Here is a 72089-nt window from a genome sequence, read left to right as displayed (position 1 = left end):
AAATACAGAAATCATAACAATTTTAATGCAAAGGAAGTTACCTCATTCCTTCTCCATTGCTGCTCAGTCAAATAAAGTGGCAAAGGAAATTACTGCAATTCCCTGAACTTGTTTGGTTATGCACAGAAACTTCTGAATACATATTGTGCAAGGCAGTAATTACTTTCCTAACTTACTTACTTCTTCCACTGGGGCTGTAGCTTTTGAGCCACCCTAATTTGGCAGGAATCCTGTATATTAATCTATTATGAGATGCATAATGTCCTGAGCTATTCCACCTGTTCATAGTTCAATTTGAAGATTAACCATGGACACATCTGGGGTTAAACCATGGCCTTACTAGTGTAGAAATAAAGATGCTATATAAACCACTGTGAAAAATCTCTCAACAAAACATAAGAAACTTAAAACAGAGATTTCTTCCAGAGGTATTTGAAGTGAAAAACAGGAAAACTGCCTGTATATAATATAGATCTCAAATAGGGATTGTAGTCAGTGAATGGACTTTGGATATCCACACTCTCAGTCTCTTAAACCTGAAAGACTTTAAGGTGGATATTTCCAAGGCAGAAAATAAGATGTCTGTTGTGACCAGCCATGCAATCGGGGCAGGAAGGGCAGCAGAGGATAAGAAGTGAAAGTTGCTGGGCCACTGCCACCCACCAGTGTACTGAGAACAGATTCTCCCAAGACCATATAATGCTGAAAGAATTGTACAACAGTCAGGCCAGAAATGTAATGTAACCAAGTTTCACTGCATTAGTGATACTTTAATAATAAGGACTGATAATTTTTCTCAGTTCTGTTCTGTCAGACTTTTTTGCATACATGGGCTCGTATTAAACAGAAATTATGCTTTCAAAACAAACATATAAAATAAATACCTCCAGGCAGTAAAAAAAAAAATGTTAATAGTGATTCCAAATTTGGAAACGTTTACTCGTGTTCTCCACAAACACCTACATTTACTTTCTACTGCAAATGTCAAATTTGTTGTTGATTCAAAATTTGGACTTGGGAAGAAAGAAGCATTTATCTTTAAATAAAGGCAGCTATAATTACACCATCAAGATTTCATAGACTAGTCCAGCAATGTCTCTCTCCTTTATTCATTATAATTCAAAAAGTTGTAGGTGAATTTTAGTACATTAGTGTCACAGAATCACAGAATCACCAAGGTTGGAAGAGACCTCCAAGATCACTTAGTCCAACCTCTGAGTTAACACTAACAAGTCCTCCACTAAACCATATCACTAAGCTCTACATCTAAATGTCTTTTAAAGACCTCCAGGGATGGTGACTCAACCACTTCCCTGGGCAGCCCATTCCAATGCCTAACAACCCTTTCAGTAAAGTTTTTCCTAATATCCAATCTAAACCTCCCCTGTCGCAACTTTAGCGCATTCCCCCCCAAAAAAAGAGAAGCACTCACGCAACCCCTGAGAATTGGCAACAGAGTTGTTTATTGCCTGGACATCTTGCAGGTAAGCCTGCAGGATGTCCATGGTGTTCGGTGGCTCCAAGATAACGCTTGCGATGGACCCTGAGCAGCAAGCAGGGGGCTCATCGGGTACTCCTGCAATGCTGTTGGTGCTCTTGGATGGCAGAGCAAAAAGACATGCCACAGTAGTCCCACATCTGTTCTGGTGGAGGTGGATCCACTTCCATCGGTTCCTCCACATCTGGTGGATCCAGCTCCATGTGTTCCACAGTGTTTGGCAGAAAGATAAGCCAGTCCTTGCACAGGACTGCCCAAACGGGATGCCTTCCATCCGGAATGTTTTCAGTCCAGGGTGCCAAACCAGGGGGTCATCCAGTTCCACGTCTAGGTCCCATGCCACTGTCGGCTTGATTTTCATGCATGGGTCTGACGCTGCCGTCTGGTTTACGGCCATTACTGGGTCCTGAACTGTGCTGTGAACTATAGGCATGCCTCTGCTCCACGCTTGGAGCCTGACGTTTCTGCCTTTGCCCCACGTCACCATTGCACCTACAGGAAGGCCCAGGCCCCCTGTCGCTGTGTGTTTGAGGGGACGGCCTCTTCCTCGCATCGTTGCGGTACCAATGGTACCGCTAAAAAGTGTCTGTGGGCTGGGCGCCAGAGGTCCCTTGGGCACTGGTGTCTAGTGCCACCAGCGCTATCCCTCCGCCCATGACATGTCTCCTTCTGTTCAGGTGTCTTCCTTCTTGGTGCTTCACTGGACTGCATCGCTGTCCTCTCACACCAAGAAAGCCTGCAGCTCGCCCTGCTGCTTCTAGTCTTCTTCCTGCCGCACAAGCTGGCTGTCAGAGGACATAGTAGCTGAGCGAGTGGTGGGCCAGCTGCAGGGGGTCCTGTTTTTTAGGGCCCGGAGCAAAGGTGGGACAGTGGTGGCCACTGTGACCTCGGCAAGCCTCTCTGATGGAGTGGTCCATGCGTGGCCAAAGGTGGCTATGTTGGCAGCAGCCTGGAAGATGCTCTCATGTGGACAAGGAGGAGGATTGTTGGGGGCTGAGGGCCCCTTTTCTGGGGCTGGCTCCCCCGGGCCATTTGGCTTGCCAGAGAGAAAGGCTGATCCTTGGCCACAGAGATTGCCCTACACCTCTCATCCTGTGCCCTGGGTTTATTTTTAACACTGTTTTTTAGGTAATTCCATTCTATTCTTTACGGAAAAGAATAGAAGCAAGGTGCATCTTCAGCCCTTATTCCCATCTGTGCTTTGTGCTCTGAGTGAAGAATTTCTTCCTCACATCACATCTAATCTAAATCTCCCCTCCATTTGTTTAAAGCCATTATTCCTTGCTCCATGGCTATACTCCCTGATAGAATCCCTCTCCAGCTTTCTTCTAGGCCACTTTTATGGGTAAGGTTAGGTGGCAAAAATACAGGACCTAGAAAACTGCGGCCTTATCTACCTTGTTCCACATGACTTTTTCCAGCTCAGGCTCTAGATCAGTGTAACACAGAATCAGTAAGGTTGGAAAAGACCTTCAAGACCATCTGGTCCAACCACCCCCCTACCACCAATGTCACCCACTAAACCATATCCCTAAGCACCAGGTCCAACCTTTCCTTGAATACCCCCAGGGACGGTGACACCACCACTTCCCTGGGCAACCCGTTCCAATGCCTGACTGCTTTTTCTGAGAAGAAATGTCTCCTACTTGTTTTAATTGTTGAAGAGCAGTGCTTACACTGAGTCAAGGACTTTTCATCTTCTCACACACTGCCCTGCCAGTGGGCAGGCTGGGGGTGCAGCAGGAGCTGGGAGGGGACAGAAAGAGGACAGCTGAACTCAACTGGCCAAAGAGGTATTCCATACCATATGGCGTCATGCTGGACAATTAATGTGGGGTGGCTGGCTGGGGGATGGGAGGGGTACTGGCTGCTCGGGGATAAGCTGGGCATCTGCCTCTTTCTTCATTTTTTACAGGACAACCACAGGCTCATTGTTTTCTTTTGTGCTTAAACTATTGGGTTTATTGAACTATCTAGAAAAGGGAGGCAAAGAAAATCAGACTTAAAGGCTCACTGATATATAAAAGGTTACAACCCAAAAACTATGAAGTGATGAAATGCTATATGATCGTATGAATATTTTAAACATAACTTATTACTCAGCAATTTACTTAGTTACTTTGCTCCCATTACAAATGGCCTAGATAATTTTATTATGAAACTGTCCTGTTCTTTTATAGTTTAGTTCTAATTGCCAGACATATATTAGCTGCTAAACTGATATGAATGAAAATGTCATGATAGAGCATTTGGGCACTAAGCTGAAGTCCAGTGATACCAGTGAAAATACCACTTGGGAATAGAAGTGAAGAATCAGAAACAGGAGATAGAGCCATGCCCTTGAGATTTATAGAACTCAGTCAAAAAAGGAGTTATGATCTTTGGTTCATCACAGCTGATAACTTCTTAGATGAATATTTTCAAAAAAAAAAAAAAAGAAAAAAAAAAGAACATGCTGGATCTTATTGTTTGCTTGTTTGTTTGTTTTGTGTGTGTGCATGTTTTGGTTTGTTTTGTTATTGTTGTTGTTCAGGCGAATTTAAGAGATCCTGAAGAAATGGAAGTGGGTTTTCCAGAGTGACACTTCCTGTGTTTTGAAAATCATTTCCACTTAGCACATTGAAAGTTTTGTATCATTGATTTCTGAAAACCTTTTTCCAGACAGGATAATTTCTACCAAGTACAAAAACAGATGATCTGAATAAACTAGCCTCAGGAAAACAAGTAGAAGTATCAGAAGATGGGCTTTAGGATTTCACAGTCTGGATGAATACAAGTCTACAACGACGAAACACTGGTTGGATAGTTTCTCAGAGGGTAGCAGTTAATGGGATGTACAGTGCTTGAAGGTCGATAACCTGCAGAGTACCACAGGGATCTATCCTGGGACCTATCCTGTTTAACTTCTTTAGCAGTGATGTGGAGGAGGTGCTGCAGTACAGTCTTGTCAAACTTGTGGTTGACACCAAACTGGGGAAACAGTCAATAATTTCAAGGGCAGTGCCATCATCGAGAGGGTCCTAGATCAGCTGGAGAAATGCAGCTACAGGAACATTCTGAAATTCAATGGAGAGAGATGTAAACTACTGTCCCTGGGAAGGAGAAGTCGCCTGTGGCGATACAGGTTGGGCACAGTAGGGCTGTCCGGAAGCAGCCCTGTTTGAAGAGGCCTGGATGAGCAGCAAGCAGAGCATGAGCCTGCAGCGTGCCCCAGCAGTAAAGGTACCAACAGCACCTGGGTTGTGTGAACAGGAGCAGAACTGGTGGATGGTGCGAAGTGATCACAAAGTGGAGCAGTGGAGCAAAAGTAGATGGAGCCAGAGGATGTTCAGCCTAGAGAAGGGGCTCTGGGGGGACCTCATTGTGGCCTTTCAGTACTTAAAGGGGTCTTACAAAAAGGATGGAGAAGGACTCTTTACTTGGATAGATAATGAAAAGACAAGAGGGAATGGTCTTAAATGTAAAGAGGATAGATTTGGACTAGACATTGGGAGGAAATTCTTCACTGTAAGGGTAGTAAGGCACAGGAATAGGTTGCCCAGAGAGGCTGTGGATGCCCCATCCTCGGAGGTGTTCAAGGCCAGGCTGGGTGGCGCCTCAGCCAACCTGCTCTAGAGGGGGGCATCCCTGCCTATGGCAGGGGAATTGGTGTTAGATGATCTTTAAGGTCCCTTCCAATCCAAGCCATTATGTGATTCTATGATTTATTTGTTTTGCCTTGTGTACATGATATAAAGTGCTTTTATCTCTTGTCTTCCTGTTTCGAATGGATTTATCCTGTTGCACCTAACCATCTTTTTATGCCTTTTGTACCTTCCAAAGAATGCTGTTGTTCCTTTAACAGTTTATTACACTCTGAGATGTTTCAAAATAGCATGTATTTCCCCACCAGGTCTGTGATTTTTCACTTGGTGAGACAAATCTCCATGTTACAATGGCTATTTAATTATAATGGATGGCAACTGATCAATGTCTATACCGGTAGTGAATGAAAATGTTTCTATTAATTTGCTACTGTGTGCTTTGCCATTGCCACTGATGCATACAAATAGCTCTGATAAAAATACAGAGAAACCATCTCAGTGTATGGAGGGGATTTCACCAGGACAGGAGAAATGTGCCATGTGACCATGATTTTTGTTTTAAGAAAAAGCAAAGCAGATGAGTATGTGGTACTCACCTAGCAATATTTTACTCTTACTGTTGCTGTTTAATTTCAGATGTGTTCACATGGATCAGAACACTGCGGACTATTCCTACCACCATGCCCACTCCAATTAAATAGGCTGCCTGCAGCTTAGAATGGCAGCTTTTTCCACCCTCCCTGTGGGAGTGCAGATAATTTCACAAGAAGCACCACGGCAGTGAATTGGGTCTTCACTGAAGGGCTTGTAGATCACCATTGGCCCTAATGGTAGTTAGGAAAACGTCAACTGCACAGCCGGCAAATACTATGTTTGCCCCTACATCTAAAGCAAGAAATTTCTATTACTTGTATCTCAGACACAGGAATCTCAAACACTAGACAAATAATATCTGTTCTAATAGAGTCACAAAGAGGGTTTTTTTCTTGTATTTATACACTTGAGATGCAGACATTCTTTTCTATACAAGTTCGCCCTACCTAGAACTACATTTATCCAAAAGGATTCTTGCAATACCTTCCAACAGACCAAAATGAACTACTTTAAATGTTTTGACAACAGCTAGTGAGAAAATGTATATAATTTAAGCCTTTTTCTAGTCAGTCACTATTCTTTTCTAGGTAACAATGTTGGGCTTTTGTGTATGCAATGATAAAATTGTATTATACATCCGCAAAGTTCTCCTATCCTCTTTCTGACTCATCTTCATCCCTTAACATCAGTTTACCTAGTATCAGTTTACTAATTTTTTCAAGGCATGTCCAGCACACTGCTAGAACTTAAGGGACATAATGTGAACTTATTAGTATGGCAGGTGAAAGAGGATTCCTACCTATATTTTCTGGTAATATATACAACCGATACAGTCCAACCAATAATTCCAGTGCAGACTGCAAACACAATAAGGAAGCAATCTAGATTCATTATCCAGGTTACCAGTCACTAGATCCAGATCCATCTCTAATTGTTCATGTAGGGAAAAAAAAAAAAAAAAAAAAAAAAGCTATTTTGAAGCTATTTTGTTAAAAAGTTGTATTGTTAAGCACTGAATATATGCTTCTATCTCTAATAAGGTAGGCATCTGAAATCTGAATGACACGGAGCTGTAACAAGTTTATCTGTATGTGTTGTTTTTGTTGTTTTTTTTTCCTTAATATTGTTCTCTAAAATTACATCTTATTTCTTAATGCATTAAGGAAAGAATATTCTAAACATGTGCTTAGCATGGAAGATTCAAAACAGAGCCTCAGCTTCTCCTCCTCTAGTGACTTGCCTTGTTCTTGGTTTCATATACAGGAGAGAGAGGCTCTCAGAGAGGGAGAGCAACTTCAAACTGCCACTTTCAATGACATTCTACTTATACATTAGTGGATTTTCACTCTATCACTTCTCAGCCTTCCTGAAGGTAAGCAAATCCTATTTGTTTCCAGTTTTCTTCAGAGACCATGTTTTCTAGCTTCACAACCTTTGTCACTGCTCTTAATCATATTCTTCCCAAGCCATGCTGCTTCAAACTAAATACAGCACTCTCAATAGGGCTCAATAAAGCACAAGCATTTCTTTATTTGTACCACATGATACTTTATCAAGTAACATGTTTCCTTAGTTCCCAACAAGCTGGCTTTATTGATTCATGCCTGCTGTGTGTGGGTCATTCTCTATGATGGATCCTTTTCCTGAGGACAATTTTGCTAGCTATTCTAGCTCTGTAAGGGACTATTCCTGAACAAGTGCAGGGCTTCATCTTCATCAGATTACATCCTGCTCTTCAGTGTGCCAAGATCAGCCTAAATTCTAGCCAAGCCCTCCAGAGAATCCTGCAAAATGAGTAAGCATAACCTCCATACCATCACTCAGTCCATAGTAAACATACCCAACAGCATCACAGCCAGGACAGGTCTCTGAAGGTCCCCCAAAACACAGCCATGCACTGTCCAGTGCATAGTTCCTATCTACTTCTTTGACATCCTCAGCCACTTTTTGTAACTCTTAAAGGTCTTTTCATTACATTTTTTTTTATCTTAGAAATGCACAATTTGGGTGCTTGTTTTTGTTTTCCCCAGTTTCCATAGAGGAAACAGTAGGACAGCAATCAGTTTGGTGCTTGTGGCATACAGATGAAAAAATAGTGTATGTTTTAAATAGAAGAAATTGAATAGGAATTCTTGTTATTGTTTCTTGCAAATAACTCTACAGAAATTCATTTTAAATTTTCAAGTTTCAATAATATCTATTCCTGAAAGAAAGAAAAAAAGAAAAAGAAAAAAAAAGTGTGTTTTACAAAACTTGGGGTGGAGAAAGAATCTTGAATAAAATCTGAAGATTAGAAAAATGAAAGACATAAAATTACTTACTAGTCATTTACACAGTATGATCATAGGTATACCATTAATAATAGGTATAGGTTGCAAAGCCCTAAGCCCTTCATTAAGTAAATAACAGCTGTTTTTCTCAATCTCAGAGATGACACATTTGTTTCTTTTTGAAACAGCTGGCTTATTAAACATTAATTCAGGTGCACTCATGAAAAAGAAAACACCTCCTTTGTGATTCCATTTACAATAAGCACAACTGTTATACTCCCTCATTAAGCTATCATGAGATATGGAAATAAAATCTGCTTAATGGAAAATGAGGCTTTCTTTTGAAAAAAAGCTTATTTAATGTTGATTATAGCCATACAAGGATATTTAAAATTTACGGGTTCAAACACTGAAATGAGGAGGGTCATCTTCAGAGGAAGTTCTGTTGCTAGGAAACTCAAGCCACAAAGCATCACAATCGCTTTTAATTTACTCTTTTTTTTCAAGAGATGTCAAAGACAAATGTACTCACCAGAATGTGTGACATTTTTTACCAGGTGTGCATAATTTCACACCTGGTAAGAAAGGAAGAAGGGAAACACTAGCTCTCCCCACTGGCAGGTATCCCTCCTCAAGTCCCTATACTCACATTATAAGGACAGTTGCACATTTCCCTTTTCTTGGAGTAAAGGGAATGTTTTGCAGTATCACTTTTCCAGGACATCCCAGTATATTAAGGACTCCCATAACCAACTGGCTTCTGTGGGCAAGATAAATAAATGCAGGCAATGGTCAGCTGTTGCAGAGGCTGGGATTTAAAAGGTTTCCCAGAGCTGGAGGAACAGAAGGGAAAAGCTTGTAAGGTAAAACTTAAATACTGCCCAGCTTGAAAACAACCTAAACTAGAGGAGAGGACACTGTCTTTCACAGCTGGTGAAAACTATGTTTGGGGATTTTCACCTGGACAGATGGTGGATCAGCCTCCAGAAGCACACAAGCACCAACTTAATGCAATAGACTATTTGCATTTGTTGACCTCAGGAATCTGATATATGGAAAAAAAAAAAAAAAAAAAACACTTTTTTTTGAACAGTGTCACCAGTGCAATACTTGCATTGATTCTAAGGGACAGTCCTACAGCACTGTCAGCCTGTCATCCTCATAATGCAGTTGACAAATACCTTCAGAAACAAAACCAAATACCTTCAGAAATTATTTTTAAGAAGTGAAGTTAAAATGCTGAAGCAGTCTGTCCTTAACATTAAAATGGCAGAGATTTGTGGAAACCTTGAAGACGTTTCTGAGATGGTTCCAGTAGAAATGAATTAAAAAGAATTAGGAACTAATGGAATGAGGACATTCTCATAAGGACAGGTTGTTCAAGAGTCTCTGTACCTCTAGATGGACCAATTCCAGTAAAAGTCTAACTGAAGAAAAAACAAAGGAGGGGGGGTGAAGAGACTCTTTGTGGAAAAGGAAAGGAAAAGAAAAGAAAAAGGAAAAGGAAAAGGGAAAGGGAAAGGGAAAGGGAAAGGGAAAGGAAAAGGAAAAGGAAAAGGAAAAGGAAAAGGGAAAGGAAAAGGAAAAGGAAAAGGAAAAGGAAAAGGGAAAGGAAAAGGGAAAGGAAAAGGGAAAGGAAAAGGGAAAGGAAAAGGGAAAGGAAAAGGGAAAGGAAAAGGGAAAGGAAAAAAGGGAAAGGGAAAGGGAAAGAAAAAAGGAAAAGGAAAAGGAAAAGGAAAAGGAAAAGGAAAAGGAAAAGGAAAAGGAAAAGGAAAAGGAAAAGGAAAAGGAAAAGGAAAAGGAAAAGGAAAAGGAAAAGGAAAAGGAAAAGGAAAAGGAAAAGGAAAAGGAAAAGGAAAGGAAGAGGAAGAGGAAGAGGAAAGGAAGAGGAAAGGAGGGAAAAGGAAAAGGAAAAGGGAAAAGGAAGAGGAAAAGGAAAAGGAAAAGGAAGAGGAAAAGGAAGAGGAAAAGGAAAAGAAAAAGGAAAAAGGAAAAAAAAGGAAAAGGAAAAAGGAAAAGGAAAAAGGAAAAGAAAAAGAAAAGGAAAAGGAAAAGGAAAAGAAAAAGGAAAAGGAAAAGGAAAAGAAAAGGAAAAGGAAAAGAAAAAGAAAAAGAAAAAGAAAAAGAAAAAGAAAAAGAAAAAGAAAAAGAAAAAGAAAAAGAAAAAGAAAAAGAAAAAGAAAAAGAAAAAGAAAAAGAAAAAGAAAAAGAAAAGGAAAAAGAAAAAGAAAAAAAGGAAAAAGAAAAGGAAAAAAAGTTGTAATTGCAACACAGTGCTAACTGAGATGCTTCCATGCCAAGATACCAATGACACAACACTGGACTACACTGTCCCCAGGAAGGTCTTCAGTGTCCAAAATATATCACTTCACAAGATGTGCTCAGAGGGTGAAATGCACAGTTGCTTGCACAGCTGACTCCCATTTTGAACCAATCTACCTGGATTATTTTAAAGGAGCTGACATTTTTATTATTTGGAAAGCCTAGCTAAAATGTTCTATCAAAATTACCAGAAGAAATTACTTTGCTACATTTAATTTTATTTTTATTTTTTATTAGCAACAGAACTGAGTATGTATTTCCTTCACATCAAGTCACATATTTTGATTATTCCAGCTGACTCTCAGGGAATATCATCAAATAAGAGTCTATAAATGGTTTAAACACATGATGGGGAAAGTGTGTTTCTTACACATCTCCCTGGATATGTATTCTGGATTACTCACCTAAAAGGAGAGAAAAGCTAAGACTGGAAAACTCATGACACTGCAACATTTATCAGGCAATTGTTTTCAGAAGTTAACCAAGAGTGCCATACGCATGGCAAAGTCTATATCAGTAAATAGTGCACAAACAATGATGTCCATGCAAACAGCAAAAAGGAAGCTATTGGAAATATTGCATTGTATACAAGTTTAAAAAATCATTGGCTAGCAAAAAAAAAAACCACTTCGCTACACTAATAACCTTACCATAAACAAGTATTAGAGTCCAAATCACCAGTGACTACAGCCAGCATTTAACATAGTATGAAATATGAGAAAGAAGTGCTCACTGATAGACCACGGAAGGCAGTTCATTCAATTTTGAAACAGAAAGAAGGCATCTGATTCTGATTCCCGCTCTACTCTGCGCTGGTGCGGCCTCACCTCGAGTACTGTGCGCAGTTCTGGGCACCACCGTACAAAAAGGACATTAAACTGTTGGAGAGTGTCCAGAGGAGGGCGACGAAGATGGTGAAGGGCCTGGAGGGGAAGACATATGAGGAGCGGCTGAGGTCACTGGGCCTGTTCAGCCTGGAAGAGGAGGCTGAGGGGGGACCTCATCGCAGTCTACAACTTCCTCACGAGGGGGAGTGGAGAGGCAGGTGACCTATTCTCCGTAATCACCAGTGATAGGACCCGTGGGAACAGCGTTAAGCTGAGGCAGGGGAAGTTTAGGCTGGACATCAGGAAGAGGTTCTTCACCGAGAGGGTGGTCGCACACTGGACCAGGCTCCCCAGTGAAGTAGTCACTGCACCAAGCCTGGCTGAATTTAAGAAGTGATTGGACTGTGCACTTAGTCACATGGTCTAAAATTTTGGGTAGACCTGTGCGGTGCCTGGAGTTGGACTTGATGATCCTTATGGGTCCCTTCCAACTCGGGATATTCTATGATTCTATGATACTATGACTCTGCATGAGGGGTGAAGGTACAATGAGGTTAGAGGGATGTGTGTGAGAAGGAGAAGAATCTGGGCTGAGGAGTCTGGGCTTTGTAATGATATTAATTGAATATAAGAACTTAAATTAAGTAGAGTTGAAGTTTTATTCATTTGTAAAAGCTTCTGTCTCTGTAGTTAGTTTGCATGAACTGTCAGACTCTTCACTAGCATAAAAAACTGCAGTAGGCTGATAATGAGGTTTTATTACAGATCTTTATTTGGTTAAAAAAAAAAAAAAAAAGTTCTCTAGAACTGCCTAGAATTGTGCCTAGTATCAGCCAGAGAACTTTTTTCAATGGTTTTCACATTTCACTGAAAGTTTAGGATCACATTTCTTCCTATCACCACTAATAGCAAGAAATACGAACACATACTAGCATATGAAAAATATGACAGCATTTTCTTAACATTGGCTATTTAGAGCTCTTCAGAAGACAAAATCCTCAATAAAAGCTGTGAAATGAAAATTGGTAGAATGAATATTCATTCGTGCTTGCTCTTCTTTTGTCCTTCCTTTTATACTGTCTTTCCTGTTCATTTTTTTTTCCAGCTTCTTTAAGAAAAGCTTTCAGGTTAATTACTTTGTATTTCTTGCCTCTTTTCCTCATTATGGGAAGCCATATACCAAATTTTGTTTTTGCCCAAATGGCTACCCAAATGCACAGAACACAAGAGGCTGGGGAAAAAGAAAAACAAAACCAACCAGACAAGCAAACAACAAAAGAAAAACTATCAGAAGCGCTGCATAATACTGAGAGGAACAATCTGCACACCGGACACCTACATGTTCTGTAGTCTAAGCAGGCAGGAAACATAAATAATCAAGGTGCTCACTGGGTTAATAAATACGTGTTTGTTGAGTATGTGATGAGTATCATTCCTTATAAAAGGGTCATTATTCAAGTATAATAGTTTATACAGGCTAAAGTGCTCAAAATTAATGAGACATTTGTTATCAGGGAAGTACCTTGCTAAGAAAAGGCTTTTTTTATTATTATTATTCACTTTTTCTTAAAAAAAAAAAATAAATCACAAGGACTAATTAATACCAAATGACCTCATTTTTGCAAGAATGTGTTTTGCTTTTCTTCTGAAATCTGCCCCTGTAGTCTATACAGAGTCTTTATAACTAAGGAATTGTTTAATAACTATGGTACATCAAACAACTGATCTGCGTTGACAGCTACAGAGACCCATTTACTTCTGTGAAGCTGTACAGTTTGTAGCTAGAGTGAAAGAGCTTTAAAGTGCTAAAAGTTTAAAGTCACTTCTCTGACTCGGAAAGTACAAGACAGACAAAGAGTCATAAAATGTTTGGACTGGAAGCAGGGCTTGGCTTAGCTTTGAAAATTAAGTTGCCTGAAATGTTATGTCCTTTAGAGGTATAGGAGCCAGAAGCTTCAAGTAGAGAATGAGACATTTGCTGTTAGCAGCTCATCTCTGTAAGAACCCCCCCGCTCAGCACCAGAGACATAAGTAGGGTGCACTCCTGAAGTGTGGGACAAAGATTAACAAACATGGAGAGAAGGATGGAGAAGGTACCCTGGGAAAGAAAATCTGCAGACACCTGTTCACGATTTGATTTCCACTCTACATGCCTCTCTCTAGAAGCCAGTAAATGAAAATATGAACACCATACAACTACCAAATGGATAATTTACTTGCTACACTTAAACATAGTATTAGTTATGTTCAATTCCTAGAAGAAAGCAGCAAAACAGTTCCTGATTCATTGTTCAATCTAATGGATTCGGCCCCTAATAGTTAACATTGAGTAAGTCCCTTCTGAAAATGTAGAAAGAAAGCCTATGAGGAAGAATTTTCCCAGAACAAGGTTGGTGAACTCTCTCATGTACTTTCCATCTTACAAAACAAAGCAAAATATATATACTCAGAGCTGGAATACAACAGTCTTCAGCCCTGACTCAATCAAAATAAATAGGATTATCTCATGTTCCTTGCTTCAAAACTATTCCTAGAATAGTTTCTATAATACTGTCATTCTTTGCTCTTTCAGAATAATAACTCCCAAGTCTCTGGTGAGTGCACAGCCCAGTACTCTCATTTCATGCAATAACCATCAGACTTTGCAAGATAAAATTCTTGAACCATTATCTGTGTGGACATTTTCTGGATCTCTCCCTGTGTTATGCAGCCAGGAATATCCTCCTCAGGGCAGGTAACAGGTCATTGCTTATTCCTCAGGAATGACAAATTCAGGGTTTTGACTTCCATCCCAATGTAAACTTGGCCCTGGCCCACCAGCTCCAGACAGAGGTCTGATGTTCTGCTTTGTCCCAGTAGCTGCCCACCCATCACTGTGGTCTGAGAGCACAGCTTATCAGCTGCAGGAAGATAACCACCTCTTGTGTCCAGCGGGTGGTGTCTGTACCTCAGATTTGAAATCAGTCTCAAAAGCTTAGCCATTCAAGCATATGCCAAATTACATTTGACAATGTGGGAGTGAGGAAGGCACTCATACTAATTCCAATCAGATATTCTGCCAAAGTGAAAAAAAAATAAAAAAATTGAGAGAGCTGATGAAGCTTGGTTCCTCATGCATATCCCAATCCCTCAGTCTCTCACTGTCATTCATGTCTTGGTTCATTTGCATCTTGGATATAATTATATTCAGAGCAAGATCACAGTGCATGAATTCATTCCATATTTACCTTTCGGTCCCAGAAGGGTCACCAGTTCACATACTGGGGGCAGCTTTAAAAGTGCTGGTGCTTCATCACCTCTGTGTCAGGTTTCTTTTCACCCTGTAGTAATTCTGCAGGGACTTGGGGTTTTGTCAGTATGAGATTGTCAAACATCTCTGTATAGCTGCAATTATGAAGCTATTTACTTAGAACAGTTTTTGACATGCATTTTCTAATTTATAGATGTCTTGAAGATAATTGCTTAATTTTCTTAATACTAAATCTGAAATGGGAATACACTGGACTGCTACAGTGGTCATATTTCACTTCAATGAAAAGAGATATGGACATGTTTTAGAAGTAAACAAACTATGGAGATTTAATGAGTATGGCCACTTAGGCTGATTGAAAAATGAATGAAAATTGGTCTCACTAATGTGGGCAAAAGTATCTTCCTTCTTGAAAAATAATTATGTTTTTCTGTTCAACTGCATCAAAGTAGGTGGGAAGCTTCGATTGTTTTGTTTTGTCCAAAGATAACAAGGATATGGCGGTAGATCTGTACATTTAATTTGGGTTATTTTTTTAAATTATAAAATGCCATCTTGAAAAAAAGCCAAAGTTGAATTCAAATTCACTGAGATGTCATGTTCAGATATTTTAATATTTTCCTTCACTTTTTGTGGCCAAAAATATTTACCAGATAGAATCTGAACTGGAAAAGCAGCTTATTTCTCTCCCTACAGCCCAGTTTTTATTTGAATCTATTACTCCTAAAAAACAATATCATTCTTTATATTGAATTTCACTCGTGTTTGAGCAGGGGGGTTGGACCAGGTGACCACCAAAGGTCCCTTCCAACCCCAACCATTCTGTGTTTCTGTGATTCTGTGATTCTGAAATTCTGTGATTCTGCCTCTATTAAGAGCATAAATAAATCACTTAAAATTCATTGTGTTCATCAGTTATACAACCATACTACATTTTACTATGAAAGGCATAAACTATTATTCTCCAGGGATATGGCATCAAATGGCCAGGCTGTCTTGCGAAATCAGAACGCGATAATAGCCCATCCTTCTCAAGTATTTGGGAGTAAAGTTATTATCTGTACTTGCCCTTTTGTTGTCATCGTTTTTTGATCATATTTATTTCTATTCCAAGCAGTTTGGAAAGGGAATATTTTATCTTGAGGCCTGTCTTTTTCTACACCCTGAGTAAATGCTAAACAAGATTATGTCTTGCTTCAAGAGTTTACAAAATAGATGAGACACAGTGGAAGGAGAAATTGCTCTAAGAGACTAGGAGACATGGCAGGTCAGTGGCTGAGAAATGTGTCCTTGTCTCCTGACTTGCCAGCCTGGTATCCCATAGTACCTTGTCTTACTGCAGGCTGTCTTCCTTCCTATTTGTCAGCACTGGACTAGAGGATTTCAGGTTGAAATCCAGATAGTCTGTCTCTGTAGCAGCTATAAAAAGAGAAAAAATAACCAGAAAACTACACAAGTGAAAATGCTGAAATGGGCTATGAAAAAATTGCCACTCTGCTGTCCCAATGGTATATTAATGACCATTTGATGCAGCATCTCACGGCTAAGTTCCTCATTTTGAATGGGGTTGAAGCTGAATTAATCAGTTTAAATATAAAGGAATTATAAATGATTTCAAAAGATTCTCTAAGGCCAACATACCTGAATATACTGGGAAAGATTTTAAATTGCTCCAAGCAGAATGTGAACTTTGTAGGGTTGTTTGATCATGATAGTTATCTTACATTTATAATCTGACTTCCCTCACCAAGGCCCATTTAAAATGCCACGGAGGATCTAAAATGTCTTGATATTAATATCAAGAGAAAATGAGCATTGAGAGGTCACCAGAGGTATACAGCTGTGACAGTGTGCTGACCTCTGGAATATGTTACTTGAAATCATAAGATAAGCCATTGTCACATCAGAATTGAATGCTCGGTTAACATGGATGTAAACAAAGAAAGCACTGTAAAAAATTGTTTATTGAGCAAATGATGAGCATAAGCTTGTTTGAGGGAAGCCACCATTCTGTCCTCCCCACTGGAAGGTATTAAATGCATCAAACTGCACATCCATTTAGCTCTCTACTGTAGCAGAAGCAATGCTGCACCTTCAGGTAGCATCCCAGTGATTGCTCATTTTAGACATTAGAGCCCTGATCTTGCACTATGGGACCCACTGCAGTATAAAACTTGGTACAACCATAATTGAAAGGAAATCTGGGGACAGAGGGGAGAAGAAAGCAAGCAAGCAAGCAAGCAAGAAAGAAAAATACTCAACCTTTCCAGAATTAGATGTCCCAGTCTAACCAGAGTCCCTGCAAAGGGACAGATCCCACAGCACTGGGAAGAAAGGTTCTGTCTGGGTTGGAAGACCCAGGTGATTTTTTACATCTGTGACAGTCTTGTTCTGAATCTTCCAACTCACTGTCCCCAACTACCCAAAAATCCAACCATAAAACCCTTGGCCAATACATCCAATAAGCACAGAAAATGGAATTTCTACAGGTAGGATGAAGATGAAACAACATGCCAAATAGATGTTGAAACTGGAGATGTCTTGTGGGGAAGAACATAACTATGGTAATTGAAGTGGTATCACAATACATATACATGCGTTAGTGAAATGAAGCTTTTATGAGTAGTTTTAATTCTGGAATGTCCTAGGTTTTTGTGCTTCTCTTTGCCATCTTCAAACTCTTTTAATGTTTTTTATTTTAAAGCAAAATAATACTTTCATTTATAGTCATCCATCAAACAATTAATATTATTTTCTGAGTGACCTCCATATGTAGGGCACCCCTCAACGTTTCGGTATCACTTACTTAAGAAAAAATAAGGTGATTACAAAGGTCTTCAAAACATGACAGTGAAGGCACTGAAATCCTAATTTGTGGAGTTCTGGGAGATCCGTGCTCTCTCTGAACTGAGTGGAGCAATACAAATGAAGTGAAATTGGAGAGCATTTCATGCTTTATGGGTTTAAAAGTATTTTTAAATGCAGGGATTTTAACAAGTATTAATATAGGAAATAAAATCAATCTTCTTTTATATTAGACGTGATATGGTCAACTGAAATTATTGAATGTAAAAACATGACCAGACTGCAAGACTGCTGAATGGCCATTGCCAATAGAAGGTTTATAGCTTCTAAGACTTACAGCAACATAGGTGAAATGACATCTTGAAAGAAAATATCTTCCATCTTCACACAGGTTCGTGAAGCTTGCCAGGATGCTCATGTTTAACTGAGTATGAAGAGCAAAATTCTTTCAGAAGGAGGAAATGTAACTATTCTCAGAATATATTTGACCTAAAGGTTTAAGAAAAATACCAAAATGTTTCATCTCCATTGACACAAGAATGTAAAGATATCACATAATCAAATTTAATTGCCTTTTAGTTTTTAAGTTGCTCTTCAGGTATGAAATCAGTAAGATCCATTTTAAATTAAAAAAAAAATGAACTAAGCATACATTTAGGCAAGCATATCTGAGTCTGCTAGAAAAGTTGTAGGAGAAGAGAGGGATGCCTTGTAGATAGCAACTTTACCTTATTGTACATCAGATAATCAGCAACACTGTACATCTCACATGCCTACAGTACTCTTTTTCTTCATATAAGTCATGCCTGACCAGCTGGAATAATCTTCCTGTGATAGAATGCTATTGTACAATTCTGTGAAGACTATGGCTTAATATTGCTGGACAAGAGCTCCAAAATAAAGATACTGAAATACTTGCTGAACAAATTTCTCGTGGCAAAACACAGTGGATTATGTAATACTTGCACTTCAGAGTTACCGAAGGGATTTATCACTGAAAGTCAATGCTGAATATATGATCTTGTCACTTATTCATGGTTCACTCTCTACAGCGTATGTAAGGTGAATGCCAGTATTATGGAACTAGTATTCTGTTCCTCTTCAGGAGGAAGATCTCCTTGCCATAGAGGAAACTGCTATTGTATAATCTTTTGCAACCCTATATGTGAAAATAATTTTAGTTTTCAGTCCTTTCTGACTTCACAAATACTAATCAGTATTAGCAAATTAATCACTCGTATCCTCATAAGAAGCAATGGCTGGATCTCAATACAACAGTTGTTCTGGTAATTAAATCTAAATAAATAAATAAATCATTTAAATATACAAACTAACAGATACTAAAAGTAAGATGCCTTCTTTCTGCGGTCTTCACTGCTAAAGCCAGCCCTCAGGAATTCCTGACCAAGGAGACCAGGGACAAAGCCTGGAGAAAGGAATATTTTTCTCTAGGTAGAGGAGGATCAGGTTAGAAATCATTTAGGCAAACTTAACATCCACAAGTCCACGGGTACTGATGGGATGCACCCACAAGTGCTGAGGGAGCTGGTGGACATCATTGCTAGGCCACTCTCAATCATCTTTGAAAGGTCATGGCTAATCAGGAGAGGTGCCCGAGGAATGGAAAAAAGCAAATGTCATCCCAGTATTCAAAATGGGTAAAAAGGAGCACCCAGGGCCAGTCAACATCACCTCAGTCTCTGGAAAGATGATGGAACAGCTCATTCTGGAGACCATCTCTAAACATGTAGAGGAGAAGAAGGTGATCAGGAATAGTCATCATGGATTCACCAAAGAGAAATCATGCTTAACCAACCTGATTGCCCTCTATGATGGGACAGCTGGTTGGACAGTTGAGGGGAGAGCAGTGGATGTTGTCTACCTGGACTTCAGCAAGGTTTTTGACACTGTCTTCCATGATATCCTCAAAGGTAAGGTCAGGAATTGCAGGCTTCTGTCTGAACGTAAGGGAAAATCTTCTTTACTGTGAGGATGACAGAGCACTGGAACAGATTGCCCAGAGAGGTTCTGGAGTCTCCCTCCCTGGAGATATTCAAAAGCTCTCTGGACACAGTCTCGAGTAATGTGCTCTAAGGGACCCTGCCTGAGAAGGGAGGTTGGACTAGATGATCTCCAGAGGTCCCTTCCAAACTCAACCATTCTGTGATCCTGTGATTCTGTGATTTTGAAACTCACTTCTGCACTGCAAGGGACACCAAGGCCTGCCTCTATGGAGTGCTCAGATCCCGTGTCACCCCCTCAGTTCCGTTGATGCTGCGGGTGCCCTGATAATTTGGAAATACAGCCCTCACATGCTCATCTCAAATATACAGCCAAAAGGAGTGGAATCAGCATAGCAACACTTTAGTGTCCAGTGAGCAACCAACGCAAGGTCCGATCCCAAGAACTGGTACCTCCCTGGGCTCCATCCATACATTCGGTTAGGCTTTGGAACGGGTTGCCCAGGGAGGTGGTGGAGTCACCATCCCTGGGGGTGTTTAAGGAAGGGTTGGATGTGGTACTTGGGGATATGGTTTAGTGGGTAATATTGGTGGTAGAGAGACGGTTGGACCAGATGATCTTGGAGGTCTTTTCCAACCTTAATGATTCTATGATTTCTTGCACTTCCCCAACTGATGGTCAAACAACAGGACAAACATTTAGGTGAAAAAGTCTGTATAAGAGCTGCACTTGCTCAGTTCTCTGGTGCAGTGTATCAGCAGAGATTATGTCTGTGGACAGTACAGTCCTAGAGTAGTAGTATTTGAAATAAATAAGATATTTATCCATCAGTCCATCATTTGAAGATTTAAAACCAGTCTCAGCTGGCCTCTCTTACATCCTACAGCACCTTCTGTGAATGGATGTATCAAAGTAATAACAAAAAGCAGGTAATCACAAATGTCATTGCCTTGTCAGAACATAGTGCGACTGCAAAGCTGCACTGCACCCATTTTAGTCTTAACATCTTGAGAGAAAAAGGGCCTTGTGAAGGTCAGATACATATGCCTCTATATGTAACCCTATAAACTGACTTGCTTAAATGTGTCTTACTGACTTTGTCTGAAAGCTATAATGCAGCAATATTTACTGAATGATACCTGGAAGAGGGGAACTGTTCACACTTGCTTATTTTGCTCAAAAGCCCACGGGTTTAGAGGATGATCCTAACAGCTCTGTAAATTAAACAGCAGATGTGATTTGATTGAAATGGCTCAAGTAATTTAACCAACCACTAAAGCTGTTTATTAGAATAACAAAGCAACAAAGATAATCTTTGGCTGGCGACAGGCTGTGATATTTTAAAAGATTCAGCATGACCAAGAGGCCAGAAAATGGGTCTATTCTCCCTCTCCTAATCTGTCTGGTGTATGCAGTACTCATGATGGATAATATCTATTCAGAAAATATCTGATCTGTCTGCATCTGTCCTAAAGATCTCTTCTATTTCACAAATGAGTTTTTTAGTTCAGTCAAAGGAAGAACATTTGTGAAATGTAATTTCTAAGAACAAGTTCTCTCCCCTTCACAGTGACAACTACAGAAATGGGAAACAAGAAATAGATTACCCTGGTAAACCCTCCCCACATCGTGCAGCCCCCCAGCAGTACTTCAAATGTGGCTTCACCCTCTGTTATAAAATGTGCTCATTTTGGTTAACAATCTTCTTCATTTTGCAGTATAATTCATTATTCTGTTCACATTTGAACTAACACATGAGATATTTTAGTCTCCTATTTTCCCTACAAGATAAATGCTTTTCTATCACTTATTCCCAGGTGACTCCACTGGTAGCTAAGAAGACACTTCTGATTTTTGCTCACAAATATAAGAAAAAAAATCAGAATCAGACTCATAATTTCCTCAATATTGTTAGATTTATGAGCTCTTTTGTTCTCTGAATATTTCTACTTGGCTTTTATCCATTATTGCTTTAAATCTGTTATTGCTACAATATCATCCTCCCAGGAAGACAAATAGAAAGGAAGTCAGGAATGTCCTGTTTGGCCATTCACACACAGCTTTAATAACATTCTCTAATTTTTACTCAATATCACCATTAAAGATATAGTTTCTTTGATGTAGGGTGCTTCTAGAAAACAAAGCTACTCTTTATTACAACACGAGATAATGATTTATTTTCTGCTGTAAGTCAGGGCACATAAAATATTAAAAACATTTTTCCCTTCTAAGTGCTAAGGCATTTTGTTAATCTTCTGCAGTTTTGTAGTGATTTAAAAAGGTCACAGTCTTCTTTATAATACAGTGCACTGGCATCTTTCCATCATCCAGTACAGTGCAGCCTTCTCTGAAGTCAAGTGGAGCAACTCTTCTTTCTACAAAACATTAGGGTCTCTTTCCTATGAGAATTACTGTTCTTTATCTCTCTCATTTTGGGTGTTTGGTATCTCTTTTTTTTATATTATTCTCTGCTCCATTTTAATGGAACAGTAAGGGAGATACTGTCAATGCAGAATATCTCTCTACTAATAAATAGAAAGAATTTGTCATTTTGTTTAGCTATTACACCTTGTTATTTCTGTGCTGAGGGAGTAATAACAATTTCTCCATATGGCCAAAGTAGCTTCTTAATAGAGATTTCCTAAGGAGAGAGTTTTATCTTTCTCATTGGGATTATATTGCCTATGAGTTTTGTTTTCTCTTTTGGTTTCATGCCAAGAACTTTTAAAGTCAGAGCAAAATACCACAGAGGAAAAAAAAATTAAGTGTATCTAACATACCCTCCATTCTAATATAGAAGTATTTACAACAAGAATCAATTCATTCAAGTAAAAAGGAACTGTGTATGACAAGAGTATATGATAAAATATACCACAAATTAAGACCTAATAGGTGACTTATTATGTTATTTTTATGATGTGCTGTCAGCCAGTGCTCCACTGTCTTTGTACTGTATGCTGAACATATACAGAGTAGCTCTAAAACCCTGACTGCAAATGTTATGTCAGCTTCAGTGGAAGAAACAAGTAGACTTCCTGGCCACAAGACAAGCAGGGCTATGCAGTTTGATAACCAACACTTATTTGTGTAGAACAGAAGGAAGACCAGGACTGTCTCCTTGCAAACCTGACACCCCTCCAGTCTGCTGGGAATTACCTTGCAGCTCACATGGCCGCAGGACCCCATGGATGGAGCAGGAAGGTCCCAACCTCAGGGCCACTGAGGTGGTGTACAGCTGCCCCTTGCCTGATACAAGGCTGGGTTTCTCCAGCTCCTCCTAAAGAAAGATCAGTGGAGCAGAAGCTGAAACCTTGCTAAAATAAATAAATAAATAAATAAGTAGAACCACTTTGAGGGGAATCATGGGTCTGGCAAGTTGGCAAGTGCAAACTTCTCAGCAATTTTTGGACCATGCCTAGCTCCTACTGAAGACAGGAATGAGAGCAAGAACAACCCCAGGATCCCACTGATCTTGTTTTGCTGAAACATTCCATTTGAATTTCCCAGATCTTCTGTCCATAACACTGTTTGAGCAAGAGAGGTTTTAACTGAAATACTTCAATTCTGTGCAATGTGCACTAGCAGCCCAGAAAGCCAACCCTGTCCTGGGCTGCATCAAAAGCAGCATGGCCAGCAGGGTGAGGGAGGGGATTGTCCACCTCTGCTCTGCTCTCGTCAGACCCCACCTGGAGCCCTGCGATCAGCTGTGGGTCCCCCAGCACAAGAAGGACTTGGATGTATTAGAGAGTGTCCAGAAGAGGGCCACAAGGACAAGCAAAGGGCTGGAGCACCTCTCCTATGAAGACAGACTGAGGGAGCTGGGGTTGTTCAGCCTGGAGAAGAGAAGGCTCCAGAGAGACCTTACGGTGCCTTAAGGGGGCTACAGGAAAGCTGGGGAGGGACTCTTTTTCAGGGGGTGCAGTGATAGGACAAGGGGGAAATGACTTTAAACTAAAGAGGGGAGATTTAGACTAGATGTTAGGAGGAAATTCTTCTCCCAGAGGGTGGTGAGGCGCTGGAACAGGTTGCCCAGAGAAGCTGTGGATGCCCCATCCCTGGAAGTGCCCGAGGCCAGGCTGGATGGGGCTTTGGGCAGCCTGGGCTGGTGGGAGGTGTCCCTGTCCATGGCAGAGGGGTTGGAACTGGGTGGTTTTTAAGTTCCCTTACAATTGCAACCATTCTATGATTTTATGAATCTATCATCTTGCACATAGTAGCCTTGGTGATGAGTTGGGTCTCCTCGTTTCTAGGACTTCCACTTAAAACAAAAAAAAAAAAAGAGATGGTCACTGCCCCAGGAATTTAGAACCATTGTGTTACATAAGGGATGAAAGACAAAAACATGCCTGGTGCAGACATTTGAAAACAATAAAACAATACAGTCAGCAAATGAGATGGCAGCTTCTGCCTGTCAGTGGTCCAACCCTCAGTGGGTTTCAGGAATAAACAGCTGAGATGTGTTCGTGAAAGGTCCCTGGGCATCACATAACTAGGGGTGGCTTACACTGCTTAACTCACCAATAGCTCAGCATAAACACTGAATTCTGAACGCTATGTTACAAACACAGGGAAGAAAACTACCATACTGCCAAATACATGGCAATCATTTGCAAAAATGATGACATGGGTAAGGAAGGCCTTTATGAAAAAAAAAAAAAAAAATGTCCAGCAAAAACAGCTGTGAGTAGCTTAGTATTAAAACCTGCACAGGAGGAATGACGGATTAAAGCAAGCTGTCATCACAGAACTGTTCACCACAGATAGTTTCTCAAGCTCCCAAGGATCATAAGGTTTGGTTCATTGGTGAGAAATGAGTTTGCAGGCTTGACTAATGTAAATGACTACAAAACATAAATTGAATTGAATTCAATAAATTGAATTTGGGAGACACTTCTCTGAAATGGCAGAAGGAAATGCAGCGGCTGCATTTCATCAACAAAACCCTTGCTTAACCTTTCTAATTAGCAGATAACAGAGAGGCAATGAGCCACATGGAAAAAAAAATACATTTGGGGATTATATGCTCTGATAGTTAACTGTCTTGCTAATTGAAACAAAAACTATGGTCGACACGGAAAGGGTGAACTCGCCTACATCAATGGCATGAAAGCAGGAATGTGAGGGAATTAGCATACCTACTCCATAACATTTTGCTTACTGCAGAATTCTTAGTGCCACAGAAGGTAATGACATTTTAAAAGATTTCAACAACAAATCTGAAACAAAAAGCTATGTAGCAGCTTCCAGAAACAGCTGAATGAGATGTTTTGTGGGTGATGTGTGAATGCTGTCCCTCTGGATCTGTTTATTAATCCGAAAGAGAAATTGCAGAGCTGAATGAAACCTACAGAAATAAGTTCCTGAATGGCCTAATCAAAGCCCATCAAGGTGGATATGAAAGACTGCCATTTCCTTTAGTAGCCTTGCCATGAGGCACTAAATGAATTTGTTCTGTGTGCCTGTTCTTGTGTTTATCTGCTACAAATATTCTAGCTATTCTATGACTGAAAAATGGGGTAAGAAAATATTCAAAGAAAGCAAATTGCAAATCTGTAATATATGTTCCACAGGTACTCAATTTTAATACTAAAAATGTATTCCTTTTAATTAGAGAATGTGGAGAAAAAGTTTGAGATATGTCTGATAACATAAAAATTGTATTAAGAAATCAGAAAACATTTATTAGCTGCCTCTGGGTAGAGACAATATTCAGCATATAATTTTGTATTTATATTGAGGCCAATGATATGTTCATCTACAATCCATAAACAGAAAATACGTTGCTGCTTACTCTGACCTATTTTCCTTCTTTACGTAATTATTTGACCCGTCCTTAGCATTTTAGTTTGTCCAGTATGAGTCATATTATATTACTATGGTTAGAGCAAGTACAGATGTTGCTCTTGACACTTCTGGCTCTCCAAATCACACATATTCATTTTAAGACTTTCTTGCTGAAGGTATTACTGTAGCTGAAAAATAAAGAATTTACCACACCATATGATCATGAACCTAAAGAAGAACAAATATATATATATATATATATATTTCACAACATCCTTTGTGAAAAGGGGAGATTAAAGATAATATATATTTAATGATAAAAAATGAGGAGGCTATGGAATCTGATATATAATAGATTTTCTCTGACCAATACCTGGGGTGGTAGAAGGTCATTTTTAGTGTCACTGGCTGTAGGGCTTCACAAGCTCCTGTGTTAACATGCAGTCAATAGATGCATCTCTGCCTTCCAGAAGAATAGTATTTTTTATCCCTGCAAGAAATATGTTATGAAATGTGAACAGCTGTTTTCTCAGCTGATAGGAAAAAGCAGGCTAACATTTCTATTCTAGTCTTGCTGTCTGCTTGAGGGATGAAGATTTAATGCAATTTTTCCCTATGGCAAAAGGCATATGTGCATCACTATGCAAGTCCAATGATCAATAAATTGGGGAACAGCTGTACATATAGAAATAACTTATCTTAAATACCTGGCAAATGCTTCAGCATCACTCTCCATCCACTTTGTTATTGTAGTGTATTTTAATACCTTAATTGCATCATCATGATTCACTCAATTAGGTATTATTTTTGCTGTTATGGGAATAATACATCATCCGCTACAATCCTGGAAATAATGTTGCCATGAGTGCATTGGGAAGAACACATTTTACAAGCCAGCAAACTCTGCTCAGCACTTTCCAAAATCTCTGCTGCGTAAAGGTCTCCTTTGACCATGATTGAGACTCTTTATCCTCTTATTAACTGCAGAATGGCATGCTTGCAGTTGGGAAAACGGTAACCACTACAGGAAGTGCTCACTGAAGAAACTGGGCATTCCTCCCATATTTCAAATCCTTGGGTCACTGAAACAGGCCTAAATTAACCTGCATCTCCACAACACCACAACTGAGGATCCAAGAAGGGATCAATGCTTCTTTGACTTAAGCACTCACAGCAGCAGCTTCCTATTCTGCAGAGGAGGAAAAAAGTCCTAGAAAGCACTTTCCCCTCCCTTTGCTCCCTTTGGTCTTGTTTTATGAAATAAACTGTTGCTTTTTTTGGAAAGCTTTGTGTAACAGTGAAGGTAGGTGCAAAGAAAATTATCATGGGGACCGTGGAGAGCAGACTCTCTCCCATAAGCCCCACAGCACAATGTGTATTGAAAGAGGATTTTCCAGACCGTGAGGAAGGATGCTGAGCACTGTGCTTGCACCCTTCCTCCTCAACCTACTGTACAGACACTGCCAACAGCATCCCATTGCACACCAGCTGAAGATTATTCACGTTCATGCCCACCTTGAAGTCATGAAAACAGGAAAGAGGAAGGGAATTAAACATTTGGAAGCAAATTCTCTTAGGAAAATAGAATCACCACGTTCAATGAAATTTTATCATCACTGGAGCTCTCAAAAAATACATGCAGAGTTAGAGACTGTGCATCACCTCAGAGGCTGCTGGAAGCAATGAATGTTGCTGCAAAACATGCGGGAAGAAATGTCAACTCAAACAGGAATAAAAAGATATGTAAAGAGGTTGTATGCAAATTTATTTTAATCTTGTTGGGTTTTGTTTTTGTTTTTTTTTTTAATGCAGAAGAAAAGCAATGGGGAGGACAATTAACAAAATTATATATATATATATATATAAAATAATATTAAGAAAAGCCAACCAGAAAAAAATTACTTCCTGATACATCTTTCATTTTGTTCTGAAAGATTTCTCCTAGTGAAAAGAGTCTACAGCATGGAGTATACCTATTTTAAGTGTCTGCAGTATTAAGAGTTGAAAAGTGATATCTGGGAGAAAAAGAAAAAAAAAAAAGGAAACTTTCACTGGTTTAGAAATACATATTTTACTTACTTATGCATTATTCATTAGCAAAAGCTTGCCTGTCTTTGGGCTGCAGTGGTTTCAAGTGGGATGCTAATCCCATGCCTATTATTATTTTCCAGGAAAATCAATGGTCAGAATAATAAATTAGATATCCTGAGTTGTCCAGGCAGAAGTGGAAGCTTTGGCAAAACCAGTATTTCCTCGCCCCAGGAAGGTATGGTAGACTGGGTACCAACTCTGCTCTGGGTCCCCAGCCATATTTGATTTTCCTGAGTGACCAGGCACTTCGTAACTACATAAAGCCAATATCTACCATGCTCTGGAAAAAGTGCCTCCTTCTGCAATACCTCAGTCACGTGCCCACTTTCCATGGCAGAATAACATCTTTCTGATCACCTGTATAATTTGACCATGAGATCTAGGTTTGGTGCTCTCTCAAAGCAGCATGTAAGTGGTACACTTCAGCCAGGCTAAGATAAAGATCTAGGTGAGCCAGTTACAGCTGCCTCTTCAGTTCTGTCATCTTTCATATCTTACTCTTTTCTCCCTCCTACAGTTTTCTTCCAGGTGAAATGAAGGAAGTTCCCTACAGGGAGGGAGAGACCTCAAGGGACAAGATTAAGTGCAGGAGAACTGCTCCATTAGTAGCTTCCTGGGTGGACAAGTTACTGAGGCAAAAAAAGCAGCTGCAGTTTTCATTACAGCTTTGCTAACCACCTTTGTAAGGTGCATTGCCATCAAAAAGCACTGAATAAAATATAGGTGCCATATAGGTGCTACTATTTCCTGCTAGCTGCCCCGAGGTACATATAAATGTGGCCCTAAATTTGTCAGGCACCTTTTTATACATCCAGTATATCTTCAATTGCTTGTAGCAATTGAAGCTAGCTTACCACTCAGAGATACCACCTGGAAATTTCTATTCCCACATAAAACAGCTTATATGAAGGTAGGAACAAAGGTAAGAAGGAAGAGTGGTACAGAGAGATATGCAGTGCATCACTGGCATAGACACTGATGTGCATAACAAAGAGCTTGGTGCCTCTTATGAAAAGTGAAAAACATGAAAGACAAACAATTTTAACCCTACCAGCTATAACATTTCTTTTAAACAGTACATGTTAACTTAGGTAAATGACTTTGAAGGAGTGAGAGCCTTGTGAGTCTCATCACTTATTTGTGGGGGTGGCAGACTGCAAGACACTGCTATGCTACAACAGAATGAAGGATGAACTCCTCTTCACAGCTACAAAATAAAAAATATGTATTGCATTCAAATATGATTTTCTTGGAAGATTAGCAAACTTATTACATAATGAGACACTTGAATGTGCATTTTAATAGGATAAAAAACAACAGTGGTGAATGCACCTTGGTCTGCTAGAAAACACTTATTGCAAAAGAATTCAGAAAAATATAAAAAAGAAAAAGAATTTAGGAACTGCCATACAATTTATCAATCTCTTCCAGCATCACTGCTCTGAAAGGAACTAGTTTCAGAGCCTTCAAATTAAACAGTTTCAGAGTCTTCAGATTAAACTATATCTACAGTGTGATTTACCCAGATGCTCTACTGTAATGCTAGACCTAGTTGATATATATGAGTGATAAATTTATACTGTTATAGTTAGATATCTAGACATAAATTGATATACTGAAATACAGGCAGCAGATAGATATCTATCTGCAGCAAGTAGCTAGCCAGCCCTGAGGGTTTATCTCCTCCCAAACATTTGTACAACCTCCTTCTGTGGGATATTCCATTACAGACTCCAACAGGAGTTAAATTTTGTATAAGAAAAATAAGGGGGAGTGAAGGAAGACTGATTATTCTAATTAGCAGCCAGCTAGGACAGTGCTAAGCCTTAAGATTTCCATGAAGATGGCCAACATGGGCAAGAATCTGTCAGAGGCCATGACATGCAGAGAGCATCATAAGGTTTTGACTGACAGAGCAGCAGTGATGTCCTGGGCTGCAGGAAAAGGTGAATGGAAGCGTTCAGAACTACTGGAACCACTCGCATTGCTTGGGTAGTCATGGCCATTGGGTGAGCCTCTGTTCTAGCTCTTCCACACTACATTTCTACACATTAGCTACATGATCTCAAGACACTTAACCATGTAAAGCACTACCAGTCACCACTGCTTTGTGGCCATTTCTCCCATTGACTCCTTCTCTTGACCTATGTAAAACTCTGCTGCATCTCTGCCAGTGCCCTCTGATCATGTTTTTCTAATTAAAGCCCTCTGAAGTATGTATTTACTCAAAAAAAAAAAATGTGTTCTAATGCATCTATCTTATTTATCCATACTAGAGCGTGTTTACCAGTATTTCTACTTGGCAGCTGTGTGTACATTTTCAAAATTAATATCAAAAAACAAATAGCTGAGACTGGTCATTGCCCTGGAAAGATTAAATAGAAAGAAATTCGAACTGATAGGACATCATGACAGACTTTAATTTTTGCTGTAATATGTTTTAAATGTAATACAAAGAACAATCTACAATGAAATCTAAGAAGACAAAAGAGTGACCTATTCTGTGTAGCTACCTGACTTAAGTTTCAAAGCTAGTAATTTTATGGTTAAAAGAAATACTTCTTACATAAAATGTTCTTGGAACTACATTGTTCACTGGTTCAAATAAATAAATAAATAAAATTTTATTTCTCTCTTGAAATTCTCTGGTTTTATCCTTCAAACCTTGGATCTTGTTATGTCTTTCTCTGCTAGATTACAGTCACCTACAATCAGACAGTTTCTCTCACATAGGTACATATTGACTTTAACCTTCTTCTGGATAAACTGAATAGATGAACTTTTGCATCTTTTCACAGTCATCTGTTGTGAATCAATATATTGTGGAGGGATAAGGTGAAGCTGGAAAAGAAGATAAGTGAAAGGTGATTTCTGAAGATCAGAGGTTAATGTTTTGTAAGGAAACAGGAGCTGCTTCTTTCATCATTAGTCCTGTGTTGGTGTAAAATACTCAGTCCCAGTTCACTGACGTGGCCATATCTGCATAGCTCTCTTCTGCCCCACTCCCAGTAAAGCTTGCTTTGGCTGTAACCTATCTCCAAACATAGGCTGATGGGCCCCCCTCTGGTTTCTTCATAAACTGCTGACACACCACAACAGCAAATAATTCCTTGCTTGTGAGAAATGTGTGATAAATACTACTGGAGATGTAAAGCATATTAATGTACAGAAGTATTTGCAGTATTGGACAAAATGCCCAAGGAATGTCAGTTTGCATCATACCTGATATACAAAATATATCATAAGAAAGGAGCATCACCTTGGTTGCTCAGCAGTCACAGAACCATGTATCACACCACTTCTTCAAGTTTATAAATAAAGCACATCTGTATGGATAACACGTTAGTGTGCCATATAAGACCCTTCATCTCCCACTAAAATCAACAGAAAGAGTCTTTTATATTTGACAGATCTCATAACAGTATTAGGTTTTGTGCACTTTGACCTGGAGTCACATTCTCTTGAATTCATATTAACACAAGCCAACATTACCCAACAAGAAGAGGGAAGGGAAGGGAAGGAAGGGAAGGGAAGGGAAGGGAAGGGGAAGGGAAGGGAAGGGAAGGGAAGGGAAGGGAAGGGAAGGGAAGGGAAGGGAAGGGAAGGGAAGGGAAGGGAAGGGAAGGGAAGGGAAGGGAAGGGAAGGGAAGGGAAGGGAAGGGAAGGGAAGGGAAGGGAAGGGAAGGGAAGGGAAGGGAAGGGAAGGGAAGGGAAGGGAAGGGAAGGGAAGGGAAGGGAAGGGAAGGGAAGGGAAGGGAAGGGAAGGGAAGGGAAGGGAAGGGAAGGGAAGGGAAGGGAAGGGAAGGGAAGGGAAGGGAAGGGAAGGGAAGGGAAGGGAAGGGAAGGGAAGGGAAGGGAAGGGAAGGGAAGGGAAGGGAAGGGAAGGGAAGGGAAGGGAAGGGAAGGGAAGGGAAGGGAAGGGAAGGGAAGGGAAGGGAAGGGAAGGGAAGGGAAGGGAAGGGAAGGGAAGGGAAGGGAAGGGAAGGGAAGGGAAGGGAAGGGAAGGGAAGGGAAGGGAAGAAGAATGTGAATCCCCAAGAAGAATGTGAATCCCCAAGGAACTGAAAACCAAGCCAAATGGGAAAGAATGCAGATCACTGTCTATACTGAAAAGTAGAATTCCTAAGCTTCCTAACAAAAATACTGCTAAGTTATTTAAAGAAGGCTTTTCTTTTACTAATATTTCCATTCCCTTCAAAACTTTTCAGCTAGGAATAGATGAGTGTTTTATTTTTTAACTGATGTTTCTGTCTTATTTTAAATGGGCGACTACATTTCCAGATACAGATAGAGAACAATTTATTCTGAAATATTTATTGGAGAATATTTACTGTCTTCCAAGTAGTCAAACTTCCTGTTACTTGTGAATACAGTGCATCTCACAAACCAGGCCCTGTCCCTTGACTGTAGTACTAAACATTGCTATAGAACAAGCAATAAATAACACCAGCAGCTTACTTTCCATATCTCTGCAAGTATTTTCACTTTATACACCTAACTATATAACTCACAGTTTTATGGTGCTGTGCAAAGGATTAACTGGAAAATTAAAGTCCCAGTCTAAGCACTCAAATACTCATATATTTTCTTGTAGAGCCAGAGCCCTATTTGGGAACTGATGTGATCTCATTATGATTTCATAAAACTTTAGATTTTTACAAAGCATCCAAACAGCAGTTGTGAGTCAGCATTTTCTTGTATTTAGTACCATTTGTGACAATTCAAGTAATTTTGTACAATATTTGTTCCCCAGTGATATACCCACAGGATGGGAGAGACAGTGTTTGTGCCATACGGTTATACATGAATGTTGAATCTTCCTTAGAGGGAAACTTGGTTACAGCTCTGCAGGAGATTATAGATGAAACTGCAGAGATCAATGTCAGAATCAGAACAAACATACGAGGCTGTCACACCTCAGGAACAGGGAAAGGGCTTTTAGAGAAAAATAAAGTTAAACTTCTAATTGAGTTTCTCCATATGTAACGCTATATCTGCCTTCCACAATAAAACCATTAACAGGTCAGCAGTGACAGCTCTCTGAAAATCATTTCCAGAATCATCTGTTATTCTCTGCCCTAAACCTTTCACTTTTGACTTGAGTCTTGTGAGACTATTTCAAGTGGTCTAATTCAAACCAGGAATAAGATAATATTACCACGGTACAGTCACAGTAATTTTATTTTCTGAAAACTGTTATTTCCAGAATAATGTTTCTAGACTTTTGGGAGAAAGTATAAAACCTCCAACTTCAAACCTGATAAATGAAAATATTACTCTAGTTAAGTCCTTCTCTGTGACTGTCATTCTGTATGTTTGTTCTATGCATTTGGGATTATCTGACTAATACTGTGCTGTATCTTGATGTTTGCTTTATCTTCTCAGATATTTCAACATCGTGGCAGGTTCCTCTGCTACAGCGTTTGCTTCCAGGATAATTTATTGTGGCTGAAAATCCTGGAATGAAATGACCATCTAAATGACCATCTATTAACACCAGTGAGAAAGTTGCCACAGTCTTCATCAAGACCAGAATTTCATATTCATCTCCTCTGAAGAAGAAATATTGGTTGCACCTAAAAAAAAAAGAAAAAAGAAAAAAAAAATTTGAATGAGATCAAGGTAGTACGAAACGTAGTATTGAATGAGATCAAAGATCTGCGTGGCATAGTATTCTGTTTCCACAGCAGACAGATACAAAATTCAGTACAGGGATGTTTTTCCCTCATTTTCCAGGTTCCAACTATCCAGTTCAGGGGATTCCTGGGCTATACATGTTTTTCTGTGTGCTTACTTAGTGTCAGTGAAGCTTCCATGAAATTGTCCAGTCTCCCTCTGTGCCTATGATATATTCAAGCCCTTTGAATTCATGCTAAAGGAGCCACAACATCCTGGACAATGATGTTCAAAGGTCTTCAACCAGACCTGTGAAGAATCACTTCTTCCTCTCTGATTAGAACACAGTTCTCATAATTTTCATTCAGGCTTCCTACTTCTTGTATAAAGAGCCAGAGAAGAGTCTCCATCTTATTTCTCCAAGCCTGCTGCGATTTTGTGGCTTTCAGCCTTACCTTCTCTATTCTAATCAGATTACGCCTTTGATTCTTATGTGCCTTCCCTGAACTCCATCATGACAAACTCTGATCTTCCCACTGAGTGTTAATGCTAGTTTGGAGCCCATTATGTGAAGTTCATACAACTTTTTTCTATGTTCATCAATTTATCTGCACCTAATTCTATCTGACATTCTGTGACTGAATGACTTCTTTGTTCTTTCTGCCATTCCTCACAGTCACCTAGCACTTCAGTATGAACTATCATGAATACCTCTCCAAACTTGGTGCCCGTGTTGTTCATGCCCTTTTCCAGGTGATGAGAATAAGAGATACAAGTAGGATAATGGGGGGCATGCATAAAGGACACAGCTTGGGTTGGCTCTCTGTTTTAACATACCGTGAACATCACAAGGCAAATGGCAAGATTTCTCCTAATAATTCCATGCACTTGACTTTATTTGCCCGTTGCCACCACATAGGCAAACATGATGTTATGTAAATAGCATATCGTATAAAGAGGAGAATTGTGTATAAGGTATAAAAAAGAAAACCTGAAAGGACTGGGGTGGTCGTGCATAGAGAAGGCAAGAGTGAGAAAACTTAATGGTCTTCTAGCATGTTAAAACTACAACAAAGAGGAAGACAGCAAACTGTTATTCAAGTCCACTGAGGATAGGACAGGGAGTAATGAGCTTAAATTGCTGCAGAGGAGAAAATGCTTTATCATTCAGGATAATTAAACACTGGAAGAGGCTGCCTGGAAAACCGTGGACTTTACATCACTGGAGGTTTTTCAAAAAACTTAGAAAAGTATCTGCTAAGAAAAAGCGGAGCTGTATTTTTCACATAAGCTTGGGGTCGCAGATGGAATAGGGTTAAACAAGCAAGCTTCCTAGTGAGGAAATATGGCGAAGTGTTCTAATTTCCTTGGTTAACAGAAGGACTTAAGCCGTTAATAAACATGATTTGGTTTTCAGAGCTGCTGAACTCCTTCAAATTTCACTAGCTAATAGAAAACATGTAGGTATTCCCAGTCTTTGGCACCCTGGACTTGTTCCACTGCCTCCAGGTCTACCTAAACCTGATTCAACCGTCAGCTACACAGGAATTATTTTTCTCTACACAACTGGAGCCAGGAGTCAGACTCAATGACTCAATCTTTGTGGGTCCCTTCCAACCCAGGCTATTCTGTGATTCCATGAAACAGGCAACTCACTTTACCTGTGAGACAGACACAGGAAAATTTTAGCCTTTGGCTGATGTGGTATTTTGGGTTGGGTAAAAAAGAGTATTTTCCAAGGTTTTGTTCCTGAGACAGAATGGGGTTGTAGTGAGTCTTTGAGTCTCTTTCTTTGTTTTGGAGAGGTGTTTTTATTACTTTTTTATCCTGTCTGAAATGTAGAATATAAAGTCCCTTAAGAAGAGAAGGTAGCTTTCTTTTTCACTAATCACTACTGTCTGTGGTGTGGGGAAGCAGATAGCAAGGATATATCTGCCTTTGTGGGTGTATTACATAAATAATGCTAAATGGAAAACATGCTGATTGTGCTGAATGGTAACTAAACATGGACTGAAAATCTCTGTGCCTCCAAAACACTTGTCAGTACAAAGGCAGGAAAATACAATTACTTCTGCTCTGAATATCCCAGATACATGCAGACACTCACCGGGATATTTGTATGTTTATGTGATAATGAAGAGTAAAAAAATACCTGTAAATTTTAGACATTGCCGTAAACAAAATGCAGCAGAGTATCTCTGCACTACACATAGGGTGCCACAAGATGCAGTGAATTCCTCCCAGAGATTAGGATTCAGTGTAAAGAAGTAAATAGCTGAATGTTTGTAATAGCTACATTTGAACACCTGCAGGTTCTGGGAAGGGGCAAAATCTTTTAGATGGGGGGTTTAGATGAGGGAAACATAAATAAATAAATAAATAAAGTGTAATCAGAAACAAAGCCAAAGCTCCAGGCTGTTGAAGCTGGAACAGTGCCGCTGGAGTCATTTAAGCTCTGACAACTTGCAAAAGCAGAGATGCTGGTCTAGAATATTCTCAGAACACAAACCTTTTGTATTGTGCTGTCTCCATTATCAATGCAGAAATTGTTCACAGAAAAGGTATTAGCTCTGAAGCAGACACACTTGTAGCAGCTTTGGGAAGACTTCATGCCCTACAGCTCTTAAGAATCAAGCAGGATGTTTCTGAATCGGGACTTTTTTTTGCTAAATCTGTCTTCACTCAAAAGAGCACTACGAAATTAAAACTTCTGACAGGTATATATGACAGCCTGCAACATTCTTCTGCATCAGCTAGGAACCTGGACGGTCCTGTTGCTGTGATACAACTAGAGTATGAGGAATGAAACCTAACTCCCAGTTCATCTGTCAGTACAGTAGGAAAGGTCAAAGCTCTTGCTGAAAATGAACATTGCATGGATATAGGTATGCAAATGAAAGTCTACCCTTTGGGAAGGATGGATAATCCTTTAGTTGACTTCAAGCATTACACTGAAATGCTATCTAGAATTTTTTTTCTCTTCACTAAAGCTAGAAACTGTAAATCTGATAGAAGGCAGGGTCCCTGACAAGATTTCAATCTTGTAATTGTGTTGACATGATATGTTCAGATTGCTAAAAAGCATTTCATTTTATGCCGTATAACAGCTTGATTTAAAAAATTCAGCACTACCTAAAAATTAATGTTGTCTCTATCAGACAGATTGAAAACATTCAAATTATGGTTAATGGAGTCACCAGGACATAAGGATGCTTACAGGAGAAAGCCAAAAAAAATGGAGTCCTGGACAATGCTGTTACTCATTGTTGCAAATTGTTACAAATGGCAAATCAGTAATGAGTTTGAAAATGGCAGAGTTTATTAGACATCAAGCCAAAGTCATTAACATTATAAGCAATCATTTCATTAGTGATGCAGAGTTGGTTTTGCTTTTAATGATTAAAAAAAAAAAAAAGGGTGCTCCTACTCTGAAAGACCAGAAAGGACCTTTGTGAAATCCATTTCTAACTTTCTGCATAAGGTAGACTATCAAACTTACCTCAATGTAACCATGCCTAAAGCAGAGCCCTTTAGAAAAAATCTCCATTCTTCACTTACGATTGCCAGTGATGGAGACTCCATCAAGCAATTCATAAATTACTCTACTCAGTATTTGTCTTCAGTTGTTTTAGTAAAAAACAAATACATACTCATACAAATATAGCAGTGGTCCTCATACCTAGCCTAAGTGGAATTAGACTCAAACATCCAGGCTTCAGGCCTGTCGGTGTTATTTGCCTGCTTGACAGAAGAGTCCTGGTTACAGTCAACAGTGTTTGAGTAGAAGTGATAGAATAAGTACAATAGTGCATAGCAGCCACTGTGACTCACAGAATAGAGTCCGTTTCTCTTTTGCTGCCTTCTGCAAGACAAAATAAAATGGTAATGGGTGAATTCTACACTGTGGATCTATAGTGAATTTCTTCTTGAGAGGACAGAGTCATGTTATAGAAAATATCCTCTTCTTTGCCTTCTGATGCCAGAACCCAGCACACATTGCCAGGGAGTGCAGAGGTCTCTCATGGTAAGAAGTGGCTTTGGCATCTACATAGACATTCTATTTTCTTTTTTTTTTATATAGGTTGAAGAACTAAAGGATTGAGTATATGAGTCAAAATATATGTCCACTCTTAATAGAGTAGCGTGCACCAAAAACAGTGTAAGCTTCATAACTGCTCTAAACTATATGAATACTTACTTTAAAAGCACTGTGTAATCCACTAAAATCCAAAATCTTTATGCTCATCTCAAAAAATGAAATGTACTGTCATAAGCTATTCTTTTTAGGCAAAGAAATAACAAATAACTGATAATTAAATGCATTAACAGTATAACGATGTTCACTGGGAATTTATTGACTGAATCTCAAGATGGCAAAAAGTGTATACCCCTGCTAGAGGTTCAAAAGCCTAAGAGAAAGAGTAAACAGAATTACATTAATAACTACTGACAGGAGTGAAGAATTTTATATTGCACAGAGATTTTCTAATTTGTTAACTCTGCCTAGTAGAATTGATAAAAATTACATTACTAGACAGCATGACCTCATGAAATGTCTATGTTGCTTTAAACCTTATGCATTTGACAACTGCATTCTACCTAACGACAACAAAAGGGCTATTTATTTAAAACTCAAAACAATATATATATATTTTGATCTTTGTCATACCAAGTCAGAAGAAATAAATTACATCTTTAGAAACTACATCTTTATTATAATCATATTCGCATAGTTATTAATGGACATAAGCATTCCTCATTTTCCTTTTTGAATTGGTTAAAAGCAACTATAACAATGTACATATTTTAAGCATTGAAGCACGTTTCTGTGAATTACATTTAACACTTAAATGATAACAAAACGTTTCATTACACACAGAACAGCATTTGTGATCTAATGTGCTATTGCTGTGACTTTTCTCTTCTGAAATCTCTGAATATTCCCAGAAGTCAAATTATTTGGTGTAAATAATTGGCACATTTGTTTTCATATTGATCTTCCGTAAAGCCTATTATCTAAAAGAGAATACAGTCTAAAACCTTATGAAGAGTTAAAATATATCTGAGGCCTCATTTATTGTCTGCTTGAATAGTAATAATATAAATTATAATGATTGTTCCCTCTCTGGAATTCTGATGTACTTAGAATTGTATAGGTTGGTTTCCAAAGCTCTTATGAATTTAATAGGCCCCATTTCTGTGAGTTGTAAACTTCTGCCTGAGCTGATTTTTGGCACGTTATTCTGAAAGGGCAATAGTTGGCTAGGACACAATACAATAAATGGGAAAATGTATGACTTACCAGGAGGGCAATTGCTCATAACAGATTAATGGATTCACTTAATATTTCTGTAAAGTCAACATCTCTTAGTGCATACAAAGTGTCAGCAACCTATTTTTGCCACATTGAACACAGGCTCTGAAACCTGCTATGGAAGCAGGTTCAGCCCGACTGCTGAAACTTCTGTTGTATGAGCAGAGAATATTAACACACATACCTGAATCTTTCCCCAAGGGTCTAGTTTTAGACTCAGAAAGATACCATGGAAGACGGCACAATGTGCCATGAAATGCTTGCAATAGCCCATTTGATCAGTAGCTTACATAGCAATCTGACACTATACTGAAACCTTTAGGATTTTTTTATATGTGTTGTTTCATAAATCTGCCAAATAGTCTTTTTAAAGAACATCTGACAGTCATAGACCCAACAAGGAAGCAAAATGATTGCAGGTTTGTTCCAGTCAAAGGGTTGAAAACTGTGGTTTTGAAGCATCACAGGAAAAGCAATCCATTCACATATCTCATTTTCAACACTGTTGAATCCTCTTTAAAAAGCCAATATAGTGTTTTAAAAGCTGTCTGTATGGCATTTTCACCTTCCTGAAGAAACCCTGTAGTTTCATGATATCAGTACATTTTCTGGTCCTCCCCTCCAATTCGAGGCTGGTCACTTACCTAGACAGAAGAGAGCTTCTAGTTGGATTTGCTATGCGTGATTAACACCCTTCTCTTCTCAGAAATGCTGCTGATGCCCTTCAAATTTTTCACAGGTATTTTCAAAATCCTGTGGCAGACAGAGAACAATCATTTATGTTTGTATGAGGACCTCTCCGACATGATGTCACTTACTACTAAACAGCCTGCTCTGAAGTAAATTGAAGTGAGCATAAAGTCTGCAAGGAATTAAAAAAAAAAAAAAAAAAAAGATTTATTTAAAACAAGATTTGTTTGATAGGCTTAAATCAAACTCCTTATTCCAGCATCTCCTGTGACAATGTAAGCGTTCATACTGGCATGTTTTCTCTTTCTTTCATGCTGAAGTAAGGGCATTGAAATGCATTGCTTTTGTATAAAAGATAATTGCTGTAAAGAGGCATTCACGTAAAACAGGTGGGAGAAGAAATAGGAAAGCACTTATATTTGTTGTACACTAACATACAACAAGTAGTTGCAAAAGGCTGTGATCAGCTTGAAGCTATTAAAGCAATCTTTAAATTGGAGCTTCCAAATCACGTTATGTTTGTGCTTATCGGTTTGGAGTTATTTAGGGCAATCTTGATGATACTAGTCCTTTTGGAGATGTTCATTGAAAGGAGAGACCAAGCAAAATTATTCAACTTTAAAACTGACCAGGTGGACCACAGAGCACACCTATTCTGAAGGCACGTGAAGAAAACACCGCTATATGATAGGCAGCAGAGGGGTAGAATTTGGGGTATCTGGGTGTTTTCCCAGCTTGGAGGGAATGAGACAAGATGCTGGGCACGAGCTCTCCCTTGAAATAGCCTTCAGGCAAACAGGCTGCAATTCCCCACATTCTGAACATTCAACTGACAATGTTTATAAAAAGCTTTGAGATTTTTAAACAACAGAGGAAATTTAAATGCAGCACAGGGGCTAACCAACTTTTATGCTTTTTTGTTGAGGATCCACAAGTGAGTACCCTTAAGTTATTATTCACCAAACCTTACAAAAAGAATTAAGTATTAGCCCATTTTTGAAGATGAGGTAAAGACAAACGTTAGGCTTTATATATACAATTTCACCAATACAGGTGTATAATGAATTTAATAGGAAGACAATGCCTTTCATATATATAGGATAGCTCTTTATTATATTATGCAAGCACAGACTCAGATGAAATCAAAAGCACAGTGGAAGCAAAACATTTAGTCCTGGATTTCTGTCCCATAACTGGGAGAGGGGGGGAAAGGAGCTTCAAATTGACCAGATGAAATTAGTTACAATTCATTTTGTAAAACATGCAAATGAAAATTTACTTTTCCTTTGTATCTGAGACTGAAACAAAATGTATTAATTTATACCTTTATTGCTACATGCAACCAATCCATCAGGGTTATTATACTTGCATTTTATTTTTAATCTTACCTGCATCTGCTTATGCTTTCCCTCTTGTTCCTTAGCCTTCTCTGGCTTAGATTATTTTCTTTACTATACTGAAAGGAGCTTGGCTTTTTGAAAAGAGGACATTTTCAGATGTACCCATCATCTGGCATAGTTAAGACCCTAAATCCACAGCTGGAACATTTCCAGCTGGCCAAGCAGTTGAAACTAAATAGTGTATCCTAAATAACTCTCTTATCACAGAAATGTAAAACTATGTGATATTGAAGTAGGACAAGATTACTATCAGTGTAACACAATTATCTGTATACCTCAATATCATTTTGTCCAAAGAAGCATGGAGATTTCTTATGGACACAGTGTGCAAATTTTGTGAACTACTCGACTAGAGAAACTGCACTGTTTGCCATGACAATTCATTAAAGCTGCACTTTCTGATTTTTCCACTGAGGTTGATTGAGAAATGTGAAAAGCCGACATTTGCTCCCAGACTTGCACAGCTGTGGGACAATAACACAACTGAAAACTGGAGGAAAAACAAATTCAGAACTAGCAGAGCCCTGGAGATTTCAAAAACATTGCCCATCATCTCAGTCAGAGCCCTTTCTTAGACAAGCATTATTACCAAATTGAGTATATACTGATGCGAATCATTCCATGAAACTACTTGCAAGACATAAACCATCACATGTGGCTGTAAAATCTGCAACTGCAATTTACGTTGAAGAGTTCTTTGATTGTAATTAAACTCTAATTCCAAGACAGGAAAAGCGAATTGTCATGTTCTCCACATGGTATTTCATTTTCAGATGCTGTTCCTTCACCTTTTTCATCTGGAGGCATGACTCTGGAGTACAAATTATCAAAAGTGAGCTATAATTTTGGATCTGACAGAAAAAAAAATATGGGTGACTCATAGACGCTATGCATCTGTTATCATAACCCTAAACATGATTATCTGGTTGATTGAACTCACAGTTTTTACATGAAAAAGATGCAGTTTCTGCTTTGAAGAACACTTTAGCTTCGATAAATAATCACAGGCATTCTTTTGCAGCTTATGACTACAATCAAGGTAAAGCATAAAGTACTTGGTAAGTGTCAGGTGTCTTTTAAAGAAAAAGAGATTATATGGGCTTAAAAGTTAAGACCCAAAAATTACAAAATAAGATATAGAATAGATATAATCTTTCAGTAAAGCACTGTATATGGTGTAAAGCCAGTAGTACTGACTTAAAATCAAGAGTTAAGGATTCAGGCAAAAATTCTAAGTAAGGAACTGAAGAAAGCCAAGTGCTGACAGTGAAGGCAGCTCTCTACTTCTTGGAATTTTTAAAGAATCAGTCTTGGGACTGATGTCAGATAATGTTTTCATAAAGGATACCAACTAAAAGAAAAATATGTCAATGAAGTCTCCTGATGACCCAAAATTTGGACACTATACTGAAGAGAATCAGTACATCATGTGAGAACAGCATGACCTTTAGGAAATAAGCAATAAAAATTGGTCAAAATACAAATTTAACTCTACAAATAGACAGATTCTGATTTTCTGAACAACAACAAAAATTTCCAAAATTTTCTGAGCTGCAGACAATATAAAAAGAGAATAATAAGTTTGAAATTAGTTGGTATATATGTGGTAGAAGAAAAAAAAAATAGTAATTATTATTGATTGTGGAGCAATTCACCCAATCTGTGACAGGCTCCCTGTGTCTCCTTTGGGACTGCATCAGTGAGGTGCCTCCTTCCAAAATTTGGCCCCTCAAAACTCACGTTCAGCTTCCATCTAACCCCGAGGGTGCCCAAAATGGCCAGGACTCTCTCCACATACCCATCCCAGGTCTTAGCCCCACTCAGGTCACAAGGTAGCACAGCCCACTCCCTGTCCCACTTGCAGTATGGCCGAGACTCCCAAATAAAACCAGTCAAATCACAAAGCTGAACCAGAGAAGGGTGCACTCTCTCATGATCCTGTTTGCTCACTGCTCTGTCAGTACACACCTAAGCTGTAAGTAATCTGTCTTCCCTTCCTAATTCTGCAGGAAGATACCCTATGGCACTGCTCGCTTACAATTTCTTTAGAAAAGAAGGGCTTCCTCAGATCTTCTTACTAAGTCTAGGCTTTTGAAGGAATAATTGAAAATTTAGAAAAAGGAGCCCCTTCCTCAACACATGCTCTCAGTATTTTCTATTAGGTATTCAGTGACTGGAGTCTAGCACTGACCTTTCTCAGGGGAATACCATTGCTTGGAGGCTATAAACTCATTCTCACACTTATTTGCCTAGAAAGCATTTCATTACTTTAAATACAGTGGAAGTGCAACAGGAGGAATTGAGAGCTGTGCCCTGTATTCAGGCCGGGACACCTCTGCAAAGCGAACGTTTCTGTTCTCCTTGCAAACTGCCTTTTCTCATGGACTACAGCTGAAGGGAAACTTTCCAGCACAAAGCTAGCTGCAGCAAAGCCATGCTGTTCTCTGTACAGACTGCCAATGGCTCCAGCTGACTGGGCCATAGGTAAATGTTCCTTAATTTACTGCCGCTGCTAGTAACATAAACACCTCATAGGCAACGTCAGACTTCACCGTGCAGCTGCATTACTTATGGAAATCACACTTTCCACCAGAAATTTTTGGCTGGCAAAAGAAGTAAACTTAATTCTGACTTGATACATTCCCTGAAGGATTTGTGGTTGTTATTTTTTTGTTCCAGTTGCTTCCTTGTTCAGCACAAGTGCAATGAATAGGCACCAGGCTGCCAAAAAACCTTCAACACCTTCAGTAATTGAGTGCTATCTCTTAGGCACCTCAGTACCCGTCACCTTGGGATTAATATTTAGTCCACAACAAAGTAGCTGAACTTTAATTCCCTTTTTCATGTGAATAAAGCCCCTGAGTCAATGATTAAATCAACCTGTTTTTCAAGTACTCAAGAGCTGTGAAGCACGTGTTTTGTAACAGCAGCCAACCAAACTATGCGAAGCTTTGATTTTTGGTTAAAGCCTCTGCAATGTACTTTTTTCCTTCAGGAGACTGAATTGCTAACAAAGTTAAGGAAACTTTTCTATCTTTACTTGCCAGTGTCAAACAATATTTTCTTCAGTTTAGAAACAATTGCAGCTGTGACCAATTTGGCAAATCTGATGAATACCCTGTGCATGTCTCCTAGCTGAGAGCTAATTAATCATTTCCTTCCTCCCTAATAAAATACATCTATTTAAATATAACTAAGTAAATAAATAGTTCCAGCATTGCAAACTTAATGACAGATTTTTCTGTACTTTGGGTAGATCCATGATAAGGCATATTCTTACCAAATAATACATCATTGGATGTGTCTTTGTACTTCACAAGGATCTGTACATGACAAAACTGGAACCTGAAATGCATGGAGAGTTATCTGTATGTAATTGTAATCATATTCTACAGCGAATATTTCCTGCTTAAGATGATCCAAAAGTCCTTCAGTTTCTGTACTCCTTTAAGAAAGTCATTTTTTTAACCAGGGATTTGTAAAAGGAGGTGTTCAGAAACTGCTATATTCACAACACAGAATTAGAGGATTTTCCAGATATTAAACTAAGCTCTCAGTTTCTAGTCTTTTCAATAATATCTCACAGCAATAATTCAGGTGTCAATAAAGCCAACATAATCTTGGAGATGATGTAGACCTCTTCCTAAACTGTTTGTGCTGGGATGCCTTTGTGTTTTCCCCACATAAAAAACCCTCACATTTCTAAAACTTCCGCTTGTCTCCAGACAGGAAAGTTTTAATGGTCTCAGACATCCTGTGGCATATCTAATAGGCAAAATACGTATTCATATTATGTTCTGCAGAAAACGTAACTTTGTCCCTTTTCGCTTATTTTCAGTAGGCAAAAATGAGTAACTTCTACTTTGTCTGCAGATACAGCATATGCAGCACAACCAGAAAACAACAATGGAGAGCAAGAAAAGGAATTTCTTGCTCATATCATTCCTGTAATTCATAGAAAAGCTATGAAGTGAATTCTACTGATAATCTCATTCAAGGAATTTCACCAGCGTCTTTGGATTTTTTCATTTTTAAGGCATGTTCTGAAACAGTTCTTTGCAAAATCCTAATATATAAAACAGTTGAAGAATTATCTCCTTTTATGAGGTAAAAAATAAAAAATAAAAAAATAAAACAAACAAACAAAAACCACTTTGTGCTTCCCTAATGTTATGTTTACCTACTTGGTAAATTTCTATTACAGAGCAATGTTTCTGGAGGCAAAATAAAGAGCAGTAAGAGAGTTCAGCCAATTAATTGGCTTTATTAGCCTGGACATCATTCAGCCCCTTGTAGGTTTTTTTTTGTTTGTTTGTTTACAGGGAATACACAAAGTATCTTACTGTGTACCTGCTTCTCCATGGTCCCAAACTAATTGGGCCAATGTCTCACAAATTGCCTAATTGGCTGAACATTCCTAGCCTTCTGATTTTAATCAGGGACTCATGGTGCATATCAATAGCCTGCTTCATTACGCCTGAAGAAGATCCAGGCTACTGTCCATTTTCAATTAAATTGTATTTTAAAAGAAAAGCAACTTGACCTTTTGGAATACTGCATAATAGGTTTAAAAACTTAAGCTGCTTTTCCTCTTTTTTTTTTTTTGGCTTTCCTAGTATAACTAACAAATAGAAATAAGCACCCCTTATTGCAGTATATCACCAAGGAGCAGCCTTTCACACAGCGGTGGATTAGCTGCATCATTTTGTGATGATAACACCTGAAAAAAAAATCAATTGTACAAGAGTATACAGAGTTGTGTCTCTCTAAAACCTCAGAGCAACCTGTTAGTATTTATTTTATAGACAGACCTAGAAGCCACAAAGAAAGAGTAGGCCTGACCAAATCACATCAGAGGGCTCCAATCCCAAAAGTTTCATCCTTTAAACAGACAACCGCGGGTAAGAGAAAAACTTAGGAAAGGCATTGATAAAGGTATATAGCAGGTCTGTCACAGAGCTGGCAACAGAACATGCATCCTTCAATATCTATACCAATTCAAATGGTCAATTTTATTTATTTCTCCTTAATTGTGTCTCATATTGAAGCACCCATTATTCCAGGACTCTTGTGACATCCCTGCAAGGCTCTGAGGCAGCCCAGAGCTGCCTTGTTCAGCCCAGAGCAGAGCAGGCCGAGGGGAGGCCTCATGGCGGCCTGCAGCTCCCTCACGAGGGGAGCGGAGGGGCAGGCGCTGAGCTCTGCTCTCTGGGGACAGTGACAGGACCCGAGGGAACGGCATGGAGCTGGGACAGGGGAGGGTCAGGCTGGGTGTGAGGGAAAGGTTCTGCACCCAGAGGGTGGTCGGGCACTGGGACAGGCTCCCCAGGGCAGTGGTCACAGCACTGAGCCTGCTGGAGTTCAAGAAGCATTTGGACAACACTCACAGACACATGGTCTGATTTTTCAGGTGGTCCTTTGGGGACGCAGGAGTTGGACTTGATAATCCTCATGGGTCCCTTCCAACTCAGATATTCTATGATAACTTTCCTCCACTTCAGATTTCAGGGGTTCTTCTCATCTATGATTCTGTGATCTATCTGGGGTGACAGCAGTTGTCAGCCTGTATGGTTCTATGTGTGATCCAAAACGAGAACCAAATTAAGAGCTATACATTAGATAGCCAAAGGCATCACTGCTCTGGAACTTTTAGCGACTACGTAAGATTTAAAAAGCATCCTGTTAAATAATGAATAGGAGACATGAGAAGTTTTTGGTGTAAAATATCAGCAGTTCTGGGAAAGCTGGAAGCAAAAGAAAAATCATGTCCCTCCAGTGTGCGCTGGCAGTGTTGTTGAAAACCTCTCTGCTCCTTTAAGCTGTTGGGTTGTGTTGAACAGTTAACTGATTAGAGCACACTCTTCTTTGTAACAACAAAAATCTGTAATTCACGTGCCCCAGTGTTTAGGAACAATATTTTTCTTCAGATTGAATGTCACAATGTTTTTTGTGAGTGAAATGTGACTGTGCTTTCTAAAGCTCAGGAACAGTCCCACACATACTGTGCTTTTCCATCATCAAATGACATGAAAGCATAAGACAAAAACGAACACAACAATAAAACTGAAAAAAAAAATATTCACTAAACAATAGCCTTACTAAACGGTACACAGCATCCCTCCAGATTGAGGTCAGAGGAAATTTTAGTTCATGTAATTGATTATTACACGCTTTCAATGTCCTTGACGTACATCAACACAACTATCCTCTAATGTACAACTGTAAACAAGAACCTATGCACCCCCACCTAGGAATTCATCTGGCAAAGACAAGAAAGCTACTCTTAACTCATGTTTGAATCATTTTTTTCTTTATTGACAGATTCTCCAATGAAAGTCAATCCATTCTCTTCAGAAGGACATTTTCTTCAAACAGTCCCCCCACATATAGCCAAAGGACTCCAAAAAAATAAATAAATAAAAGATGCAAGAAATTAAACCTCTCAGAAAAGAAGTGTACAATATGGACACTATGGAACTATGGAATATTTATAGAGTCTCCTGCAAGGTCTTTAAATATTCTAACTTGGATGCTTGGAAGGAATTACCATTCTATTTTCACTGATGACAGAGAGAGACTTGGACCGTCTTGGCTAACGTTAGCCTTTGTGAATTCTGCCACCTCTCACACTTCTGACCTACTTACCTTCATAACATAGACCCCCAAACACCAGACTATAACGTTGGGTGTGGTTTTTCCAAGCTTACACCAAAAATGTTTGTGGATAGTTCAACTAGATTGCTAAAGGCATCAGGATCCAGGAGAAACAAGACAAACTATTCTTTGTTGTTCTCAGGTGCTCTCTCCTGATCAACCAAACAGACACATCTAGATTCCATAGCAGCTATCTGACGCTAATTACATCCATGCTAGACAGAAGACAATTTTGAAGTGAAGCTAATTAGGCATTCCAAAGACTTACCAGATAATATAGTGAGTTTGTTGTCACTGAAAGTCTTGAAATAAAATGTACTGTCTTTCTAAAAGACACATTCTTCATCTCAAGAAAAATTGATGCTCAGATTATGGAGTTCAGTTCTCTGGTCTGGTTTGCACAAGAGGTCAGATGAGCCCATCTTAATGGTCTCTTTTAGCCTCTAAATCAGTAAATATTTCCATGATGAGCCAGAAAAATAAGTTGATACTATTAAAGCAAAAGAGTAAAAAGAATGAAAGAAGTTGGTTTTGCCTATTAACATTCAGAAGTGGGATAGAAATCAGCCTTTGAAGTAATATTCATTGTGAATTATTTAAAAAGCAGAAGAAAATGATAAACACTAATTAAGTAGAAAAGTACTATCAATGCTTAGCCACTTTCTTCATCCCCATGGAGGACAACATTATCCGTGGTTTTCGTTGTTGTTTTGGTTGGTTCACACTAAAGTTCACAAAGTATCTTGCTTTCTTCATGAGGTTATTCCACACCTTAACAGATTTGGTTGTAAAGGCAATTTCTCTGACATTCAGTTGACACTTGACTCCTCCAAGAGTCAATATGTGTAGATCTATCTAGGAATACAATGTATGTGTAGCAGAGAGTAGACAAAATCTCAGAAAGTAACAAAAATCATCTTTAACAAGACCATTTTCACACATTTTGAGTGTTAGAAAACTGACACTCAGTGACTCAAAGAAGCGCTAATCTAATTCATCTTCAATATTTAAGGGTGAGATTTTAAAGTCGTGTAGGGGACTTTGAATACAGTGATTCAAGTAGAAAAAGGGACTGTGAAGGTAACTGAGAAAGGGATTTACCCAAGTACATACAAAAATGCCACCACTGACTTGGGTGGGTGACTGACTCCAGCTGTTTTATCTTCACCGTATATACAAAATAAGTGACATGTTAAAAGAATAAAAGTAGTCTTATCTAAGTGTCTCAACTGCAAAATGTAGATTCTCCCCCCTAAGCCCCCCCACGCCCACCCCAAAAAACCTCTTACTCAACTGGTAAAACTTAATTTCATCACCTCATGGCCTTCTTCATCACTGCCTGCCCTTTGTCTGAAGGAGAGTGGTGGTTGTTCTCCAGAAGGAATTCCATTCTTTTTCTCAGCACTTGACAATACCAGCTCCCAAAATGATTTCAACAATTTGGAAGATAATTGCCAAATTGGGTTACAAGCATTGCAAAGAACTTACAATTTTTATTGGGTTCCTTACCCCTTTGCCAATGCAAATGTATCAAAAATGTCAGTTTTGGTTTGGTTCCTGTTAGATGAGATTAAAAATAAAAGCAATAAAATTTATTCTAGCAAAACAAAAGACAATGTTCTGGATTATGAAACAAACCAACAAAAAAAAAGTTAAAAAATTAAAATACCACAAAAAAGAAATTTGCATTTAGGACATACCTTACACAACTGTTCATTCTTTCCTTAAAAACATTCAGAGGAAATATAACAACTTTTAAAGAGAAGGTAAGGGCAAGGGTCTCCACTTTTGCAGGCATGTCAGACATACTGTGTAAACTGCAAACTGAAAAACAGAAGAAAAAAACTCAGAAGAATTGTCCTTCCAAACAGGACCTCGTTGAGCCTTTATTCAGAAACAGAAGCTAAAAGGGTAGTAGATCATTCATTCCGTGAAACATTTTCATTTCCAGTTGACCTAAAAGGTTAGCTTGGAAGCTGGCAATCTATCCTTCATAAATATGCTTTTCTAACTTTTAATATGATTTCAACTTTTCTTGAAGACCTTTCCTGACATACTAATAACATAGATGAGAGAGTTTGCCCTGAGAAGCCTTCTTGTTCTTTTCTATTAGTTTGGGAGTTTGACTGTCTCCAGACTCAGGAGAAACCGAGACAAATTCAGGAGATAACCAAACTCTACAAATTATGTTCATGTTAATGTTTAAGTATTTGAAGTAATGTATGGTACTTAAGTAATGTATTAAGTGCCCAAAGGTACTCACAGAAACATCTAATTTCTCTGACAAACATCATCCTCACACTAAACTCTCAGACAGTGTAAACCAACTAATCCTATCCCTAATAACCTAACAAGTTAGAGTCCTGTTCCTATGTCTGGATCTTAATACAGAAGAACATGCCCTCGGCCTCTGGGCAAAACAAAGAAATTTCAAACTTTCTTAAGCAAAGAAAGAAAAATGAGACCCATGCTTCTCAGCTAAATAGTTCTACCAGTATTAGCAAGAGTCACACACTCTTACTGTGCTCAGTTAAAGTCTCTAGGGCATTTTGAAACAGCTGCAGGACAAGGGGCAAAGAACCCTCCACCAGCGCCATGAGGGGCTGCCATACTTACTATTGCATTGCCTGTGCCACCTCTTGGTCTGGTCTCCAGTTCACAGTGTGGTAGGAAGGAGGGCATACACCAGCAGCAATTTAAACCAAGGAAAGGGAAGCAGCAGTTCCTTAAATCTTATTGCAGCTCTCAGTGTCTGTGCTGCAATTTGCTCTCCTGAAAAGATGAAATTCACAGCCGTGTTGGGAGCACTAGCTGGTCGACACTTATAAACATAGCTTAAGGCGTAAATCCGCTTTTTGATCAATATGACTTCAATGACTGTTAAACACGATCAATCCTATTCTCCTCTCAGCTACCTGTTTGCAAATTAGATTTTCAGTGAGTAAAGCATGTCAAATTTATTATAGAACAGTATTGCCCTCCTGTGGCCAAAGACTATTCTGAAGAAATAAATCTTAAGAGATTCACTTCCCCTTTATTTATTTATTTGCTTGCTTCTTGTGCATCACCCCAGAAACAACAGGCAATCTTTTTGAAAAGAACTCAGAACTGGGAAGCTCACCTCCAAGCCACTCCAAAATGTAGATCCAGAGCTGTGTTTGGCATGTTATGGCGTAGCAGCTGAACACAAAGAGTAAGAAGTAGATATGATGCCAGTCCCTCTGGCTCTACATTTCTCCTGATGATGTTATTCACATAAAATGTTATGATTATCTTTGTCATCTTTGGTGGTCATGTTTAATAGCACCAGCATGTCTTTCTGTGCACCATCGATTATTCAGTCCTCTTCTACATTAGATTCATTTGCATTTTTATTAATCCAGAGTAGAAGTATATCCTGCCCACTTTCAGACTAAGAGACAGCTGTTTAACCCTTCCCTGGGAGTAAGCATGGGCCTTCCAGACCTTACCGCAAATCCATCTAAGCAAGCAGATTCCCTCTGACTTTAATATCTTTGGATTAGGTCCCTAGAGTCACACATACACACAAAGCCTGACGACGGAGACTAGAACGCAGTGTAGACACACGCAGGTCAGGGAGCAACACAAGGCTCCCTACAGCAAAAGGAAGGAAAACCAGGCTACAGAATTAGCGTGCAGAGCAGAAGAGAACATCCCACCCATGAATACAAACAGCATTCTGAGATCCCCATAATTTAGGCAACCAGTACAACTTATCGAAATGAACTTGCACTTTCACAGGTAAAAAACATAGGAATTGAACTTCTTAAGTATTGGATCAGCCATACGCCTGGAGAGAAAATTGTTGCAACAAAGGACCCATATATATAAATGACAGGATGGGTGTAGATTAAAGCAGTCTAAATTTTTCACTATTAAGTCCAAATGCTCTTAAAAATCAAGTTACAGTTTCTGTGAAGATTAATTGCATTTGATGTAGTTCATGGAATGGGCTTGACCTGATCTGTTTTACCTGCCAATAGCCAGTTAATATGACTCAGCTTTTCTGTCCAGCTGTCAGGGCTGAAAAAAAAAAAAAGATAAGGATTTCTACCTTTCTTTTATAGTTGCCAGCTATGACGTGCAAAAATAACTTACCTTTTCTTTCTCACAGACGGTATTTTTCTGACAATCTCCTCACTGATATTGTCAGTGCTGCAACAAGTGTAAAGAGATTATTAAAAGTAATTATGGTGATTTTACTTTAAACTTTAAACCACGAGTACTCATGCCTGACCCTCATGGCTCTTCTGTGGCATGGAACAGAAATAATCCCATGTGATCAAATGCTCTGTTACAGCAAAATAAGAGTCAAATCTTATCACTAACTCTAATTTTAAGAAGGGTGCAAAGACCTATTTTCTGAAACTGATTTATGATACGGTGATAGCAAGGAAGTCCCCTATGAATTTTAATAGGTTAAAATCAACTCCAAGAAGACAAGGAGTCAATCAAGTCTGGCTTCAATTTATACATGTATTTCAGTATTTCCTGCTCCATGATTCTTGTATTCTCCATTGAAGTTGGAGACTCACTTGCAAATAATCCATACAACCAAGGAAAGTCAATAAATACATCTGAATTCAAAATTCCTCAAAAAAAATAAAATAAATAACAGGATGTTTCTGGAGAACATACTACCCAAAACAGAGGACGAATAGGAACCCTGGGCCATGACCTAATTACTCTGCCTTGGCTGTAAATAGTCTATGTACTGCAAGGTATTTAACAATGCACAATCTATAACAAAATTTTGTTCCAATTAAAATAAAATCTACTTTCCTTTTGGATAAGTATTGACTGCAAATTTTCCTAGCTGCTCAATATTTATTTCTGATAAATGAACTTTACTGTTAATCTTAAGAGAAATGGTATCTGCTAGTATTAGATTCCAGAAGAGTCTATAGTACATGATGGGAAAATAAGGATTATATACCCAGCTGGGTATATTTAGAGAGAGGGCAGGATAATGAATAACTCCTATTCTCTTGGAAGTATACTAAATGGTCTTTTACCTATGCTTCCCTTCCAAAAACATTTTGTGCAGACCAAGCATGCAGAACTGCAGCCTGGAAGCAGAATGTTTGAAAAGGTTTTATCGAGGTCACAGTGAACATTGCCCACTTATTACACTTAATTCAGTGTAATAAATGTTTATAGATATGTGCCACTTAAGACAACGCTAGAGAAATTAGGTTTATTAGCATTTGGTTTAATTGGGCAGATAACCAATGTCTTCTAAATGGAGGTATAAAAACAACAGCATTTTTCCAGCTCAGGCTCCACTGCTGTGTTACAGCAAAGATGATTAGTGGCCACATCTTCCAGCAACATCCTCTAGTACAGATGGAAATAGACAGACATTCAAATTTCATTCTGGGAACCCTGAAGACTTCTTCCATTTCCTTTTGTGTACCTTGTTCCTAACCTTGTACCAGTGAACAGGCACATTTGGATTTTCCTTCTCGCTCCCAAGGTCAGCACATTTTGGATTGTTCACTTTACTTTTCCATCTTTCCTGATCAGTTTTTATTTGGATGTTATCTAGGAGAAAAAAAAAAAAGAAAAAGAGGAAAAAAAACAACAAATAGAAATGATTAAGTGGCTCACATTTAGATTTCCATTTATTTATATTTTTGGCTGGTAAATATGTCATCTGTAGTGTTTAATATTAGTTATGCTACATTTAACACTATGCAGAACTATTCTTTTCATTTAACCACTTTTCCACCAAAAATAATTTTCTTGACAATTACACTGATTTCTTTGTTGTTAGTCCATCTTGCAGAAGCAGGAGAATCCAACTGAAACAACAGGGTACAACAGCAGGATGCCTCCAGCTTGTGCAGGTTTGTCTGCCTCCCTTCCTGCTTTTTGACTCGGACTATAGCAAAGAAAGTCACTTTGTCATCCCTCTCATAGCTCACACTGATCAGTTGTCTTGTATTTGTTCAGGACTTCTTGCTCTGTAGTGCAACTCCACCTGCACTCCTCTACAGCATGTCTCTACTTGGACTGCATATATATCAGGCAAGAAACAAGTCTTTTTCTCTGGCTTGTACGTTATTTTTCAGGCTGTCATAGCACTATAAACTAAAAAAAAGATTAGAAGTGTTCTCATTCTTGGGACTGGTGTAATCTCATCTCCCTCTACAATTATTATCCTCTTGTTTCATTCCGCCCGAGCAAACATCCAGCCACTGCTACTTACATATTTTTCATTTGAATGCCTCATAGCCAATATGGATAACAAGACACCCTAAAAATCGGTGTTTGGCTTGTGAAATCCTAACTGAACTGTGTTTTTTCCTTCCTTGCAGAATTTCTCTGATGCTTATTGTGAAGCACTAAGATCTCAAACATAGCAGGTGATGTAGAATTTTTTTTAGCTCTAAAATCTTCTTTGTCTTTTCTGGAGGAAGAGTATTTCTTTCAGCTGGACTAGAAGATCCCATCTGTTTAGTTGGCTCAGTTTTCTACAGCTCCCATGACCCTTCTTCTGCCTAAACAGCTGAAACTTCAGGAACAGTAATTAGAATGAAAACTACTCCTTTTACACTCTTGAGTGCTCATGCCAGAGCTCATAACACTCTGAAATGGCAAGCCAGCTTTGAAGGCTGCTCACCAAAAATTCAACCCCCACATAACAGTAACTTGAAAATTACTGCTGCCCCACTGTGGGAGGTCTGACAACAAATACCCAGAAAATAAAATTGTATGTAAAATATGTAAAATATTGTATGGTTCAACAGATACTAAAAAGATGTCGAGCTACATCTAAATAATGCAGAACTGTGACATACAACTCTTCCTTCTGCATCTCAGAAGAGTGTGGCAGTTCAAATAAGCTTTGAAAGGTATAGCTATTGCTTGCTAAAATTTGAAAAGTATATAGGCAATGAAGGGGGAATGGGAGGAAAATAAAGGGATGAAGGCATGCATTATGCAGCTATACTTGAAAAGTTGTGTTGTGACAATAACAGAATTTGAAGGAAGCTCATGAACATATCTAAACAAGGAATGATATAGCCAAAGTTAGATGGGAAGAGGAAGAAAAAGCAAAAGAAGCAAGAGACAGAAACTATTCAAGGTGGCAACATAGCCAAATAAAAACACATACGTTTGCTCAATACTGAAGACCTCCTGTTGTCACGCTTCATAGTGACAGTCAGCAACATAGAAGCCATCAGGATTCCTGTCCTACATTTCTGCAGGAAAAAGAAGGATCAAGTTAAACGGCAAAAATACCTTTAAGGAGCCCTTGACTAAGTTCCCAATAAAAAAGATACAGTTGCTCTGACAGAAACCTGAAGTAAAGGAGCACATCTGTCAGGTTTGTTTCTATTCTGCACTGCTGAATTCCCCAAAGGATCATTCAGAAGGAACAGAGTTCCAGTCAATTATTTGTTATAGTTTTATGAGAGAATAATGCAGCACTTGGTATTCAAGGACATGACACCTGGCATTTTTCAGAATCCTTTCTGTTATTCCATGTTCTCTTTCATTAAACTGTTCTTGCATTTTCTATTGCACTACACCAAAACACGAGTTGCACTGACAGGCTCCACCTCAGAGAGCAGCTGCATTTCACTGCCAGGTGAGACACCTGTCAGCAATTAGTTTGATTGTGGGGTGGGTTTTTGTGCACTTACTGTTTATTTTATACTAATAATTTACAGCACAATCTCTATTTAAAAAACTTACCTATATACTTACTATTAAAAATTGAAGCAGTCACACAACAGAATAGTAAAGTCCATGGTGGTACCAAAAGGATCACGAAACAATGAGGGTTTCCAGGATTCTGATATGAGTGCTTGAGAAAATGTCTCTCACTCCAGATCTCAAGCTTATTCAGTCCCTAAACTCCCACTCATTAAAACAAGTCAAGATTCCAACTACAAGATCCATATTATCACCTCAGCAGTCATGAAGAAAGAGCCCCTAAAAGCATTCATTGGGAATTGGATAAAAAGGAAAGTTGAATCCACCACAGCAGCCTGAAGTCATCTAGAGCTGTAGTAAGGAGGACTAACACAAACAGATAAGAATGCCAATAAGTAGTAGATTTCTTCCCAAAACAACTCGAGGTTCACTTGATTCAGACAGAATGATCTCTTCTAGAAGGGCAGAATTCATAACCTGGTTTTGATACGTTCATCTTTAGCAACAGCCCTAAACAGTTTAGCTAAGGAAGCAATTTCAACAAGATAATAGTGATAGAAAACTGTTAACACATAAAAGAATTACCTACTCCAGAGAGATGTTTTACAATAACATTATCCCAACACTTGTTTTCTTCTATCACTAAAATTAAATGCATGGGAGAAATGATACACTTTATGAGAAAGCACATTTAAAAATAAATTTCAAGCTGGTTAATTCTCCTTGATGTTCCAGTAATTCCATGAAAGACATAGGTAAGATGTTAATGTAATAACAACCATTTCCCCTGTCTATTTTTTCTGCATGTTATAGGATTCATTTTCTTCAGGTTGACATTGTTTAACTTCCTGCTTGAATGCACAGAATTAAATCCAAGGAAAATAAAAGAAGTTGTTTCAGAAAAAGAAAACAGTTGCATAGCTTAATTTAACTTTAATGGATCAAGTAAAAAAAAAAAAAAAAAAAGCTTCATTCACACAACAGTTTTCCTATGATTCAGACATGGAACAAAGCAGACCCAAAACGTCAGAGACTGGAAAAGGACACATTATCTGGGTTTGCTTAGACAGGGAGTTGAGAGTCACCCATGCAGAGAATCAGAGAGACAGATGCTGTGATGAGGGCTGCTCGTCAAATGGAGTTTGCAAAGAGAAGGAAGGTTTACAATGCTCTTGTAGGTACAGATGTAAGCCTTCAGGCCTTCTGTGGAATGAATGCATTTCAGGCAGCTGTGACGTCCTATCACTGTGAGCTGTTGCAGACTCCTGAAGGGAACATCAAAAGAATCCAGCTACTGGTAACCTGGCTGAAGTAGTCAAAATTTATGTCTAGAAGCTGAATCTTACCAGAATATATATTCTTACAGAATCTTCCATAAGTCAGAGACTTACAGAACAGAACCCAGTGAAGGAACAGGCTTAATCCCTTGACAAACAGGATTGAATCTTCAATGAGAGATTTCAGCTCAGTTAGTCCAGATATGATTTAGGTTTTCCAGCCCTGTAAAACCTAAAGCAAATCTGAATAAGTGCTCTTTAATGTAAAGCAAATGAGTATATAAGGAACTATACATCTCTATGAAAAAGCGTGTGTAAGGTCCAGAAAGATGCTCTCTCTTCTGTTACTAAAAGAAAGTAAAACAAGAAATAGGATCCCTCTGTGCTTGCAGATCTATACTGAGAAGCAAACACCAGACATAGATGTTGTTTTGGGTCACTGAACAAAGACAATCGGGAAACTCCAAAGCCGTCTTGATTTGAAAGGTTCCTGTGCTATTAAAACCCAATATTAACTCAAGTGTGTTTTACCAGCATAGACCTGGATCTTTATATGGCCAAAAAGCTTTTGAACTGTCAAGACCTAATCCTAAATACAAATAAAATCCTGCAGAGCCAAGCAGAGCCAGCAAGACTGCAGTGGTATTAAGGTACACTTGTGGTTTTCTTCACAAGATCAGTCTATAGCTAACTGCTGTGATGTGTACCGCGGGGAGCTTTGGTTTGCAGCCATCATTAGAATAGGATAGACAGATACTTTTGAGCCAGTTTTACCCTTCTATCACATTTCTTACACTGCTCTGGGACTGAATCTAGTCATTTAAAGAGCACGTACACTCTCCTGCAGAATAACAGCTGATTTTCACATTTGGATGGATCTTTAGTTATATCAGGCCTTGGATAAACTCTATTAATTAACACACAAAACCAAGAGAAAAATTCAAGACGCTCAGGGGGGTGAGATCTACAGTGGTTACCACCAAAACTGTGTTATTACCCACTGTAATACCCCAATACACCAGGACTTACCTTGGTATGTGTAAAGGTACTATAGTATCACAGATGAAGCTACAGGTAAGCTTGACTATTTGGAGACCCATTCATATATTCTCATATTTTTATTCTGTAGTATTTAATAATCAGGGAACTGTGAAGTTACTACAGATATAAAGCAGACTACTCAAAAAAAGCTGCCTAAATAGTATAAAATGCTAGATTTCATAGATGAGAACAACTGTATAGAAATCTATAACTGGGTAAACTTTTGAATTAGACATTACCTGACCTTATTTTTCTAGGTTGGTACTACATTCTCTAGAAATGTGTAACACTATTGTTTCTCTTCCAAATGGGTAGGAACAAAAAGTTAGTTGAGAATCTGTCAAAGATATCTGTTATGATGTGGTTAATTTACAAAACCACTAAACAGTGTTGGACATCTAGATTAATCTTCTTGTAAATGAGGAAAAGAGCATTTATAGCACAGATATAATAAAGGCCTGATAACTATTCTTAGTCAAGAAATGTAGGATTCACAATTGCTTGTCATCCCCAAATCTTTCATTGACTTTTGTAGTGCATCTTTCTGAATGGGACTAAAACTATATAGATATACATATAGACAAGAGCCAATTATCATTCGCTTTACAGTTTGGACACACTTGTCAAATTTATATGAACACAAAGGATCTATTTATTATATTAGCTCAAAGAAGATAAAAGGTCTGTCAAAAGGCAGTTTCTATTTTTACTAAAAAGGAGAATGGCCTCAAAAAAAAAAAAGATCACAGAATCACTGAATCATCTAGGTTGGAAGAGACCTCTAAGATCACCTAGTCCAACCTCTGACCTAACACTAACAAGTCCTCCACTAAACTGTATCTCTAAGCTCTACATCTAAACGTCTTCTAAAGACCTCCAGGGATGGTGACTCAACCACTTAATAATACAATTACAAAATTATTTGCCTTTCCTAGATACGAATTTCCTAAGATCATTTAAATTAGAAGTGAAAGACAAGTGTACATGCCCTTTTTACCAAGACAGATACAAGAAAGGACGTGTTAAAGGAGTTAGGTTAAAGAGGAGCAGTAGGACATAATTTGTTGCCCAGTGCACTGATGAGTCTTCTCAGCAGAGACAAGGGTATATGATATTAAAGTAATTAAATCAATTTTATAACTGTTACTGACTAAGTCTAGCTCAGGCTTAATCTTGCACTACTGACTGGATAGGCATCTAGAAAAATAAGAGTTCATGATTTTAATAGATATATTGTCAGATACTGCCCTCTTACAAAAGTGATCACAGAACCACAGAATGGCCAAGGTTAGAAGGGACCTCTGAAGATCATCTAGTCCAACACCCCTGCCAAGCAAGATCACCTAGAGCACGTTGCACAGGAAAAATTATGATAAATGGTGATGTCTGGGTCTGCAGACACTAAAGCTACATTCATTTTTGGTCTTTATAGAGATCCTGAGATTATGTTTAAGGTTCTGTTAAATCCATGTAAGACCTTTCCATGTTTTTAAGTATAGAGAAGTAAGAAGCAGAAAGTTAGTTGAATTCAAGTTACTCGGATCACAAGAGTACAGACTAGAGTATCGATGATAAAATATTCTGATGGAATTACTTTTCAATAGATGGAGGTTTGCAACCTAGGACTTTCATTGTAGTATATATTATACATTGGGAAATTAAACTTCCCTAGTGAAATTTCACTGGTGTATGATGCATACTTGAAAAACTAAAGATCCCTGAGGGATAATGGATATGTTTAGCCTGGGGTTGTGTTTATGTCTACAGTGAGGGTTAGGTTTAAAGACAGGAATAGAAACAAAGAGAATTAGAAAAGTAGAAGTCAGTTTATTGCTGGATCTTCTAACCCTCAGAAACAAAGGAGAGGGAGTGATCATAAGAGCTAGTAATTACTTTAAAAATCTAATAGAATAATAAATCATAATTTGAGCTCAGACTAGGAACAACGGGTTTGGGAAATTAGACCTTTATGTATTTAAGTTTATGGATGCTGCATACCTCAGAAACTTAGAACGACAATGAAATTGTGAAAATATTGTTTTTCAGAGTTTTCAGCTACAAACCAGTCTTCAGTGTGTACTACAACCTTGAAACTCTTAAGTTGTGATGTCTGGAGAAGCAGAGTGAGAAATATGGCTTAGAAGACATACTAACCTTTAAAAAAATGGAAAATATAACTTTGGTCTATTTGCATGTACTGTTGTTATGGTTAGGCTAACACTTCTAGAAGTAGAGTCAAAAAACGTTTATTACAGGCTGCACAGACAACTAGAATGAGGAAGGTAGTTCAACACATGCTGTTTTCTTTGTTATTGTTGTTGTTTTAATATAGATATATCTGTCTTGGTTTATGTTCTGGCAGGATGGACAAACAGCTTAAGTTTTGGAGAACGAGGACTTTCTCCAAATAGTTATATTTATTACTGATCAGAGTGGGCTTTGAAAGATTAAATGCAGTGGGACAACAACATAGAAGAACTCTGGGAGAGGTAAGTCTCCCGTTGCCCTGGATATTAGCAAAGTTAAGATTTGGGCTAGATTTTGGAGAACTGAGGGGTCGAAGTGCATTTGTTACAGGAGAATGAACCATACAGAGTGCTGCTTTTGGCAAAGGTAGAAAGGACCAGGGTTGAAAAAATGAAAGGTAGAAAAGGCAAGCCCACTGCCAGAAGAACTGTTTTGCCATGCATGTGATGAGGGCTGTGGTTGGGAAGAAGCAATGCATTTGGTAGAATTTTATTAACTCTCAAGAATAAGAAAATCATTCATTACAGAGAGGACTGAGAGGCATAAAACAAGCTTTTATATTTCACATCAATCTTACGTGGGTGGAAAAAAAGGATGCAACAGTACTGTTTTTTTGCTAAAATTTAACTCGGGTAGGAGTGTGGCAATGAAAAAGAAGTCTAAAAACTTGTTGTAGGGCCCACGTTACCACACTGAAATATCTGTGGTCTTCCAGAGGAAAGAGGAAAAGGCATGTTGTTTTCCAGCTGGGGCAGACTTTTGGCTAAGGTTAACATTTGCAAAATGTTCCCAGACATCACTTCAGTACACCCTCGACAGGGTCCTGGGAAGGCTGAGGAAAGGCGTATTTGGAAAAAACAGCACCTTTGCAAACCCACCACACTTACCCTACCTTCTCTGCATCTTAGCTTGCTAGGCTCAGCATGCAGGCCAGCAGACTGAATAGAAGATGGAGATGAGAAATGCCACAACAGTTTTTTGTATTTTTTTTTCCCTGACTTCAGCAACAGAGTATTTGAAATGCCAGGCAGTTTTTATTTTTATTTATTTATATTTTTAGATGTATACAGAACATGTGAATGGGCAAATTCAGTGGTAAACTGATTTTGGTAAAACTGAAACCAGGACCAACAGATCCAGCTCTTAAACTGAATCTTAAAGGTAAAGATCTCCCCCAACACTGTACTCAGAAGAATGCAATTTAGATCACCTTCAAGCCTCTGAACATAAGGCTTAAAAGCCCTCCTCTCTGTTATTCTACCAGGAGCTCTGAACTGTTCCATAAGTGCCATAAGACTTTCTTTTAACCAAAACTTTCTCTGATCTTTCTACTGCTTTGCAGTGTCATCCTCATTCCAAATTTCTCTAATTTTGTTTTTCAAGTGAGCAGAGGGCAGAAGGAGGACTTCTGAGTGTGGTCTACATCATGTTTTGTTATTCTTTTTTTTTTAATAAGGATAATAAAGAACAAATAATAATAAAAAGCTATGGTCTGTCAACTCAGAAATGGTCCTTTGGGACAATGCAATCAATAGACTCCTAGACAATAGGCTTAACACTTCCACTGCTTATATCAGTTTTGGCACAGTCCCAGGGATTCAGCTGAGCTGCTTTTCTATTATGCAAGGGAAAAAATGAAGGGAGAATTTAACCCGAAGTGCACAAGGAAGGGAAACTATAATAGAGCTGATTTTCCATTACCTCCCACTGCGTTTTTTATTTACCCTAAGGTGCACTCTGTGATGAGTTTGGCCTCATCTATACCAACAAATCCCAAGTCTCTAAACAGAAGTCAGTGGAATCATTTTGGCTTTTTACTTGCGGGAGTGAAGCACTTGGGCCAACACATACACAACAATACAAAGTGATGGTACTAAATACTCAATTTACACAGATGTTGTATCTGACTGTCCAGTGCCCTTACAGGCTATCATAACCAAAATAACAGTGCTGCACTGCTGCACTCCTTACTCCTAAAATTTTTCCCATTGTAGTTCAAAACTTCAAGCAAACAAATGCACAAAGCTACCCATAGCTAAGCTTAATACAAGAAAAATAGTGGGAATCTATAAAAGTTTATAGAGCATTGAGGTCTAATTTCTTTGCAGAGAGACTACAAATTCAATCAATACTTCAAATGACAGACAATACGAAACCATCTGTTCCAAAATGACTCAACAATACGTAGATATGCTGTAATAATGAGACTAAAACAAGCTCTAGAACCTAAAACTGATGTGGAGCAGCCTAGAACATTTGGATAAATCTGATGGGCATGTTTTCCCACCATCATTTCACTAACATACTACAATGTTCAAAAAAACAACATATTCTTCATTTTATAAATGAGGCAATCCTGTGGTACTTTTGCCTGCTTCTGCAATTCAGTTTTACAGCAACAGCTTCTAGGTCCATATAACTGAGAATTAACTTAAGAAAATGTGGAAGAGAAGAAAGATGATTTATATTGCTTATGAGGCAAAAATAAGTCCAGTAAAATTCCTCCTCAGGGCATCGTTCTCAGAAATCTCATTATAGTTAACGCAATCTATTTGTTTTCACAGTACTGATTTATAATGCATGAAGGCTTAGTGTTGACAGTACTACAGCGCTATGCTTTGCTTTGCTCAAGGTCACACACGAGGTCCACTTAATGAAGTGAACCTTTGCTTCCACCACCAGCCAGGCTCTGGCACCATTCTAAACAAAACTCAATACAGAAATGTCCAGCTATACCAAAGACCCTATAATAAGTAAGCTTTACAGTGTGCAGAGGATTTATCAAAAAGAGAAGACAAGAGAAGAAAAAGCTTTCTTCACCACCTTCCCCTCAAAAACATCCACATGAAGTGTGTTCTGCATCTCAGTGCACATCCCCTGGGCTTCCGTCATAGCAATGTTCAATTTTAGTGGATTTTTTTTAATAACCAGGGAAGGATTTATACCCATCCTGGATTAGTTATTGGATATCTTCCCAGCATTACATACTTTGTGAGACTTAATCCCCTCCAAAAATGTTTAATGGCCTTCTATACCTCTTGGTTGCTTGCAGTGTACAGGAAGCGCTGTGATGAGAGGCAAGTGCCATGCAACAGGCGCTCCTGCCCCAGATCTGCCCTCAACAAGCACCACCAACCTGGGGGCTGTTCTCCTAGTTGATCCCCTTTGCTAAAAAAAAACAATCTACTCGTTATTATGTTTCCAACCACGCTCCTTCTCCCCACACCAAAGCCAAAGGGCTGTGCTAGTCAGGGCTGCCCTCTGCTATCACCTCCAAGGGAGGACCAAGTCCTTCCCCCTCACGGGGATATTCAGGAGCTGTCGCTGTTCTTGGTTTCCACACTTCCTCAGCGGCCTGTTCTTTTTTCTGTACACTCTTGAATACTGTGCTAATAGCAGAAAACTTTGTTCAAGCAAATGTGCAGTGCATAAACCTGCCATTGTCCCCTTTGCCTCACACAGCTGATAATGACACCTCGCTGAGCGAAGGACAACACGGCCACTGTACGAATTGGGCAAAGGAAAGTGCTCTCTGAAACTACAACATGGAAAATAAAAAACCACAAAAGTGAGTTTCCAGCCCCTTTTTCCGACGTAAACGCCCCCCACCCAGCGGCGGAGGCCGCCCCTCAGGGGCCGCCCGGCATTTCGGGACTTGTAGTTCCCCGCGCTGCGCGACATGGCGGCTCTGCGGGCGCTGGTAGGTTTGGTCGCCGCGTTCCTCCTCGCTGCCAGCTCCCGGGCCAGCAAATACTCCCGGGAGGCCAACGAGGGGCTGACCGCCGCCGCCGGGGCCAAGCGGCGGGAGACCGGGGAGTTCCGTGTGGTGAGGCTGAACCAGGTCTGGGAGAAGGCGCAGCGGGTGAGTGGGGCCCGCGGCGGTGCGAGGGGAGGGATGGCGGGGGCCGGGGCCGGCCGCGGCGGCTGGAGCGGGGCGATTCGGCCGGAGGAGAAAACCCGGGGCCTCCCGGAAAAAATCTGGCCGTGCTTCAGCGGACCCTCGGCGTGGGGTGAGACCTCGGGGTGCTGTGCTTTGTGCCCGGGTTTTAGGCCTGGCTGCCTCTGGTAGGTACCTCGGAGCAGGAGCCGCAGTGCCCTGTCCCTAAACCGACCCCGCGGTTTTCTCTCAGGTGTCTCGTTTCTCTTTTCTGTTGTGCATACCTGTGTTATGGAAGCGTGTCAGCCCATCATTATATCCAGGGTCATGCCAGCAAGAGGAAGATGGAGAGTGAAGTCCCTCAGGTACCAGGGAGGATCTCAGATGTCCCCTACACCCGCACCTTGAATGTATTACCTCTTTTAATGGCCATGATGCGCTCACTCTGCCCTGCTTGAAGGTAGTGGCATTTGTCCCTGCTTTGCACAGGACAGGAGCTCACTGGAGGGTAGAAACCTCTCACCTAGCTGGTTATATCACCTATATTTCATTTACACCAAATCACATGCAGGTGGACCAGCAAATGGGTATCACTGTGCTCAGGTGAGAGCCTTAACTGTGATTGTTTAGTACTAGAGTTTCTTTCACTCTGAGCTAAAAAAAAAAAATTATTTCGTTACACCCGTATTCCTGCCCTCAGTATTGTGGAGCATGCAGAAAAGGGTAGTGGCTGGTAAGAGCTCAGTTCTTTCAAGCAAAGGAATTAATCCTGGATGGGCATTCCCTAGCCTAAGTTACTGGATTGAAGGCAGGGTATTCCTTGTTGGGCTGTGTTTGGCGTCTCATAAGGGTTAGTCAAAAAACAGAGCATATTAAGTCCACGCTAGTTGACTGCTGACATTAGAGTACAGAACTAGTGAGATGATTAGTCATTTCCTTTACAATTAATAGCAAACTTTTTACTCACTTTTCCTCCCAGAACATCAGGACACAATTCTGCTGAGCAAAGCAGTGTTACTTGTGACCACCGCAGCACTGACGCTCTGGCTGTCCAGGTCAGCCTGCTCCAGAAAAGTAAATGAGTACCTGACTAAAGTTTAGGGTTGTTTGTTCGCTTGTTTGTTTTTAGCACATAAAAAATAATAACTAAATTGGTTTCTGCTAAGTGCTTAGCTTTTATCAAACAGTTCTCCAAAAGTAGACGGTAAATTAGAGTATAGAGAGGCTTTAGTAGTGGAGGGTTCAGAAGTTTTAGTATGTTCTATAAATTTTATATTTATCTGTGATTCTAGCCACTCTAAATCTTGGTAAGTTACTTCAGTAAGCTAAGTGCAAGATAGAGAGAAAAACTTGGTTTAAAAATTGCAATAATTAAGTTGTCTTGTGACGCTGAATGTACTAGAACAGACTAAACTGAAACCAGAAACAAGAACGTGCATAGGTTCCTAAATTCCTGTCAAAAGGAATGTAGTGCAGGAACACATTTATGACATTTTTCCGAATTATTTTCAAATAACCTGCTAACAGCCAGATGAATGGCTGTCTTTTCAGTAGCATCAGTTTAAACATCAGTTTCTGATGTTGAAAAATAAAACTGAGTTCTGAGTCTGTGTTTATTAAAAATCCTGGATTCTCACAGAAAATTAGAATTTTTGTATTCTTCAATTTGATCTTAATGGAAAAAAAACACCAACTAGTAAATACATTTATTCTAGGACAGATGAGCCTGGCTGTTTCAGAGCTGGATCCAAGCTCCCAGGAGCTGGCTGCTCGGGGACCTGAGGTAGAACAAGTGGGAGAGCTCAGGCAGAACGCCATTGGAAGTCATGCTGCTAGCACGTTTTTGATTACCGCTCTTCTCTGGGCTTTTCTTCACCCCACCTTCACATTATCAACACACATGCAAGAAGTTTTAAACTTTAATATGATTTATGTCATTTCTTTGTTTTAAAGTGAATAACTGAAGTGCCAAATTTGAACATTTTGGCTCATTTTACAGCAGTGCCGCTTAGCCAACTGTGTATTAGTCATAGTCTTTGTTCCTGTTTTCTCTGCGTATTTCACAAAATTTCAAGCTGACATATCATACATTTAAATCTTTTTTTTTCTTTTTTTTTTCCTTCAGTATCTGCTCTTTTTCTTCTGTTATGTTGGAAGGGAATGTCTCCAGGTTTTCTATGGTTTTAATGTGCATAAGCCATGTTGAGAAGTGATCTGGGTAAACTGTGTGCTTTGTTTCTAGTAAAAATTGAGATAAAGTAGTTCTGTGACCTGTAAGGCCATCCTCAATGTCCTGCTAGTCTGCAAAACTGTACTGACAAAATTTACCAACTCAATCGAACTGTGAGGTTAGAAAGCTGAGGTTAGAAAGTGGTCCACGAGAAAGCTTGTGTGGTGGCAGTGGCACATTGTTTGAGATGTTTGGTCATAAGTGCATTTTGTGAATTAGTGAAACAGAATGGATTTAATTCTCTGACTCAAATTTAAATCTAAACAAAGATAAGAAAGGGGAACAACAGGTTAATTTTTTTTTTCTTTCATATTCCTTGTTATTGTTACTGGGCATTTTTACAATAGGGTTGTTTTCAGAAGGCAGTCCTGTTAAAAGAGGGGGAAAATCCCATGTAAATATTACTTGAAGGAACTTGCAAGAAAGATACAACTTTTTAACCCCTGCACAATTTCACTCATGTCAACATAGCTGAAGAGCTGAGAGAGAAGGCTACATTATCGCAGTCTGTTAACATTAATATGCAGAGGGCATAGCCCTGTTCACAGGCAAGAGATGTATGAATGCTGTGGCTCATACCTTCAGACCTGCGTACTCGGATGCGTAGCATTAGGGTAAAAGAAACAAATGCTGTGTTGTACTGGCTACGTGTGCTGTACCGGCTTCTAAGGTAACTTTGCAGCAAAAGATGACTCCATATAACTGAATACAAACCTTTCTCTGTTCTCCTTAGCTTCATCTCTCTGCTGTGAAACTGGCAGAGTTGCACAGTGATCTAAAAATACAAGAAAAGGATGAGCTAAGCTGGAAAAAACTGAAGGCTGAAGGGCTAGATGAAGACGGAGAGAAAGAAGCCAAGCTTAGACGCAATTTAAATGGTAAGGTACAGCTTTGCAGAAGAGGTTTAAGCTTTGCATCAAATATATATATGGTTAGACACCTGTGTGTTTGAACCATTAAATACTAAGTTGTCTTTCGAGATGCTGAGCATGCAGCAGTTCTTTGGAGGTCAGTAGGGAACTGCAGGTGGCTAACAGCTTCCTTTGCTCCTGGTGTTTTCAGAAGAAGTTGTTAAACCTGGGGCCTGTGTGTCTTAAACCGTTAGCCTCTCCGCTGTAAGCTGCAAAATCCAGCTCTGGAAGTTAAGGATGTAGCAGCCAGCCTCTCATCTTCCATACATCCATAGCTGGTTTTAATGTATCTTCTATTCCCCGTGCAGTCATTATGACGAAGTATGGAATGAATGGAAAGAAGGACTCTCAACTAGTCGATACCAACTACATTAAAGACGGTACAGAAAGTGATACCCTGGATGACCCAAGACTGGAAAAATTATGGAGCAAGGTGGGTAAAATTTCCAGGAATTGTCACGTAGAAAATCTGTGTTTCTTCTCTTCTGAGTGCCATCGTATTTGGAACTGGGTAGCTTTACTGCTCTGTTTTTTAAGTACTGGCCAAGCTGCTGTGCTCTGTAGCTCAGATCGTTGTGCACTAAGGGCATCCCACCTGCATCCAGGTCACTAGGTGTGGCAGGTGCTCTTTGCCAAAAAAAAACACCCACAGCAATCATGGAGGATAAGATCATAGAATCATCCAGAGTTGGAAGGGACCTGCTAGGATCCTCGAGTCCAACTGCTGGCTCCACACAGGACTACCTAAAAATTCAACCATGTCTGAGAGTGTTGTCCAAACACTTCTTGAACTCCAGCAGCTTGGTGTTACGACCACTGCCCTGGGGAGCCTGTCCCAGTGCCCGACCACCCTCTGGGTGCAGAACCTTTCCGTAACACCCAGCCTGACCCTCCCCTGTCTCAGCTCCATGCTGTTCCCTTGGATCCTGTCACTGTCCCCAGAGAGCAGAGATCTGCATCTGCCCCTCTGCACCCCTGGCTCCATTAAAGATGAACACAATTCTTCCTCAAATTTCACTAAATTCATGATTTCTCTTTGTTATTTGTTTTTTTTTCCTGTTTTTCTTCTTGTTCTTTCTGGTCTTTTTTAAAAATTATACATTTAAAATATAACGTATTCATGGAATTTTTAGAAAGGTATTTGGGGGGTGTTAAATAAGGACTTAACCAACGTGGTATTCAAATGAAACCTTCCAGGATCTGCATTCATGCATAAAAACAGAAAGTGTATGGTCTGTTTGGGCATTTAAGACTGGCAAAGTAATTTACAAAAACGAGATAATGCAGTTTTTAGAAACAAGTAGATACAGCAAAGAATTCTTAGACTTGGGTAGTGTGGTGGTAGCAAAGCAGAGAAAGAGATTTGCTGGGTTTTAAAATGTTACTGTAACTACATGCAGCTCTGGCAAGGAACGTGATGTCATGTGCTCTGGGGAACCGTAAAGTACATCACTTACAAGTATTCCCTAAGCAAAAAAAAAAAGAGTTGGGATTGTGTAAGTATCAAAAACATTCACTTTTTGGTCATACATTGCAGGAAGTATGTCACCAGAATTGTGTGTGGTGCTCCAGCTGTCTGACCAGTGCTTCCCTCATTGCTAAAAAGTAGTCCTGTGAGAAACAAATCACTGCAGAGCATGGTAGTGATAAAATCTTCACTTGCCAGTAGAGTAAGATTTCTTGAGTTAAGACTGTGCTTAATATCATGCTGCAGCCCTCGTTCAAACAGTTCCCTTATGGTTGCATATGCATCTCCGCAGCCCTTATTTATGGATCAAACTGTTTTCCACAGAATAGAAATGACAGAGGCTTTTCACTGCGTAGTCCATAGCAAGTCTGGCTTTGTAGGTCTGAAGCAAACTTCCTTGGGATATGATTAAAGCCACTAAGTCCCCATCATGTCTAAATCTCCTGCCCTCATACTAATACACAGGGGTTCAAAACAAAAGATCTTACAGAAAAGATGGGCTTAATAATTTTCTAAATGTCGTGGGAGGTGGGATGTTTTGATAGATGACTGCATGTCAGAGCATTTGGCCAGGGAAATATAATGAGTTCATGTTTCTTTCAGGCCAAGACCTCTGGGAAGTTCTCTGACGAGGAATTGGATAAGCTTTGGCGAGAGTTTAAGCACCACAAAGAAAAGATCCATGAATACAATATTCTGCTAGAGACCGTGAGCAGAACAGAAGGTGGCTGAACATTTGTCTGATGTTTTGAGATCAGTACAACTCTTTCTCTGTCCATTGCCTCCATTGTTTCCAAGTTTCTTTGAAACTCCTTAAGTCTGACATTTCTGCCAGAACTGCTTTGCAGATGCTGACATTCCCAGATACTTGCTGGGTTTAGGTCTGCATTAGCTGCCAAAAATCTTGCAAGCTAATGAAAGTGTTGCCATTTCAGTTTTCTGATTCTTGCCTGTGTTTCAAGCAGGGACGGTATCATCAGACTACCAATGATGGCTGTTGTAGTTTACTAGAAATTGTGCAGTAAGCATAGGTACGCTGCTGCAAAATGTGGTCCTAAATCTACAGAATATGCATTTTTTTATCTCCCTAATGGGAGCCCAAGAGGATATATATCTTTGGCACTGGGCCACATGTTAAAGCATTGAGGAGCTGAATCCAGTTTGCTGTACTTATCCAAGCAAAAATTTTTTTAGAGCCAAAGTTTTCTAAAGCTCACAGGCAGCCTGACATTTTCATTGTAGAGCTGAAGCTGCTGGAAGTCATTTCAACATTGGATATCCCGACTGGCTCAAGAAATGCCTGGGGGAAGGGCATGGGACGTATCAGCCATATCTATCCCATTTTCTTGGGATATTGCTAGCCTAGGAAAATAAGAACATTGCCTTACTAAAACTGGGGCTGGTGGTCATAAGAGGTAAAAGGCATTTCTGTAATAGCACCCTCCAGAGCACTGAGGAGCATTGATTACAATATTAACCTGCAAATGGAGTTATTGCTTCTCAGAGTCTAGTGTCAATGCTTTATTATACTCAGCTCAGATGCTGATCATATTTTATTCTCCCCAGATTTGAAGGATTTCTAGGGCTTTAGACCTATCAGGATTTGACCCACAATCAATAACACTTCCTCTTTCAACAGATATCCACAAAAATGTCATCAACCCATCTGAAGAGAACCTGGTGAAAGAGGAAATCTTGCACAACAAACACAGAGAGCTCAAAGACAAGCTAAGAAGCATCAATCAGGGATTTGAGCGTTTGCGAAAAGTCAGTCACCAGGGATACGACGCAACCAGTGGTATGATACAGTATTTTTTATGTTTATTTGATATCAATTTCATTTTTTAAAAAATCAGTGGGAAAGCAATGATTTATTCAGTGTCACAGTACATGGTGTTGCTACAAAGAGCTGAAAAGATAGAGCCAGGCTGTTCTGTTTACAAGCTGACACTAAAAGCCTAATACAAGGGGAGCAACAACCTGCAAAGAGCGTAGTTCTGTATTCCATGCCCACATGGGAAGGGATATTATGCCTTCTGTACCAGGAGGGCAGATGAGACAACATGCAGGGCAAACACCATTATTCAGTTCCTAGGGTTTGGGGTGTTTTTGGTTTTTAAAAAATACTTGCTATAATGCTATAGTTTTAAATTAAGTGCTTGGATTTTTCTCCCTTTTCATCCATGTTGCTAATGCAGTGTTTAGTGTATCCTTTTGTATGTGTGTACAAAAGAACACTCATCATGCATAGGAGGTGGGCATAAAGGCGTTGTCTGAATTTTCATTTGGTGGTATGTGTTTGTTTAGAATTTGAAGAACCAAGGGTGATAGATTTGTGGGACATGGCAAAATCAGCCAATTTCACTGAGAAAGAACTTGAATCTTTTCGGGTAAGTAGTAAGATCTCCTATGGAAAGCTATTTTCCCACTTAAAGAAATGTTCCGTGTTACTCTTAATGCAGTCACTTCTATGTTGCTCTTTAGACACCAAATAAAAAAATCTTTTATCATAATGTTTGAAATATATGAAACTAGTCATATGTATGGTTCCATTATAATCAGCAAAATGGAAGTGTCATCTTACTTACTCACGTGTAGCCCAATGCCCAATTCTCTTGGGATACAAAAGAAGCGACTGTGTTTTAGTTACACTAATTTCACTGGCCCTGCTTTTACAAGTGTCAGAGGAAAGTCTGCTGAAGTCTGCAGCCTCAGTGAGATGTTTTTGTCAGAATTTTACAGTAGCATAAGAGGTAAATTTTGCCTTCGTATCTGCCCCAGCGAAAAGAAGAACTCTATTCCAACAGTAAGAGTACATAAACCTTTATTTGATATTCACTGCTGTCATCTCCTAGCACCTTAGAGACATCAGCAGTCTCCAACTGAGGTCTCCGCAACAAGTTGTTTTCAACATCTTCCTTCAAAACTGGATGTCTGGGTGGTGGTGATAACGTATTGTCCAGACATTCTTAAGAAGCAGAGAGCTGAAAAACTTTCGGTGCCAAATTCAGTAGAATAGTATTTAGGGATGTCTTGCAATAAAAGAAAGGGAAGAGGGAGCCTTGGAAAGAAAATACTGTGAAGCTGTTTGTATTTGTTGTCTTAGGAGGAGCTGAAACACTTTGAAGCAAAAATCGAGAAACACCATCACTACCAGAAACAACTAGAGATTTCACATGAGAAACTGAAACACGTAGAGGGAACTGGAGATAAGGAACATCTGAACAGAAATAGAGAGAAATATGCCATGCTGGAAGAAAAAACAAAAGAGCTTGGGTATAAGGTATGTATAAATCCAGCATACATACGTGTTGAAAATTTAACTCAGTAGTAGAGGGAATGCCAATTATCCAGTGCTGATTTCTCATAAAATGTGAACAGCTTTAAGAGCGGGAGGTTAAGGTACACCTGCGCTCCATGTTTATTACAAGATACACACGATTGTTTTTATAGACCTAATTCTAAAATGCCTGAAAACTCTCTGGTCTCAGCCCTTCCTGAAAGCTGTCATCACAAATACTGATATCAAACTCTGAATACATGATATTAATTTATTTACTTGTTCATCATTATTCATGGTCTTATTAAAATTTGTTTTATATGTTTTGTTTTCCTGCTAGGTAAAGAAGCACTTGCAAGACTTATCCAGCAGAATCTCTCAAGGTCTTCAACACAATGAATTATAAACGTCTGTTCTCCTTCGTGGGATCCATCTATGAACACAAAACAAATAATGGTGGGTTTTCTTTCTGAACAGGATTCACAAAGCCGTGTTTCTGAAATACTAAGGATTGAAGAGGGTTGTCCTGTAAGAAAACTTCTTATTTGGTCCACTTAATTTTGTATTTGCACTATTAAATTAAATGATTACATTATAAATTTAAGTTGCACATCTTGGATCATGTAAATCATACACATGAATCAAGTAACAGCGTTTGAAATAAGTAGTCATTTCAAAAGGAAACACGTGTGAACTTTCAGAACATTCGTGATAGTGGAAAAAAATACTAATCTTATAATCAGTTAAGGTATTCTGATAAATGAAAGCAAGCACTGAGGTACGGGACGTTAAAACAGAGGTCAGAGAAGTATTTTATTTCCATGTTTGACTTAATGACTTTCCTACTGAAGGTAATTAAAATATTTCTATTGACTTGAGCAGTGGTTCAGAGCTGCATTGTATATAAATCTTTAATGTGAGAGGGGGAGGAGGAATAAGGAGGAAAAAAGTACTGAGGTCCATTCACACAACTTACAGACTAACACATCGGAAGTTTCTGAATGTATATGTACAATTGTCATTCATTGTTGCTTGGTTTTGTTACATTTAGTCATTAAAAATCAAAACAGGATACCTGTTAGGTGTGTTTTTTTTAAATTCCCTCCTATTCAGTGACAAGTATTCAGACCTTTTCCTGAGATCTATGTGTATTGCTTGGAACTAAGGTTCACTTATACACTTGTTTTTAAGACAGGAAGAGTAGTTCTGCGCCACAAGAATGTGTTTCCATATTCTGAATAGAGTAGGCTTTCTTAAACAGCTTGTCTCTGAGTACAAAACTCCAGTAAAATCTCCAGTAAAGGTTATTATCACTTTGCCTTTCAAGACCAGTTCATTCTGTTGGTAAAGATTAGCCACCTGGGTTGAAATTTTCTACAATACTAATGCTGACCCTTTTGTTCTAAGGAAT

The 72089-nt window shown here is 39.2% G+C and overlaps 1 protein-coding gene and 1 long non-coding RNA gene across 2 annotated transcripts; one reads left to right on the top strand and one right to left on the bottom strand.

The window, feature by feature from the left end:
- Nucleotides 1-31130: 31130 nt before the first annotated feature.
- On the bottom strand, nucleotides 31131-63400 carry LOC106034755 (uncharacterized). Its single transcript, XR_001206282.3, has 8 exons — nucleotides 63074-63400; nucleotides 53803-53890; nucleotides 52099-52226; nucleotides 50781-50837; nucleotides 49278-49433; nucleotides 48362-48485; nucleotides 38562-38670; nucleotides 31131-32563 (listed from the first exon to the last, which is right to left on the bottom strand). It is a non-coding gene; the product is annotated as an uncharacterized lncRNA (long non-coding RNA).
- LRPAP1 (LDL receptor related protein associated protein 1) lies at nucleotides 62547-71750 on the top strand. The gene is made up of 8 exons (XM_013179093.3): nucleotides 62547-62774; nucleotides 65753-65897; nucleotides 66239-66363; nucleotides 68002-68122; nucleotides 69038-69196; nucleotides 69706-69788; nucleotides 70505-70681; nucleotides 71019-71750. Exons 1-8 carry the CDS (start codon nucleotides 62592-62594, stop codon nucleotides 71082-71084), a joined length of 1059 nt encoding a protein of 352 aa, XP_013034547.2. The 5' UTR covers nucleotides 62547-62591; the 3' UTR covers nucleotides 71085-71750.
- Nucleotides 71751-72089: the final 339 nt, after the last annotated feature.

The sequence above is a fragment of the Anser cygnoides genome, chromosome 4 (assembly GCF_040182565.1).
Source record: "Anser cygnoides isolate HZ-2024a breed goose chromosome 4, Taihu_goose_T2T_genome, whole genome shotgun sequence".
Lineage (NCBI taxonomy): Eukaryota > Metazoa > Chordata > Aves > Anseriformes > Anatidae > Anser > Anser cygnoides.
Note: the sequence above shows the minus strand (reverse complement) of the source record. Positions and strands in the feature narration are given on the sequence as shown.

Coding starts and splice junctions, on each gene's coding strand:
- LRPAP1 (XM_013179093.3), top strand. CDS start 62,592: ATGGCGGCTCTGCGGGCGCTGGTAGGTTTGGTCGCCGCGTTCCTCCTC. Junction 68,123..69,037: donor GACCGTGAGCAGAACAGAAG/GTGGCTGAACAT, acceptor CTCTTTCAACAG/ATATCCACAAAAATGTCATC. Junction 70,682..71,018: donor CAAAAGAGCTTGGGTATAAG/GTATGTATAAAT, acceptor TTTTCCTGCTAG/GTAAAGAAGCACTTGCAAGA.